Source organism: Calliphora vicina, chromosome 5 (assembly GCF_958450345.1).
Source record: "Calliphora vicina chromosome 5, idCalVici1.1, whole genome shotgun sequence".
Classification (NCBI taxonomy): domain Eukaryota; kingdom Metazoa; phylum Arthropoda; class Insecta; order Diptera; family Calliphoridae; genus Calliphora; species Calliphora vicina.
In genome coordinates, this window is record NC_088784.1 from 88,192,158 (window position 1) to 88,264,246 (window position 72,089).

The 72,089-nt window shown below is 29.7% G+C and overlaps 1 protein-coding gene across 1 annotated transcript; it reads right to left on the reverse strand.

Annotated features, from left to right (window-relative positions):
• Positions 1-8,050: 8,050 nt before the first annotated feature.
• On the reverse strand, positions 8,051-52,334 carry LOC135960747 (5-hydroxytryptamine receptor 2A-like). The gene is made up of 8 exons (XM_065512117.1): positions 52,105-52,334; positions 51,808-52,050; positions 37,875-38,008; positions 37,035-37,144; positions 23,472-23,661; positions 22,677-22,820; positions 9,272-9,499; positions 8,051-8,613 (listed from the first exon to the last, which is right to left on the reverse strand). Exons 1-8 carry the CDS (start codon positions 52,319-52,321, stop codon positions 8,110-8,112), a joined length of 1,770 nt encoding a protein of 589 aa, XP_065368189.1. The 5' UTR covers positions 52,322-52,334; the 3' UTR covers positions 8,051-8,109.
• Between the last annotated feature and the right edge of the window lie 19,755 nt (positions 52,335-72,089).

A 72,089-nucleotide genomic window follows, 5' to 3' on the forward strand; every position in this document is an offset into this window, starting at 1 on the left:
TTACAATCATTTTTAAAATGAATTTGAAACTACACTGAAAATTATTTGTTTTATTAAAAATAGTTTTTTTTTCTTTTAGCTCTTTTTGATTTATTTATTTAATAATATTGATCCACTAATACAAATTTGAATGAAAAATATTAAAAGGGTTTCGATGAACAAACTTTCTATTTGAAATTTCACATTATTTAGAAATTTATACGAAATCAAATAATAAAAATAATAAAATCAAACTTTCACAAGGTCTCCTATCATGTCATATTATCATAATGTCCTAATATTTCACGACTTGAAGAGAAGGCTTAACCGACTCTTAGGCTGGTTAGGTTACGATAACACAACTAAACCATTTTGATGATAGTAGACCTTGTGAATTGACCAAATGTATATATATTTTCCTATAGAAAACATAGATTTCATAAATAATTTATGAATATTATTATTGAACCTTTGAAAACCTTTATTATTTCTATCAAACCAAAAATGTTGTAAATAATTGAACTTAAAAGAAGGCAATTTTATTTAGGATTTTTTATATTATTACAACTTCTTTAGTTAAGATTGTCCAGATTTTCAGCCTTAAGTGCTTTGATTTCTACTCTTACTAACAATAATTTAGTAAATTTCTTAAAAATTGCAATTTAAATACAGAAATAAATTGTTTATACAAACACAAGTATTTTCTAGTTATATTCTAAAAAAATTTCGAAGACGAAGAGTTTCTTATAAATACATAAATAGAAAGTATTAAACACAGTTATTGATCTGAAAAGAGAAAGAACACAGAAAGAAAGATATATTAATTAGTAAGTGAATTGCAGTCACAGATTTTCGAAAATAATTATACAGGTCAACAGCAAAAAAAGGCCTGAATTAGATGCATCATGTTAGCTAGCCAGAATACTTAATATTTTAATTACTCAATTTTATGAATGTCAAACAAAAATTAAAATTTTGTGAAAATGAGCGAATTCACTTAATTGTGAATAAATTCAAAAACAATCAATCGATTTTCATGATCGATATCTCGTTTCGTTTCTATTATATATGGCTTTGCGATTAAGTAATAAACTTTAACAATTTCTGCCGTTTTCGATTTTTCATGCTTTTTTTAAAACAAAAAAATTTGATATTTTCACGTAAAAAATATATTTTTTAATTCAATTTGTTATTATAACTCTGAAGCTACTGAGCAAATTGAAAAGTAATATATATCTGAAAATTTGTACATCGCATTGGGAAAATGTTTTCAAAATTCAATCAATCGAAAGAAGAACATTAGCTACTCAATTTCATGTATATCAAAGAAAAAACAGAAATTTTGTGAAAATGAGCGAATTCACTTAATTGTGAATAAATTCAAAAACACTCAATCGATTTTTATGATCGATTACTCGTTTTGTTTATGTTACATGTGGCTTTACGATCAGGTAATAAACTTTAACAATTTCTACCGTTTTTGATTTTTCATGATTTTTTTAAAATAAAAAAATATGCTATTTTCTCTTAAAAAATATATTTTTTTGCTTAAATTTGTTATTATAACTCGGAAACTACTGAGTCGATTGAAAAGCAATATATATGTGAAAATTTAAGCATAAAATGGGGAAAACGTTTTTAAAATTCAATCAATCGAAAGAAGAACATTAGCTACTCAATTTTATAGATATCAAACAAAAAACTAAAATTTTGTGAAAATGAGCGAATTCACTTAATTGTGAATAAATTCGAAAAGAATAAATCGATATTTATGATCTATATCTTGTTTTATTCCCATTACATGTGGCTTTTAGATAAAGCAATAAGTCTAAAGATTATTTGCCGTTTTCGATTTTTCATGATTTTTTTAAAACAAAAAAATTTGATATTTTCACGTAAAAAATTTATATTTTGCTTCAAATTGTTATTATAACTCTGAAACTACTGAGCCGATTGAAACGTAATATATACGTGAAAATTTGTACACAGCACGGGGAAAATGTTTTCAGAACTCAGTCAATCGAAAGAAGAACATTAACTACTCAATTTCATGTGTATCACACAAAAAACTAAAATTTTATGAAAATGAGCGAATTCACTTAATTGTGAATAAATTCAAAACTAAACTATCCATTTTTATGGTCGATATCTCATATTGTTTCCATTACATGTGGCTTTGCGAAAAGGCAATAAGTGCGAACAATTTCTGCTTTTTTCGATTTTTCATGATTTTTTGAAAACAAAAAAATTTGCTATTTTCATGTAAAAAATATATTTTTTCTTCAGTTTCTTTTTATAACTCCGAAACTAGTGAGCCAATTTAAACACAATATATATGTGAAAATTTGTAAATAGCATGGGGAAAATGTTTTCAAAATTCAATCATTCGAAAGAAGAACATTACATACTCTATGTATGTATATCAAAGAAAAAACTAAAATTTTGTGAAAATGAGCGTATTCACTTAATTGTGAATAAATTCGAAAAGAATAAATCGATATTTATGATTGATATCTTGTTTTATTCCCATTACATATGGCTTTGAGATAGAGCAATAAATCTGAAGATTTTTTGTCGTTTTAGATTTTTCATTATTTTTTTAAAACAAAAAATTTGATATTTTCACGTAAAAAATTTGTATTTTGCTTCAAATTGTTATTATAACTCCGAAACTACTGAGCCGATTGAAACGCAATATATATGTGAAAATTTATACACAGCATAAGGAAAATGTTTTCAGAACTCAGTCAATCGAAAGAAGAACATTCACTACTCAATTTCATGTGTATCACACAAAAAACTAAAATTTTATGAAAATGAGCGAATTCACTTAATTCTGAATAAATTCGAAAATAATCCATGGTTTATTATTATCGATATTTTATTTTATTCCTATTACAAGTAGCTTTCCATAAAAAAATAAATCTGAACAATTTCTGTCGTTCTCGATTTTTCATGATTTTTTGAAAACAAAAAAATTTGCTATTTCCATGTAAAAAATATATTTTTTGCTTCAATTTCTTTTTATAACTCCGAAACTAGTGAGTCGATTGAAACACAATATATACGAGAAAATTTGTACATAGCAAGGGGAAACTGCTTTCAAAATTCAATCAATCGAAAGAAGAACACTAACTACTCAATTTTGTGTATATCAAACAAAAAAGTAAAATTTTGAGAAAATGAGCAAATTTACTTAATTGTGAATAAATTCGAAAAAAAATCAATCGATATTTATGGTTGATATGTTATTTTGTTCCTATTACATGTGACTTTGCGCAAAAGTAAAAATTTTAACAATTTCTGACGTTTTCGATTTTTCATGATTTTTTTAATTCCGAAACTACTGAGCCTATTTTAAAGCAATATATAAGAGAATAAAAGCTTATATAAATCTCAACTTTTCTGAGTTTATTTTGATAAAATCGGAATAACACTTTTTTAGTTATTAGTAATTATGTGTAGAAACTGCTAAAAAAAAAATTATAACTTTTTTTTTTTTTAAAAGCCTCTCCATATTATTTAAATTTTGGGCCATATTTGTACTACTGGAACCACAATACATCAAAATTGTGTAGTGGTTTAGAAAGCCTTTAAATGTTTTTGGATTTTGTTGTTACAAAATGGGATTATAAATTTGAATTTTAAGGTCTGTAACGGCTGTTTGCAACATTCATCATGTTTATAAACATTTCCATCAAAAGAAACTTTTACTTATCAACAATGTTGATAGCATGCTGTTATTAACATTGTTTATAAGTATGTGAACATTGACTGTGAAACAGCTTTAAAAACTGTAGGTGATTATTGTGTTTTTGCTGTTAGATTATTCACGAGACTTCTAGAAGATGTCGCTGTGCATGTAAATAGTAACAGCGAATTGTGAGTGAGTTAGTATATAGAGGGCACTGTTAGAGCTAACATCATAGGGTGATAAACTATTTAAATTCTTGTGTAAATGTAAATAAATAAAGAGTTGTTAAAATTTTTAAACTACTTATCGCTTTTATTTGCATTTAAATTAATATGATTTATCTAAAGGAAATAAACAGTCTTTTTGAAAAGGTAAAAACAATATTGCAATTTACTAGAGACATGGATATATCTCATTGATGTCTGGGTATCACAAAGAGAACAAGAATATCACAAACTTTCAATATAACTTGAACATTTATTAAAGCGAAGAATTTTAGCATGCTTTAAATGTTTGAAATAATTTTGTTTTCAAATTTTTAATTTTTTTTTATTTCTTCTTATGTATATGACCTCATGGACAAGACTAATAAATAACAATTTCTTAAAATTAGCTTTAAAAAAATGTGACCAGTAAAAAAAAAACTCTATTAATTAATTCTATCTCTGCCCTTTAACTGTGTGTAAATTCGAGTACTCTCTAAAGTAGAAACGCTTGATACAAAGAAAATAATATTGAGAAATTCAATTACACTTACCACCAGCACACACACAAAAAAAAGCGTAACAACTTCAAAGTCAATAAAATTTATTATTGATTTTTCTCGACAGCCACAGTTAAATACACAGGAGTACTCTCGTCCAGAAGGTACATACGTACATACTGTACATATGATGATGGTTGAAAAAGGGTAATTTCATATTCAACATACACATACAGCTTATACGATGTAATAATCCTTGGATATTTAGAGAATAAGTCCTTGCAGTCCAACACAATTTGCCTAAGTAACGCGTGCTAATACACAGAGAGTAATAGTTGCAAGTTGCTTTAGGGTTGTGTTAATAAATAATACTGGCATCATTGTAGACAGCGTCCAAAAACTGCATTAAATGAGATAGACAGCAGGGAAGAAAGAAGTGGAAGAAAAAATAAAGTTAAATTTAGAAAATTTAATAAAGTGGTAAAGTAGTATAATATTTAAGTGAATTTTTTAAGGTCTAAGAAAATGTGTGGCCCTTATATGGGAAATTTCCAATTTAGGCTGCTCCCAAGGACAAATATTGTTATCTGTCATCTTAAAACCAAATTTTGAAAATTTGGAACACTATTTACCGACTTATAGCCACTTTTATGTTTTATATTATTTTCATGTAAAAAATCGATTTTTGGTTGAAAATATAACTGATCACAGATGGTCGTCCTTTTTCCATTTGGACCAATTCATTTTCATATAAAAAATCGATTTCTGGTTGAAAACATAAGTGATCACAGATGATCGTCCTTTTTCCATTTGGACCACTATTTACCGATTTATAGCCACTTTTATGTTTTACTTCATTTTCATATACAAAATCGATTTTTGGTCGAAAATATAAGTGATCACAGATGATCGTACTTTTTCCGTTTGGAGCACTATTTACCGATTTATAGCCATTTTTATATTTTACTTCATTTTAATATAAAAAATCGATTTTTTGTGGAAAACATAAGTGATCGCAGATGGTCGTTCTTTTTCCATTTGGACCACTATTTACCGACTTATAGCCACTTTTATGTTTTACTTAATTTTCATATAAAAAATCGATTTGGGGTTGAAAATATAAGTGATGACAGATGGTCGTCCTTTTTCCTTTTGGTCCACTATTTACTGACTTATAGCCACTTTTATGTTTTACTTCATTTTCATATAAAAAATCGATTTTTGGTTGAAAATATAAGTGATCTCAGATGATCGACCTTTTTCCATTTGGACCACTATTTACCGATTTATAGCCACTTTTATGTTTTACTTCATTTTCATATAAAAAATCGATTTTTGGTTGAAAATATGAGTGATCACAGATGGTCGTCCTTTATCCATTTGGACCACTTTTTACCGACTTATAGCCACTTTTATGTTTTACTCCATTTTTGTATAAAAATATCTATTTTTGTTTGAAAATATAAGTGATCATAGATAATCTTCGTTTTTCCATTTGGACCACTATTTACCGACTTATGTTTTACCCCATTTTCATCGATATTTCGTTGAAAATATGAGTGATCACGGATGATCGTCCTTTTTCAAATTGGACCACATTTTACCGACTTATAGCCTGTTTTATGTTTTACTTCATTTTCATATAAAAAAACGATTTTTGGTTGAAAATATAAGTGATCACAGATGATCGTCCTTTTTCCAATTGGACCACTATTTACCGACTTATAGCCTGTTTTATGTTTTACTTAATTTTCGTATAAAAAATCGATTTTTGGTTGAAAATATAAGTGATCAAAGATGGTCGTCCTTTTTCCATTTGGACCATTATTTAACGACTTATAGCCACTTTTATGTTTTACTTCATTTTTATATAAAAAATTGATTTTTGTTTGAAAATATAAGTGATCACAGATGGTTGTCCTTTTTCCATTTGGACCACTATATCCCGACTTATAGCCACTTTTATGTTTTACCCCATTTTCATATAAAAAATCGATATTTGGTTGAAAATATGAGTGATCACGGATGATCGTCCTTTTTCAATTTGGACCACTATTTACCGACTTATAGCCACTTTTATGTTTTACTTCATTTTCATATAAAACATCGATTTTTGGTTGAAAATATAAGTGATCACAGATGGTCGTCCTTTTTCCATTTGGACCATTATTTACCGACTTATAGCCACTTTTATGTTTTACTTCATTTTTATATAAAACATCGATTTTTGGTTGAAAATATAAGTGATCACAGATGGTCGTCCTTTTTCCATTTGGACCACTATTTACCGATTTATAGCCACTTTTATGTTGCACTTCATTTTCATATAAAAATCGAATTTTGGTAGAAAATTTAAGTGATCACAGATGGTCGTTCTTTTTCCATTTGGACCACTATTTACCGACTTATAGCCACTTTTATGTTTTACTTCATTTTCATATAAAAAATAGATTTTTGATCACAGGTGATCGATCTTTTTCCATTTGGACCATTATTTAACGACTTATAGCCACTTTTATGTTTTACTGCATTTTCATATAAAAAATCAATTTTTGGTTGCAAATATAAGTGATCACGGATGGTCGTCCTTTTTCCACTTGGACCACAATTTACCGACTTATAGCCACTTTAATGCTTCACTTAATTTTCATATAAAAAATCGATTTTTGTTTGAAAATATAAGTGATCACAGATGGTCGTGCTTTTTCCATTTGGACCACTATTTACCGACTTGTAGCCACTGTTATGTTTTACTTCATTTTCATATAAAAAATCGATTTTTGGTTGAAAATATAAGTGATCACAGATGGTCGTCCTTTTTCCATTTGGACCACTATTTACCGACTTATAGCCACTTTTATGTTTAACTCCATTTTCATATAAAAAAATCGATTTTTGGTTGAAAATACAAGTGATCACAGATGATCGACCCTTTTCCATTTGGACCACTTTTTACCGACTTATAGCAAATTTTTTTTTTTGCTTCATTTTCATATAAAAAATCGATCGATTTGGTTGAAAACATAAGTGATCACACATGGTCGTCCTTTTTTCATTTGGACCACTATTTACCGACTTATAGCCTCTTTTATGTTTTTCTCCATTTTCATGTAAAATATCGATTTTTGGTTGAAAATATAAGTGATCACAGATTGTCGTCCTTTATCCATTTGGACCACTATTTACCGACTTATAGCCACTTTTATGTTTTACTTCATTTTCATATAAAAAATCGATTTTTGGTTGAAAATATGAGTGATCACAGATGGTCTTCCTTTTTCCATTTGGTCCACTATTTACCGACTTATAGCCACTTTTATGTTTTGCTTAATTTTTATAATGCCCTCCCCATTATGGTGTTGTAATTTATAGAAAGAAAAATACGACAAATTGTAAAAGCTTTTAATTTTAATTAAATGTTCCTTCAAATCTCGAAACATTCTCGCATGCTAACAATTCTCCACAGAATTTTTTAACTAAAAGTTGTCATACATAAAACTTCCTATATTCATAAAAAAACGGTTTAAATATAATCTCTTTTTTTGCCTTTAACACAAACTTTAAAAGACTATAAGTATATTTCCCCAGAATGCAATGCATGAGTAGCTGAAATATGTATGAATGTGCAGGCAACAAACATTTAATCATCTTACCATATTTAACATCACGCGCAACTTGTATACTCATCGCCAGCCACTGCAACACTGGGCTCCGAGGGCCCCTTCAGCTAAGATCATATGTTGCCACTGCGGCGTTTACATTTGTTGGCAACATATTCCTTGCCAAACAATAAACGCTGAAAGGCACGCCGAAACTCTGGATTGAAAATAGTATAAATGATGGGATTAAGTGTAGAATTAAAATAGCCCAGCCATAGGAACAGCGAAGCGACAGCTTCATTAATTTCACAGCTTTTGCACAGCGACAACATGAGAGCCATCACGAAGAACGGCAGCCAACAGACAACGAAGGCGCCCGTTATGATGGCCAATGTTTGGGCGGCTTTACGTTCGCGTTTCGCTTCGATTTGTTGGCGACGTTTGGCCAACTTTTGGTGGGGATTCGTTGTGTGTAGCAGTGAGGGAAATTGCTGTTGTTGTTGTTGTTTAATGTTGCACGCACCAAGGCGTGTTGTTGCGGAGGTCAGCACAATGGCTGTGACATGCTGTTGAAATGTTGAGGTTGTAGCAGCAACCTGCTGGGATACCGTTGAAATCTCTAAAGGCAGGGGTGTGCGCTGATGACATAAAACAGCAGAGACAGTAGTACATTAATACATATTTGGGAAAAAAAACAAGAACAAAATACGAAAAAATGAAGGAATTTAAATTAATAAATGGTAGATTAATATTCATGTACGAAACAGTGAAATCTCTTAGGAGAAGACAAATATGGTTAACGATGTTATGAAAATTATAGAAAATTGAGGGTAGTATTTCCCATCGGGAAATTATGTAAAACAGATTTTAGGCTAAATTTGTTATAACTATTATTTTTTGGTTATTTACTTGAATTGTTATACTCCTACCATGAGTGGAAAGGATATATGACGCAAATTAATATGGAGAAACTACAAATAGAATAACAAGTTTATCACTCATGTTGTAGGGTATTAATGAAAGCAACTCGAGTGTGTTGGTACTAATGATTTTGAATGTAAAATTTGACAAAGAAGTTGCTAATTATTACTGACAAGTAAAAATTAAATTAAATTTTAATTTAACAAAGGAAACAAATTTGGTATAACAAAATATTTGTTTTCATTTTGTATTTCATTTTTAAGTTTCACAAAAATAACTATTTTACAAACAGTTGAATTGAAAAATATATTGCATATATTCTATTAGGTTTTAATTTGGATTATTTTGATTGCTTTATATTAAAAAAATACTTACTTCATCTGCCATACTGGTGGTGTTTTCATCCGAGACATTGGTCAGTTCAGTACCCGCATGACTTTTACTATCAATATTACTCGTACTAAATTCAGTTTCTTCTCTGATATTGAGATTCGAATTATTTGCAATACTATCACCCCCCGTTGAGTTGAAACCTTTTTCGGATGAAACATCTTTGCTAAAGCAAATTTTTATGCGTCTCTTTTTTTGTTTTTCTGCGAAATCCTGAAAAATATTAGAAAATAACTATGAAATTAGGAGAAAATGTAAAGGTTTTGTAATAGAAAATAAGCACGATAATATAGACCATAGCCTACATTGAGTAAATGAGTAAAAACATATTTCTTTAAAATATTAGTAATTTATTTTTTTGAAAAGTAGGCATTGTATGGGAGCTATGAACAATTATGAACCCATCATCATGAAATTAGGTGGCATGATATTTTTGTATATATGAAACACCTATCTGGTAAATTCTGTTTAGATAACAACATTTGTATGAGATTTATGATCGTTTAAGTGATATTCGGAAGTGAGCCTTATTGAGAGCTATAACCAATAATGGACCCATCGCCATGAAATGAGGTCGCTTGATTTCTTTCTATATGAAACTTATTTATGATGATTTGATTTTGGATAAAAACATTTTTAGTAATTTTATGATCGTTAAAGTAATTTTCGGAAGTGGACCTTATAGCTACCAGGTCAAGTATGGACCGCTCTGCACAAAATTTGCAGTTCCACTTAAAAATGCGGTATTTTTTAAATTTATTAGCTTTTATTTGCACAATATAAATTTATTTGTATTGTATTCCGAGACAAACGAACTGCTCATATTTTGAGGACAAGAACGAATAAAACCCATATCGGATACTCTGCTCCAAAGTGAAGCCTATCTCAGTAAGAGAGTGTTCTGCTCCGATCGTAAAAAAATAACACTATACAACAAAATCAAATTTTTTCCAAAATTACAAGGTTCGACCAATAAATTTTGTTAGAGGAGACAAAAAAAAGACACTTGTATCGGCGTTTTGAAAGTTTACATCTGAATTTCATTTGAGGGGGAGTTAAAGTTTCTCAACTCTGGCACATTCTTATTGATAACACAGTGCAACAGTGAAAAAAACACAAGATCATGACTATATAGGTTCGACTCTACTACCAAAGTGTAGTAAAACCCTGTACTCAGTTTGTCCATTTTGGTGACCGATAAATATGCTTTTATCTGTAGGTCATCTCTTTTAGTTCAAGAGATATTTAGGTTTATTTTTTTTTTAAATTTTGCTCGATGTTTTTTTTGTATTTTATATATGATGGGCCTACGAAAGGTCGAGATTTGATTTTTATATATGACGTATATTTGCGATAAAATTCTAAAGAAAATAAAACAAACCTGATAACAATTATTTCGTCCCTATAAAAAGTTGCACGCATCCAAAGTTGAAGCTTCTTTTTATATATTTCAACTTTGTATGCGTGTGTTTTTTCCCAAAAAAGTCTCCATTATTTTTCTTTTATAAAAAACTAATTTTCTTCGTGGCTATATACATTTTTTATGATCTGGAAAGAGAACTTAATGCAAAAACGTATAAAGTAAAACTTGAATAACTTAAGCGGACATTGTACCTAATCCAAACTTGGCCAATTTTTAAACAAAATTTTAGGTTTGAGTAAAAAATTCTAAAAGCGCAAAGCACCGATCCTCAGAAACTCATCATATTTGTATAGCCCTATATGTTGTTTATATACATACAAAACGTTTTTACTATCATACTGTAAATAACGTCAAAGTGGGCTATTTTCTAAAAAAAAACTCAGTTTTTGGAACACATTTTCCCCGTTTTAGGAATTTCGATGTTTGAGAACAAAGAATGGCAACATTAGTGATGCCATTGACTTAAGAACATTTAGATCTATATTATTTCCGAATTTTATTGTGATGTCTGTAATTGTTCAAATTTTACATTAATTAAATTTTTTTATTTTTCTTGATGGAAAATCACCATTTTATAATATTGTTAATTTTTAAGGTAAAATACGTCCGAAAAAAACACAAAATTAATTAATTTCACTAAAATGTCAATCTACAAGTCATAAGGTTTCCAACGATTTCAAAAACTTATATAAAAAGCTTATATTTACTCTTCAGAAGCTTCACATACCATGCCCACTTTCAAAAATTTTAATGTTTTTTCATATCTTGCATCAAGCCGGTCTTGCGTGATCAAGATCGGATAAAGTGATGCGCCCGGATCATACCGATAATGATTTGCCCATTCTTCGTTATTTCAGCACAATAGAGAAGTTTACACTCGAATTTTTAACAAAAAATTTTTGTTTTAGAGTCAAAAAATAGTAAAAAAATAAAATTTGTATGCTACAAAGTGATTTTTGACAGATATGTAGAATGCCAGATATGTTCGGATTGCATTGATATGTTCACAAGATTTGTTCAACTTTACCGTAGCTACAACTTTGCTAAATTTTGTTATTGAAAATTTAGGAGTCCCTGGAAGTTATTCTAAAAAAAGTAAAAAAAAAAATTTCTTCCTATATTCTTTCAACAAAAGTGCACGAAAAAGCTATTTTTTGGTAAAAAATTTTAACAAAATTTATTTGGCGGACTCTTAGCTATATTATTGCCATATAAAGTTAAGCCGTATCACAAAGTCTGAATTAGCTGTTAACCAAAAACTGATGACACCATTTTTAGAGGCCTCACTGATTTTCAGAAACTTTGGGGGACCATAAAAAAAAATCGGTCACCAAAATGGACAAACTGAGTATAGGGTTTTACTACCCTTTAGTAGTAGAGTCGAACCTATACTGTCATGATCTTGTGTTTTTCCAAAAGTCTTCATTTGTTGCATAGTGTAATCGGCATAAGAAATCATGTGATCCTTACATTTTAGGTATAAAATGTGTTCAGCAAATTTATGTAAAATGTTACAGAGAATATTTCTGTAAAATATGTTAACCCTCTAAATCCTCATGGCATGGGTCTTTTTTGTCCTTCTTTTAAAAAAGAGCAAAAAACACTATTAAAACAGGGATTTAAGGGGTTAAAATGTTCCGCAAAAATAATATCCGTGACATTTTACTATAAGTCCATGAATACACCAAAACGGAAAATTTAAGCAGAAAGTCAGAAATAAGACGTAACAAAAAAGAGCCTAAGGTTAATTTCGCATTTATTAAGAATTTTATTTTAAAGTACCTCAAAAATTTAGCATGAAAAAGAAATAGTTAAAATTTAACTAAAAATCACTAATATCTCTGTTTTTTTACCTTCGATATCAAATTTGGATAGGAAAGTATTCATTAATTACATTTTTTTTAACTCTAGGCAATTCCACTTTATTATCATACAATCTCCAGCAGGTTATCGTAATGGATGCGTATTTCATCGTAGGTAATGATTCAATGCAAAAATGATTTTCTTTTGAAGCATTCAAACATGATTTCAAACACCATCTCAAGGTCTGTCGATTTCAATTCAACCCAATTTCCTTGAGTTTTGAAATTCCTGCTTGAAGAGCTCCCAATAATTTTGCAAGCTATTGATGAATTTGGTCTTCAAACTGACCTGGCAGATATTTGTCTTCAATGTCAAAATCACCACTTCTTAGCCGCACAAACCATCTCTTACATGTTTAAGCTGTTAGTGCACATTCACCATAAGCTTTGATTAGTAATCGATGTACTTTACTGTCACTTTTTTCAAATTAAAGAAGTAAAGCAAAACTTTCTGGATTTGACGCTTTGTTGGTATAATATTCGACACTTTCGAAGCCAAAAAAAATATTTGTTGTTAACATTATAATGTTCAATAACTGAGTGAGAATAAATAACATATATGTTCAAGAGATACGCCCGCATTTTTTAGTCATAAACCCAAAAGTGCAATATTTTTGAAGGACGGAGTTTTTTTTTTTTAATCTGATTGAGATATTGATATTTATTAACAAAACTCGATGAAACTTTCATCGTTTTTTTAAATTTGTAATTTTAAATAACAAAATGTAAAAAAAACTTGTCTAAAGTTCAAAGAGAATCCCGAATTCCTAAAAATGTAAGCGAAAATCCCAAAAATGGTATTTTTTAATATTTTGCCCATATGGTTCTGGGTCTGGGAAAATACTTTGGGGATAAATAGGAAACACATCAATGGTTCCAAAGCTGTTTTCCGTTTTCTGATCCCAGCTTTGGAATTCAAATTTCGAAGGGCGTAGGGGAGACATGTTCTAAAATTAGGACATGTTTTTTATACCAAAATGTTCTCTGTATAGATATCTTACAAAAAAACATAAAATTGTCATATGTTCTTAAAGAAAGTTTTCTTTTTAATAAAAAAAAGAGTTAAGTAACCTTTTCCCCAAAAAAACAGCAAAAATCTACTATTTTTTGAATTTTTATATCGAAAATCGTTTTTTTGTGGATCCATAATTGATATTACTATGGAATCTTTTTTATATTATTGGTAATTTAGTTATCTAACTGACATAATAAATTCGAGTCCTTTCGGTGCAAATGTACGCCCTATATTTTTAAAAAAACAGTATGACAAAATTTTAAAAAAATTTTAAATTATAAGAGATTAATGCACATGTATGCATGTTTTTTCACGACCTAGCCAAGCGTTTTCTAAAAATATAAAAATCTTTGAAATGAAAATTTTACATGTAGAAGATACCCTATTTTGAGTCCCCATAGCGCTGCTCCTGGAGCGTTCGTAGGGCCCATTTCGAATACTCCTTGGCTGTACTCTCTTCAAATCGGGATCGAACCAGCCGTTTAGAAATGCCAGATTTATTTCCAAAAATGTTTGATTCTGCCCCACTGGAAATCAAAACCTTCCAAGAAAACACACGTTTTCAGGACAGGAAAGAAACTGTTTTTATCACTAATTAATAAGGAATATTATATTATTTCTTTTACAATATATTTTTTAGGACGCTACAAAATTCTAAACTTTTCCATTATTGGCAATTTTATTAAAGAATACTAATTTTGTATAAATAAATAAAACGTGTAGATAGAGAATTTTGCATTGTAAGAAATACATTTTAAATTTCATTTATTTTGGGACTTTGGTCAATACCAGCATGTTGTTTTTTCTTGTACCATAATGTTTATATAAAATGATTTTTGTGACTTTTGATATTTAATAATTCACTATATAAATAATATTTAAAACATTATTTATACGCGAAATATATATGTATGTCCTTGTAATAAATAAAGACTTAGTTCAATGAATTTTCATCGCCAGACACATTATGTACAGTAAGAAATTCATTTAAAAAAATATTTAAAAAAAACTAACGACATTGTACCTATTTATATACCAAAAAAATAATAATATTCATTACAACTCGAGTGAAAATAATTTAAATAATTTCTGTTTATGTGTGTATATTTTCACTTAAATTATTCTGACTGTATTTGACTGACTGGTAATTCCTTTGCAAGAAAACGCAAATTATTGTGAACAACTCTGTAGATAATTGGTAAAATATAAATAAATGTTGGTAAATAAATAGAGAATGTTGCTCTGCATTGTATCGCCTTAAGGCAGTTTTACAAGAAATTTTTTAAAATGAAAGCATGAGGAATTTCAATTTCAACTTATTGTTGTGGAACATAACAAAAGGAGAATTAAATTTGTGAAACATCTTGCTGACAGGGAAATTTGTGGAAGGAAGAAAAAAATATGTAACTACTACAATAGGGTGGTGCTTAGTTTTTAAATTTTTATTAAACTTTAACCAATTCCAAGCCTTTAAATGTTATCATATTTAGTTGGAATTTTGAGCACTTAATGAAAGTACCGAATATCGAATATGCCCAAAATAAGAGCTGCCCTATTGTCCATTTAAATTGCTATAGTTTTTCCTTCTTTAATGATTTAAAGTTGATTGCAATAATATTCGCAAAAAAGTGAGCAAAGTTAGAAAACAAGCCTTGTTCGAATACATTTCTAGTAAAAGTAAACGAACGAAATTCAAGAAAATTTTATTTTATTGACAGTATTTTTTACTTTTTCAAATCAAAAGTAGTAAAAGAGAAAACTAGTATATTTTCAAATTCCTGCTAGATTTTACTACTTATTGACTAAAAAAATATGTTGTAAAGGAATAAAGTTTTAGTTTATTTATTGACTATTTGTTTCATATCTATACTTCTTTAAGTTTTATAATTAATATAAAATATAATTGAATATCAATTTAATTAAACAATTTTCTTCACAAAAAAATTCTCTTTTAAATAACACAAACAAAAACAAACAATTATTATGTTCAAATAAAACTTGAAAACTTTAAAACTGATTGATGAAGGAGTGAAAGGAAAAAAATCAATTTTCGTTTTTCAATATACCTACAAATAGTACATACATACATATTTATGAATATTGCTTAGTTGTACAATAAAACCAAAACGTTATAACTAGAAATTTGTGATTTTTCATAATGGAAGCATGAAGTGAAAAAGACTTTAAAGTTCACTTTTTTCAAAACATCTATTGCCAATTACAGTCTGCTACAAAATAACACTTTTTGCCTGAACTTGAAAAACGGCCTAATGCATATAAAACTAAGTTTTTTCAGAAGCTGACAATATGCTCTCCTCCAATTCTAAAAAAAACTTTTTTTCAAAACACTTTCTTTGTATACAAATGTTTAACTGGTCCATAATAAATCTATTCATAAGAAAATAAATTTAAAAATACACAGTTTTAGCCAATTTTGCTTTCCCCGTTTTCAACAGCAAACATTTCTGATAAACAAATAATACTTTTCAGGAAAATTTCACCCACTAAGTCCGTCCCTCTATGCCCTATCGTTATAAAGTTATTTTCGGGAGCTATGGCAATTAGGGACTGATTGTAACTAAATCCCATTCTAAAACTGTTCTGTGGAAAATTTTGCTTCGATATCGATATTTACAAGAAATTATTTTATTTTATGTATTTTTCAAAAGTGGTCCTTATGTGAAAGCTATGGCCAATTACAATCTGCTACAAAATAACAAATGGAAGACATAACGGACAAACAACCGAAGAAACCCGAAAGCTTGCTGTAAAGCTTCCGGGGGATGGAAAATCTCTTCTTGAAATTCCCAAAATTCTGGGAAGGAGTGATTCTACTAATACATTCTAAAACGATACAGGACTTCAAAACAAATAAAAAATAAACCCAAAAATGCACACAATAAAATATTCAGTGAAGCTGAAGAGCGAAATATTGTCAGAGCGTGTAAAAAGGATCTCTTTGCATGCTCTTTCAAACTTACGTCCATTGCGGGAAAGAGCGAATTCGAATGGTAGAATGGCTAGAAAATGCTTTTGCCTAGCAAGAGAAATAAAAAGGACTGCTTTAACTTCGCCAAACTACATAAATCAAAGGATTCTTCTTTTTAGAAAGATGTGCTGTTCACAGACGAGAGAAAATTTAACATATTTGGCTATAATGGAAAACCATATTTATGGCGAAAGGCTAATGAGGAGCTCTTACCAAAACATGTTAAATCTACTGTAAAGCTTGGTGGTGGATCGTGGTTTTAGGGTCTTTCTTGAAAGCTGGTCCAGGTTCTCTTCATTTCATAGAAGGCATAATGGACCAAAAAATATATTTAGAAATTTTAATACTAAAATTGCCATTATCAAAGCCAAAACTGAATTTATCAAACACTTACTATTTTTACCTCAGAATACAGCTTACAATGTCAGTTCGTGGTTATTGTACAATTGTCCTCATGTAATGGAGACAGCTGCCCAGAGCCCTGACATCAACCCCATCGAGAATCTTTGGGGCTACCTCGATAATAAAGTGAGACAACACCAAATTTCCTATAAATAGGAGTTGAGAAGTGTTCTAACTGAGGAATGGGAAAATATTGATCCCACCGTTTGCCGCAAACTAGTGGAAAATATGCCTAAGAGACCATAAAAGCTTATTCAAGCAAAAGGTTACCATGCAAAGTAATGGTTTTTATGGTATTGTTACCTTTTTACCATACCATGTTAAATGTACGAGTTTGGCTTTTAGCGGATTTTTTTTTAGATTCTTATTTACAGTGTTATTTAAATGGTTTTACTTTTATTTTACATATGAATTGAATAAAGAATTACATAAGCTACAACCCTCCCAAACACACTTTTTATCTAACTTTAAAAGGTAAGCTGAAATTAAGAGATATATACAAAATTTCCTAGTGTACGAGTTTGGCTTTGAGCCACTGTAAGTTTTTATAAAAAGTCTCGTTTTTTTTTTTCGTAATTTTTCAAATTCAACAATAGTTATTTTAATTTTTTTTCTATAAAAACCAATCTTTTTTTGAAAAGTTTTATAAAGAAAATTTTATATGTGAAAAAATAAGACATTATTTGTTAAAATCGGTTTATATTTGCAAAAGTTCGAAAAAATTTAAATTTAAAATTTAAAAACTACAAATATTTTTTTTGCTATATTTTTTTTATTCATATGCGCTGCAAAGTGGGGCATAATCAAAATAAATAAATTTTGAATTTCTAAACGGCTGGTCTGCTTGGGATAAAATTTAAAATGGGCCTTACAAATGCTCCATGGGCGGCGCTATGGGGCTCAAAGTAGGGCTCCTTCGATATGTAACATTTTTAAACATGTGCCATTTTTTCTAGAATTTGAAATGCGCTCGGCTAGGTATTGAAAAAACATTGCGTGTGCTATTTATCTCTTATAATTTTTTTTTTATTTAATTATTATTTTCAACAACCTAGCTTATTGGCCATAATCGGTTATAAATTTCTACTTAATATTTTCATATTAATATTTCAGAGTTATAGGCATTTGTTGCTTTAAGAATATCTTAATTTCACTACATTTGCTAATAAAAGAAGTACTAAACGAAGTACTAAACAAGTTTAAGTATTTCGAAACTATATGGTCTTTAAAACAACATATGTGAGAACCCCTGAATTTTGTTTTTGGTGTAGCATAGTGTAATCAATAATTTTAGATAATAGATTATTGGTTTATCGGTACAGGTAGCTTAGTGGTAACGATTGCCAACCTTTTTCGCACATTTAAAATTTTTGGGAAATTGAGTTTTATTTTAAAAACTGCATGAACCTGGAAATGGTAACAAGTTTCTTACTTATCAATAGATACATCCAACTGCCATAAGTCACCATATTAAACGTTAAGAATGTTTGATATAAAACCATTTTAATATCGGAAAAAGAAACTTTTGTTAAAAAATAAAGAGAAAAAGTACGTTTTGTTAAAAACAAAATTAAAAATTATGTTTTCTATGCGTTGAAAAGATGTGAAAAAGTACCTTTTGTTCTGCGGCTCTTCATATTACTTTAAGTTATATTAAGCAAAGTTTTATGCAATTCCTACATTCAAGAACACTTTATTTAAAAAGAATATTTTTTTAGTTATGACAATATTTTTGTAAAGGACATTTTTTTAGTTGTAGAACGAAAATATAATTTCACACAAATACTGGAAATGGAAAAATCAAAATAAATCATATTGAATGAGTTGTGTAAATATTTACATTGTCAATGAAGCATTGAAAACTCAAACAAACAAACAAATAAACACTCTTCTACAGCAACAAAAGCACCAACATAAGTACTTTTACTTGCTCAAGGAACTAGGCTCACATAGACGAATGTGTTTGCTACGATTGGTTACCCACTAAGCTACTCTCAAGGATATTCTGGATTCTTATAATTACATTATAAAAGCCGGTTTTGTGGTTCTAGAGATTTTTTTTCAGAAAACAAAAATATTTATTTTGGCTACATCTATGAAACTGATTTATTTGCATCTATATTATTGGGTATATGACTTAAAAATGCGGGATTTACAATAGAAAAAGTACATTTTGAACGCGGTTTTTGTTTTTAATAACTTATATGCCATTTTGAAGGGACAATATCTGTCATTTATTTTCTTTTAGTTATTGAACATTATAGTTTTTTTTTTTGCTTCGAAATTGTCGAATTATGTAGAAATGAATTGCCATATGCGGGAAGTTTTGCTTTACTTTTTTAATTTGAAAAAGTGCAGCTAAAGCCCACCGATTGCTCACCAAAGCTTATTGTGAATGTGTGGTGGATCGTTTGTGCGGTTTAGAAGTTATTTTGACTCGGAAGACAAACTACGACCAGTCCAGCCAAAAAAACTTGTAGACCTAGAATTGGAGTCATTGCTCCATGAAGATTGTTGCTAAACTCAACAAAAGCTTGCAAAATCATTGGGAGCTAGCTACTCAAGCAGCAATTTCAAAAACGTTTGGGAGCAGCAGGATTCACAAAAAAGTAGGGAAATAGGGTACCCTACGAAAACAAGCCAAGAGACCTTGAAAGACGATTGTTAGTATCCGAAATGATGCTTGAAAGCTATAAAAGAAAATAATTTTTGCAGCGACTCATTACACTAGTTTACAAATCAAATATTTTTGTTTGCTCATGGAATGAAATTTATATTTTTGAGAAGAGCTAGGGACGCTAGTTAATAGACCATTTTTAGTTTCCCACCTATACGTCAAAATGTTGAGATATATGGGTTTTTATTTTTCACCTGCCCTGAGTACTACTAATGCATACTGTAGTGTACCGAATTGTGGTAATTAAGTATTTACATCGTTTTTGGGTACTCAACACTCTGGCGAAGCTACTAAATACTTTCAGAGTTGTATTTTTTTTTGACAAATTCCAAAAAAAATAAATACTGTTTAAAAGTACATCTTTCTTGTAGATAAACGTTAATAAGACGCTATTAAATACAAAACTCTAAAGTAAAAACTATTTTAAAATGTCTTCTAGAAAGTGTAAAATAAACCCAGACCATTTTTTTTATTTGCGGAAAAATAATTCAGTCAAATCGAGGTTTTCCTATAACACAAACAGTGCAAAATGCTTATTTACATTGAAAAATTTCGTAAAAGCTTTAGATAAGACAAAACCAGCATTTCAATTTTTATGCAGCGTGTTCCCGAGTCTTTCTGAGGCTAAATTAAAAGAAGGGATATTTGTGGGTTCTCAAATAACAAAAATTTTGGGTGATACCAAATTTTAGTGTCTATTAACCGATGTTGAAAATGCACCATGGAATTCTAAACTTGTTGTTCAAGAATTTTTGGGGAATAAGAAAAGTCAAAATTACAGAGATATTGTTGCGAATTTATTACATAATTTAGAACAGATGGGTGTAAATATATCCCTCAAGATTCACTATTTAGATTCTCATGTGGATTTTTTACAGGAAAACCTCGGACACATGAGTGACGAACATGGAGAGCGTTTCCATCATGATTTGAAGTTTTTCGAGAGGAATAATCAAGGTTTTTGGGATCAGAATATGCTAGGAGACTACTATTGGAGTGTCGTGAGGGAGACAAATGAAAATAATTATAAAAAAGGACTAAAACACTTCACTTTTAATTTTTTTTCCTAATTTAATGTTCATTTTTATATGTTTCGTTTTTAATAAATATCTCAAAAGTTTGACGTCCAGGATTTTTTTTAATATTTTTTCCGAAGTTAGAAGACCTAAATATGAGCAAAAACGTTGTAAACTAGTGTTACTTGCGATTTAAAAACAAATATCCATGGCGTTAAGTTATTTTCTGTATTTGATGGGAAAAAAAGTTTCCTATCTATTAGGAGCTGCTGAAACGTAACTGATTCATTTGAAGCGAACATTGACCGCAAAAGCCCAGAATATGAGGCCAGACATATAACCGTAATATTCCATCATGACAACTTTCCGCCACATGTTGCAATGTTTGTTAAAAAGTATTTATAATGACGTAGTTTGGGAAATATTGCATCACCAGCTTTATGGTCCAGATCGATGCAGAACGCTCTCTCTGGGATACGTTTCACTTTGGAACAGAGTATCCGATAATGGCTTGAATCGTTCTTGGCCCCAAAAGATGAGCAGTTCTGTTGGCTCGAAATCCATATGTTGCCAGAAAGATGAGAAAAAGGTCGTAGTAATGTTGATTATGCGGAAATCAAATTACACAAATTATTTCTAAGTACTCTGACATTATACTGTAAAGTATCTCGAAGATCGGTCAACACTTGTTCATAATCACCATACAAGGTGACCTTCAGAAAATGACTTTGACATTCATAATTGTCCTATAATAATTAATATCGCGATGAAGTTGGACATAAACAATTTCTATATGAACCTAAATATTTCTACCTACTTTTGCGAGGCTCGGTGAATAATATTTAAACATGGATTTTAAGTATTTTTTTATACCCTTCACCTTCGTAAGAAGGGTATATATAAGTTTGTCATTCCGTTTGTAATTTCTACATTTTTCATTTCCGACCCCATCAAGTATATATATTCTGGATCCTTATAGATAGCGGAGTCGATTAAGCCATGTCCGTCTGTCTGTTGAAATCAATTTTCAGAAGACCCCAGATATCTTCGGGATCCAAATCTTCAATAATATAAAAGTCAGACATGCTTTCGAGAAGTTTGCTATTAAAAATCAGCAAAATCGGTACATAAATAACGGAGATATTAGCAAAAAACCGGGACAACCTCGATTTTTGACCTATTTTTGAGCTATATATGGATTACTATAGATGGATTAATATAGACAATACGGATATCTAATGATAGATATTTCAAAGTCCATTGCAACGATGTAGATAAGGCTATAGTAAGTTGGACCTACAATGGGTCAAAATCGGGAAAAATATTTTTAACCCGAATTTTTTTTTCATCAAACAATTTTTTTTGTCATTAATTTATTTTTCCAAAAAAAATTAGGAAAAAACTTTTTTCTTTAAAAAATTAAAAAATAATTTGTAAAAAAAAATTTTGAAAAACAATTAAATTTTGTTTACCTAAAAATATTTAAAAAAATTAATTTTAAAGTAAAATTTGGTGAAGGGTATATAAGATTCAGCACAGCCGAATATACACCTCTTACTTGTTTTTTATATTTTACTTTGACCCAAAAATAGAAACTTCAAATAAAATAACTCAAATTTTCAGCATTTGGTTTTAAATGACAGAGAAAAAAATAAGGCCATCCCGGTGTACATATTATAATTTTATATAGAAATTACCCAAAAACGTTTTTTAACAAACCATTTTTTTTTAAAACTCTCTCCAATATTAATGAAATCTAATTAAATTTGTACAACTTTATAGGCAAGGTTGGGCCTATGGAATGTTAACAAATATTTACTCTATAAATATTCCTCTCTAATTAGCATTATGTCAAATTTAAATTTTTTACGTAAATCAAATTTATGCAAGTAAATTATTACAGTACTTATGTAATATTTTTTATAGCCATTTCCCTTTGTAATAATTCTAGCAAGGTCTTTTAAATATAAATGTATATTTATATATAAAGAAAATTAAAAACTTACCACCTCCTTGCCGGCTACTTTTTCATTATAACGTAAACGTTGCGTGCGTCTTTGAATACGTTTGCGTGCTATTTTATAGATTTTCCAGTACAAAACTAAAATCATTAACAATGGAACATAAAATGAGCAACAAGTGGCAAAAATCTGTACAAAATTCAAGAAATATGGCCACAAAAGAGAAAAAAATGGGAAAAATGGTAAAGAAAGGGAAAAAATATTAAAATAAATGAATAGATTTAAAAAAATATATGAAAATTAATTCTTAATTTAATATATTTTAGAAGTATAAACAAATTTCGGCCCTATCACTACGTGATGATCATTAATATACTGACAATAAAAATAATTTACTGAAGGAATTTTGATTTACAGCCTTTTTAATAATTTTAAACCAGTGGAAACGAGATTCGTCAAATTCATTAAAGAATAGGATTCGAAGTTATTAACCCTTTCACGACCATAACATTATTTCTTAAACAATTCTTTAACACAGTCCAATAAAACTGTAAATTTTCAAAGTCGAAACCGAACTTGTTTTAATCTAAACACATTAATAATAGAAGAGGCATGTTTACGAACTAATTAAAATTAAAATTGAACCCATTTTTTCGTTATTTAGTTATTCAATATTGTTGTGTTGGGACACCGGTGTCAAAGTGGTCGTCAAAGGGTTAAACGAATTCAACAATTTCCATTTCAAAATTTGAAATCAAAAATTTAATTTTACTTTTATTCTTACGGTTTAAATAGAGGCCTTTTAATATGTTGAAATTTTACAAAATGAATTGTTTATACCTGATAAATGACATCTTGTGAAACCATACATTTTTGCTGCTCAATACGTTCCATATATTCGGGATCCTTCCAGCCGAATTGTGGTGCTAGCGAAACAATGACGGCAAAAAACCACACCGAAAATATCATACAAAAGATACGACGTGGTGTACGCAAATTATGATAATCAATATTTGTAACAGTCCAGTACCTGGTAAATGGAAGAAGTAAAATTTGTAAATTAAAATGTTTTGAAAGCTGTCTAATTTAAATGGTTGAAAATACATATTATAATTTTTTTTCGACATGTTCGATTGTAATTTCTTCCTTGTTTTTAAATTTAAAAAAAAAATAAAATAAATTTTTCATTTTTCAAAAAATTCAAAATTAATTTTTCGTGATTTAAAAGTTTGGGGTCATTTTAACCCCATGTGCCATTAAGGGTTAATTTCCATTTTTGTGCTGTTATTATAAATACTAGACTTCATGTTATATTTTTCTCAAGATTCATTAAAATTGGTCCAAATATATATAACATTTCTCTAACTTTCCATTAGAAATTCCAAATATTGAAAACTTTGACATTTGACCTTTACGATTTAATGGTTAGCGATTTCTGATTTCATTAAAACTTTTAGAGTATATTTACAATTATCTGGACTATAATATTCCGAATATCATCTACTTAAAATTCATAACAGTAAGGAAATTGAGCTAATTCGCCAAAATATGGCCAAATAATTAGTTTTTCTCGAAAATTCCTAAATTTAAATCGGAGGTATGGAAAAACTATTGGAGGTATTGTCATACTTTTTATACCCTACACCACCATAGTGGGGAGGGTATTATGCGTTTGTGCAGATGTTTGTAACGCCCAAAAATATTAGTCTAACACCCACCTTAAAGTATACCGATCGACTTAGAATCACTTTCTGAGTCGATTAAACGATGTCCGTCCGTCCGTCCGTCTGGTTGGCTGGCTGGCTGTCCATGTAAACCTTGTGCGCAGAGTACAGGTCGCAATTTTGAAGATATTTCGATCAAATTTGGTACATATTACTTTTTCGGTAATATGGACCAAGCACAAGGACCAAGCCTATTGAAACTGGCTGAAATCGGTCCATTATTTCACCTAGCCCCCATACAAATGTCCCCTCGAAATTGAACTTTATCGGTCATAAATGTTTAATTTATCTATGTATCTACACAAATTTCGCTCCAAATAAGTTTTATATGCACAAAATTCATGTCACAAAATTTTATGGTGATCGGTCCATAATTGGTCATAGCTCCCAAGGCCCACTTCCGAAAATCACTCAAAAATAAAAATTATTAAAATTTTAAAAGAAAAATATTTTTACTCATTTACTTGGTGTAGGGTATTATATGGTCGGGCTTGACCGACCATACTTTCTTACTTGTTTCATATTATTATTCCCTTTTATATTCTTAATAAATTCCATTGAGATGATCAAAAAATTCTGAAATTTGTTTAACAAAATTTTTAAAAATTTGAAAATGGAGTTTTGAAACTGCCGTTAAAAAAATTTCATTTTTTTGGTCTTACCTGCGAATAGTTTAACAGTATCCTACGAAAACAAAAACTCATATACAAATAAATATGGATAAATTTTAAGTAAAAATGAGCTTTTATTTTAATATTTCTTAAAGTATGTTAATTTTGCTCCTACATTTCTTGTTCCAGTGGCCTGAGACACGTTAATGGTCTGGGGAAATTTTAATAACTTAAACATTTTTTAACCAATTTCGGTTTTTTATATCTAATTAGAACGACAATTACGTACACGTTTCGATTCTTTTATACTAAATTGCAAAAGTAATTTTTTAATGGCAACATTTTTACAAAAACTGAAAAATTGGATTTTTTTCCCTGGTAAATGCATCTCGAAACTTCGGAGGGCTTGAGGCACGTCTTAACCCCAACCGATTTACCTAAAATTGTTTCAGGATGATTTTTTTTCCAATGTTTACCAAACTGGGGGGTGAGACTGGCTATAATCCAAGTTTTGTTTATTAAGGGCCTCCCTTTGCCCTATCTTGGTGAAGGGTATAAAAATTAATGTTTGATTAATATTTATGTTGAATTAACAAATATTTTTTTGTATAATAAAATATTTTTCTCAGATCTTACACTCTATTTTTATTTCCCATTTTTTTTCAACACATTCTGCAGTATGAAAAATTTGATCACGTCAACTCACTGTGGTTCCAAATCAAAATCTAGGTGTACAAAATTATAAAAATCTGTATTTTCAGAACTTGGAAAAATTACATTTTTTAATATTTTACTGCTTTACTAAATTACATATATCTCAATTGTTTTACCATATAGAAATTCATACTTCAAAATATAGATAAATATTGATATAGGCTTTTATCAAGTGTATATATTATATTTATGGGCCTCTCCATTTTCCCGTTATTGTCCTTTAAACTTGGGTCTCAAATATACTGATATTTTTTTCTTAAAAGAATATTATATAGTTTGTCAAAAACAAAAACCGTCAAAGCCCGTCCATAAAACAAGTAAGAAAGTATGGTCGATCAAGCCCGACCATATAATACCCTACACCAAGTAAATGAGTAAAAATATTTTTCTTTTAAAATATCAATAATTTATATTCGTGAGTGATTTTCGGAAGTGGGCCTTATATGGGAGCTAGGACCAATTATGGACCGATCACCATAACATTAGGTCGTGTGATTTATGTCTATATGAAAGTTATTTATGTTGAATTTTGTGTATATACCAACATTTTTAAGTGATTTAAGCACTTTAAAGTGATTTTCGGAAGCGGTTCTATATGGGTGCTATGACTTATTATGGACCGATCGTAACAAAATTTGGTGACATGAATTTTGTATATATAAAACTTATTTGGAGCGAAATTTGTGAAGATACATAGATAAATTAAACATTTATGACCGATAAAGTCCAATTTCGAGAGGACATTTGTATGGGGGCTAGGTGAAATAAAGGATCGATTCCAGCCAGTTTCAATAAACTTCGTCCTTGGGCCGAAAAAATGATATGTACCAAATTTTATAGAAATATCTTCAAAACTGCGACCTGTACTCTGCGCACAAGGTTTACATGGACAGCCAGCCAACCAGCCAGTCGGACGGACGGACATCGTTTAGTCGACTCAGAAAGTGATTCTAAGTCGATCGGTATACTTTAAGGCGGGTGTTAGACCAATATTTTTGGGCGTTAAACGCATAATACCCTCCCCACTATGGTGATGTAGGGTATAAAGAACGCCAAGTAATTTTGTCCACCTAGATTTTGATTTGGAACCACAGCGCAATTGTGGAAAACTTTGTTTAATTTGTCACTTTTGTAAAAATTAATCGTTTTTTAGGAAATATTTCTTATATATGAACTGATCTCATGTCCTTCGTATATTCGTTCTCTAATACGTCTATGATTTCATGGCTTTAAATTTCATACAATAAAGAAAATATAGAAAAAAAATATATTTTGTTTAGCTTTTCAATTTCTTTCTCTAATTTTTTCTTGTTTCATTCTTGAATACGAACGAGTATAATGTAGAAAAATTATGCTTACGGTATGTATGTATGTACTTGATAAATTAGGATGGTCCTTGTGTTTCACTTTTGTGATATTTTTACATGTTTCAACTTTGGGTGCTTATAACTTTTTATATGGTTCAGATAACTCTTAGCAATTTATTTTTGTAGTATCGCAAATATAGATGATATTTAAAAAATAAATTTGAACCTCCGTAGCCCCGACTTATCTAAAAAACTAAAAAAATAAATAAATAAACCTAAATAACTCCTGACCTCAAAGTGATAACCTACATGTGTTTGAACGTTTTTTGTAGATCTTCTCTAGGACTAACCCAAATTTTATTATTTTTTTTTTTTGATGTTTAGATTGATTCCTTGCGATTTTCGAAAATTGCAAAATAAAGACCACCTTAATGTATATAGGTGGTGTTCATAGTCTATGAGAAAACAATATTGTTGCACATTAGACTATTGCAGACATATATGTATGTATGTAGAAAAATTAGCTGTGCCCTGTATCACCCAAATAGAAATTTGGCTACACAGAAAATATTTTATACGTAGATGGAATAAACTACCTTTCATTGTTTTCAATTCATAATATAGAGAAAAACACATAGAGCGGAAACTACAAAAAAATAAGAGTGTTGTTATACCCTACACCACCATACTGGGGAGGGTATTATGCGTTTGTGCAGATGTTATAGTATACCGATCGACTTAGAATCACTTTCTGAGTCGATAAAACGATGTCCGTCCATCCGTCTGGTTGGCTGGCTGGCTGTCCATGTAAACCTTGTGCGCAGTGTACAGGTCGCAATTTTGAAGATATTTCGATGAAATTTGGTACATATTATTTTTTCGGCCCAAGGACCCGCTTCCGAAAATCACTTTAACGTGCTTATACTCACAAAATTCAACATAGTAAACTTTCAGACAGATATAAATCACACGACCTAATTTCATGGTGATCGGTCCAGAATTGGACAGAGCCCCCATATAAGGCCCACTTTCGAAAATCACTCAAAAATATAAATTATTGAAATTTTAAAAGAAAAATGTTTTTGCTCTTTTATTTAGTGTAGGTACTTTCTTACTTGTTTTTGTTTTCACATAGTTTTTATACTCTTCACCATGAGTGGCAAGGGAATATATAAGTTTTTCATTCCGTTTGTAATTACATTTTTCAATTGCGACAAAGTATATATAGCGGATTCGATATAACCATGTCCGTCCGACCGTCTCACAGTGGTGCTCATAGAACAAGTGAGTTTGCAACAAAAATTGTCCAAGGATTTCGAATATGCTACCACTAATACAATCAGATTTTTCGTTCAGAAAATATAGAACTCCAAAGTTGACTGATTTTCAGTGTTCAAAAAAAAAAACATACCATTTTTAGGGAATTTGGTCCGCTTTCAGATACAGTATCTCGAAAAATGGGTAACGGCTCGTCATTCTTTTTGATTCTATTTATAGATCTATTTATTAAGAAAAGAGACAGTAAGATAATTGTACTGTTTGTTTTGTATTTGACCAGTTAAATCGATATTTACCAACTATTAATTCTTTCAACATTTCTCAACTTTGATAGAAAACAAAAATTAACTATAAATTTTGTATTTGTCATGTTTTCAAAATAAATCCGTTGATTATTCCTTTACCTAATGCAAAAATGTCCTTGCCCCATTTCTTGCTAGAGGTAAAATTTTCAAAAAAGACTGGTTTATGAGCAATATTTTCCAAAAAAAAAATTTAAAAAAAAAAAATTCTGGAATATTTTACAAAAAATTTAAAACTCAATTTAAAAAAAAAATTGGAATCTTTTATTAAATCATAAAAAGAAACATCAATTGTCTATCATATGCCTTTTAAATTGTTTTACTATCTCATTTGGTTCAAAAGTTATGATTTTTGCAACTGTGCGTCTGTCCGTGTTTATGTTGAAATCAAATTTCCGTGGCCCCCAAACAATCCGCTACAGATCGTTGCTATTTAAAATCGGCCCGAAAATTGCTGATATATAAGGAAAAAACCAGGACAACCTTGAGTTTTGACCTATTTCGTATCTATATATATCGAGTCCTTAGCACCAAATTATCGTAAGCGACAAAATACAAATTTTACAGGAGAAGGTTTTTTTGATTATTTTGAAATTTATACAGAGAATTAAAAATGTTATGATGCGATATAATATAATCTCGTTCAAGCTATTTGTCTATTTTTCAAAAATATTTATAACTTTTGACAATTAAAAATTCATGGAATACTTTATTGAAAAATATGATAAAAAATGTTTTTTATTGAATTTTTGCATAGATAAAAATTTTTCGAATTAAAATAAAATTTGTATTTATAAATAGTTTTTAATTAAATTCCACAGTTATGTAGATTTTTCTATTTAAAATGGAGAAATAAAAATGAATTTTGAAATTTATTATCAGCAATCCCACAATTCCCAAAAAAGTGTTGAAAAATTCCAAAAATGGTAATTTTTAGTTTTTTGGCTATAATATCCATACCAGAGTCGGGGTTATAAAGACCCTTTACAAAATAATTAGAAACATATTGAGCCACCTATAATCGGTTACTATGTTTTGATATCGGATACGCAATAGGTGAAAAATAGGTGTTTTTGAAATTACCTGGTCCCCTCGGTAACAACAATTTTGAAATTGGTTTTCCTTTAAAATATTTTATGAAAACTAAGCTTTCAGAAAGTATAAATTCCTTATACATCCTCTTAGAAACTTTTTGCGATAACTTAAAAAGAAAAAAGTTCTTTTTTCCCAAAAAAATAGCTAAAAATCCCTTTTTAAAATTTTTTTAAATTCAAATGCATATAACTTGGACTTAGTCATTATTTTTAAACAGTTCTTTTTCTGTTTGACACATACATGTGTTGTTAGTCCAATAAAGGAAAACTGGAGAAAATCGGTAAATATTTGGATACGCTGTTATCAAAAAACTGGATTATGGTGGATAAAAATGTTGAAAACTTAATTTTCAAATGCGAATATCTCCTAAGCTATAAGAGATAATTGACAGCTACGTCGAAGTTTTTTGTTATTTGTGCTCGATGAAAAGATTCTATATGTGTAATTGAGATCGGAACTCAAACCAAGAAATAATATCGTTTTAAAAATGTAACATACCCGAGGTGTCCTACTTTGAGGGCCCTTGGTCGCGCCCCTTGTGGGCTCATGAGGTCCACGTTCAAAACTTAAACTCAAAACAAACCAATCTAACCATTTAGAAGTTACAGATTTATTTCCCTCTTTTTTTTCTATACCACTGTGTGTCGCTTACGATAAAATTTGTTTACTGTAAAATGTAAACATTGACTTACGATAAAATCTTACCCCCTATATTTTTGATGTTATTAAAAATTTTGATATTCTGAGAACGCTAAAGCATCAGTCGGTCCATAAAATTTTAATTTCTGCAATAAAACAAAAATTTTAAAAATGTCGCTTACGATAATTTGGCGCTAAGGGCTCGATATAATGATAGATATTTCAAAGACCTTTGCAACGTCATAGTAAGTGGGTCAAAATAGGATAAAATAATTTTTAACATGAAATTTATTTCACCAAAAAAAATATTTTATCATAAAATTTTTTCACTACTAAATTAAAAAAAAAATTTGGCATACAATTTTTTAAAAAAAATTTGGAAATAAAATTGTTTAAAAACATTTTGAAATAAAATTTTTTACAAAAAATTTTAAATAAACATTAAAAAATTTTGTTTACTTGAAAAAATTTGAAAATTTTTATTTTAAAGTATAATTTGGTAAAGGCTATATAAAATTCGTCAAAAACAAATATAGATTTCTTACAACTAAGTTCGGCCTTTGACAGGAGAGTTTCCGCTCTATGTATATTTCTCTATGATTCATAATAATTTGAAGAACATCAAGAGGGCTTATTGAAAATTGTTATAATTTTAATTTATGTATATATTTGTGTTGCTGAAAAGTAATTCAAAATAACTACAATTGACAATTGACTTTAATCTAGGTTAGTTGGAATGTCAGTATACTTAAGCAAAAAGAAAATAAACTGTATGAGAATTATATCAACACATTTTGTAAAAAAAACAGTTTTTAGGAATTGCCTACTAAACAGTTAAAGTGACTCCAGTCTAGATTACTCAGAGACACTTAAGTGACAATTGAATTTACGCTAGATTAAAAAATTTTAAAGTTTTGAAAATATTTTAACATGTTCAATTTATTCTGTTTCTCAGGCCTGTCACAGAATTCCTTTCGGATCGAAAAGGAAAAGTAAAATGAAAATTTCGTTCGGAATGAAATCACTTTGAGTTTTCAAAGTGGAATTGATATTTTCTTGAAATTATTGTAACAAACGCTGTCAAATTAAAATCAAAAATACTAAATTACAAAATATCTTTGAAAAAAATGAATAAATTACGAAATCGATTGGAATAAAAATTACGGAATTGAAACCATGGCGAACAAAAGGTGTGACAGGCCTGTATGTAGAAATTCAATTCAGATATGAATTTGTTTATCTGTGTAGATTATTAGCATTAAAAATTTAAAAGTTTTGGAAAATAGTTTTTATAATTTTATTAAACCAAATTTTAAATATTTAAAAGTTTTGTTAAAAAAGTTAAACTGAATTTTATGGATTTCTGGAAACTGTTTTATTTTTGTTTAAAAACTTATTAATATTAGTGAAGGTTAGAGTTCCTTAGGTGTGTCTTTTTTAGGAGGAAACCCTATTGTACTTAAATAAAGTTCTATAAAATATGATAAACAGTATACAGGTTATGGCAGAGAACGATTATATGTGTAAGTGAACAAGTCTGTGCATGCAGCAACATGCCTCAGCTATAATATATCTACATATATTTGTATTAACATCTGTATGAAGGAACGAACACCAGAGTCTCGAGCAACTCAATAAATTTCAAAGTTTTTTAGAGAATAATTTAAAAACATTTTACATATTAAGTAGAATTTTTCGTAGTACTTAAGGAAAATTCTGAAGCTTTCGCAGAGCTTACTCTCCTTCTTACAAAAGTCATGATTTTTGTGTTGATGTTTTGTTCTGCTATAATTCATGGCCTGCAAGTACTGCTTCTCAGAAGTGCATTTTCCTCAGTGCACGAAAAATGTTTCCAGTTTTTCGAAAAGAATCTTTTACAGGCATTGAATATTGATTTTAAATTAAGTTTAATTATGTGAAAATAAACAAAGATTTAGCTGCGTACCCAAAACTTAATTTTTGTTCCACAATCAAGGCCGCCATCAAAGTCTTAGCGGTAAAATCATCCCGAACGAAAAACTATTAAAGGTCAAAAGCAAAACAAAACAAAAAACAGTGAAGACTAAAAAAAATTTTAAACAGAAAATTCTACAACAAAACAGAGGATAGAAAGGAAAAGCAACCAATTTTACATTGAGTGCCACAAGCAGGTTTCTACTACAAAATAAAACATATATATACACCGTAGCACCTTGTGTAAAAATAGTTTCATGGCAGAGGAAGTATGGTGCACAAAAAAATCAATATTAAAGAATATTCTTAAAGGGAAAACTTTTAAAGAAATTTCATAATTTGAAAATCATAATTAAAATTAATTATACAGCGTCTCACAAATGTTTGTAAATTTTACTATGGTATGAAAAGAATGGGCCAACATGAGAGGTCAGTGACATTATCTGAATGTGTGGCTAGGGTTTTTAATATCCCGACCTTTTTTGATTCCCGGGAATCGTGAAATTTTTTTCTACAATCCCGGGTATCCGGCCATTAAAATTTCATATAAAAACTTAGTGTTATTATAAGTATTAAATATCAGAGCTTCGAATTAATTAATAAAATTTGAACTTAATTCACTAAAATCTTAATCGGTAATTGAAGAATGTCAGCCTTTCATTCCATAAATCCATTCCTAATATTTAATTTTTTAGATTCATTCCAAAGCCTTTGTTTAACCTGAATTAAATTTAAAGTTTATTAATAACAGAATTTACTCAAACTTTGAATTACTAAATTTTTGTTAAATCAAATCATTTACAAGATTAATTGAAAAAACTGTCTTAAGCCTTTTTGTACTAGATTTGAATTGAAGAAAAATTTAATCAATTAATAAATTTATGAATCTATTTTGTTATGGATTTGAAGAAGAAATTTAAAGAAATTAGAATGATTCAATAAGAAATAAATTCACTTTTTAAATTTTCATACGAAAAACCTCAAATAAATAATAATAGTAAGCGGTCTATTATTGCCGAGATATAAGCAAAAAACTGTAAAAAACTTTTCACTGTTTTTTGGTGAAAAAATGGAGTTCTTACTTGTTTTTAATTCCCGGAATTCCCGACTAAAAATCTCGGGAATCGGGTAGTGAAAAATTGGCAAAATTCCCGGGAAATTTGTACCGGGAATTCCCGGGATAAAAACCCTATGTGTGGTTCATCCTTATTCAATTACGACAATGAAGTGCTCTTGATGATATTTCGCATGAAGCAGATAAATAATGCTTGCAAATCATTTATCAGTGTATTGCAAAGTTCAAATTCGTACATTGGTATTCCAATTTCTGTGTTGATCTCCAAATAATTTGAAGGGAGCTGAACTTCTTCACATCATCAAACATTCCTTAAAAGTCGATGTAACTGAGGTCGATAGAAAAAAACTCAATAATAAATCTGGACCAATTGCAATATAATTTATTAACAAATCGTAGAGGTAGAATATGAAATTTCCGACTAGATGATGTTAAAAACCAACCACCTCTTGTTAGGAAACCTTTATGCAGCTTGTACTTTGTACAAACACATTTCAATGAGGTTTGTTATAAAGATGATAAAGAAAGATAGTTTTAAATATATTTATGATTAAATTTTGACATTCTTGCTTTTTATCCTGACTTTTATCCTATTTTTCGCAAATATCTGCACATGTTTTCTAAAAAAATTCTCTTATTTTCAATGAATTCCAGAATAACATATAAAAAGTTGCTTGGTATTATCTCAGCTGGCCTAGTCGTAATTTTCCCATATGGATTTCCATCCAAAATAACTACTCATCTTTTGAGGCCAAGAACGAATAAAGCTTATATAGAATATTCTTTTCCAAAGTAAAGCGTTTCCTAAAGAGAGCGTTCTGCATCGTTAGAAACAAATGGTAGTCGGTGGGGCAAGGTCTGGACTATGAATTCCAACCAATTATTTCTAACTAGTTTTTAATAGATATTGGTACATGTGGGCGAGCGTTATATTTTGGGCGTTTTTCGACCAATACTCGCTTCAAACGAATCAGTTGCATCCAGCACAGATTTCCTGTGATGGTCTGGTCAGATTTCTGCAGTTCATAATAGATAGGGCCCTTTTGCTCCCATCACATAGAGACAATTACCTTATAGCTATGGATATTTGACTTTGGTATCGATTCGCCTGGTTGGCCGGGCTTCACACTCGCTTCGGGTTATCGTAAGGGATAAACTTTGCATCGCAAATAATGATTCGGTGCAAAAACAGTTTTATTTTATAGCGTTGAAGCAGCATTTCAGACATACAAAGTCGTCTTTCAAGGTCTCTCGGCTTCAATTCCTATGGTGCCCAATTTCCTTGCATTTGGATGAATCCTGCAGCTTGCAAACGTTATGAGTTGCCTATAGAGTAGCGCCCAATGATTTCCCAACCTATTGACCTTTGAAAAATTGAGTTTTGAAAAATCATTTCGAAAAATACATTTCTTGTTTACACGGTAGTGTTCAAAATATATTTTTATGATTATTCACGGCAACAAAATCGAAAAACTTTTAGAGGCTTTCTAAACAACTACACAATTTTTATGTATAGTGATTCCAGTAGCACAAATATGGTCCAAATTTTAAATTCTATGGAAAAGTTTTTTTTTTTTTCTAAAATTATTTTGTAAAATTGAGAATTTTTTAGACGTTTATCCACATAATTTATGTTAACTCAAAAATTGTTAGTCCGATATTATCAAAATAAACTCAGAAATATTTAGATTTACATCTTTAATCTATTTATTGTATATTGCGTTTCATAGGCTCAGTAGTTTCGGAGTTATAATAACAAATTTATGGAAAAATTTATTTTTTATGTGAAAATAGAAAATTTTTTTGTTTTAAAAAAATCATGAAAAATCAAAAACAGAAGAAATAGTTCAGGTTTATTGCTTACGTGCAAAACCACATATCACAAGAACAAAAAGAGATATCGAACATAAAAATCTATTGATTCTTTTCAAATTTATTCATAATTAAGTGAATTCGATCATTTTCACAAAATTTTAGTTTTTTTTTTTCGATTGATTGAATTTTGAAAACATTTTCCCCATGCTATGTACAAATTTTCACGCATACATTGCGTTTTAATCGGCTCAGTAGTTTCGGAGTTATAATAACAAATTGAAGCAAAAAATATATTTTTTATGTGAAATTTTTTTTTTGTTTTTAAAAAATCATGAAAAATCGAAAACGGCAAAAATTTTTCAGATTTTTTACTTTATGGCAAAGCCACGTATAATAGGAACAAAATGAGATAGCGGTCGTTAACCCTCTAACTGGCCAATTTTATGTCGAGGTAAAATAATATACCAGGTTATTGTTTGAAAAAAAAATTCGTTGGAATAAAAACAAACAAAAGACAAGTGCACGTTCTTGTTTATCACAATAAGTAAATTGTTTGTCTCTTTACACATATTTACCGCTATAACGGGAAAAATAACCAAATAAAGCAGAATTACATACATTTAGCATACCCGCCTAAAGGCAGCCTTGCCGGTTAGAGGCAAGGTTAGAGTTAAGTTTCATAGTCTTCTGATAGTAGTGTGGTAATACAAAGTCGTTAGGAAATGAATATAGAACCCTAATAAAATTGTCAATGTAACCAACTTGGAGTAACATTATAAATTATTGTTCTTGTTTCTTTAAGATATATTTTTAAAAATTTAGTTTTCATTAACTGGGGAGGGTGTAATTCGTTTGTGCAGGTGTTTATAACGCCCAAAAATATTAGTCTAACACCCACCTTTGAATCATTTCTGAGTCGATTAAACGATGTCCGTCTGTCCGTCTGATCGGCTGGCTGGCTGTCCATGTAAACCTTGTGCGCAGAATACAAGTCGCAATTTTCAAGATATTTCGATCAAATTAGGTACATATAATTTCTAGGGCCCAAGGACCAAGCATATTGAAACTGGCTAAAATAGGTTCATCATTTCACCTAGCCACCATACAAATGTCCTTCCGAAATTAGACTTTATCGGTCATAAATGTTTAATTTATATATGTATCTACACAAATTCCGCTCTAAATAAGTTTTATATATAAAAAATTCATTTCACCAAATTTTGTTACGATCGGTCCATAATTAGTCATAGCTCCCATATAGACCCGCTTCCGAAAATCACTTTAACGTGAATAAATCGATTAAAAATGTTGGTATACACAAAAAATTCAACATAGTTAACTTTAATATAGACATAAATCACACGACCTAATTTCATGGTGATTGGTCCATAATTGGTCATAGCCCCCACTTCCGAAAATCACTCAAAAATATAAATTATTGAAATTTTAAAAGAAAAATGTTGTTGCTCTTTTACTTAGTGTAGGGTATTATATGGTCGGGCTTGACCGACCATACTTTCTTACTGGTTTTTTATTAATTTAACATTAAAATTCAATTAATCGACAGTAATTGATCGATTATTTATTTATTCTAAATTGAAAAATTTTATTTATTCCAGTAAAAAATATGTAAAAAGTGCAGAAATATAGAGAAAAATAATAAACAAAATTGGGTTCTATAGTGAAATCAAAATGTTGACTCAATAATTTTTTTCGATACATGAAAATTCGAGTTTTCGAACTTTGTACTTTTATAGATTTTTGATTTTTGAACTTTTTAACATTTTGCTTGACGACTTTGCGATTGCTCGGCTTTTTTTTCAAGCATATGGAACCCTAACAAAAATCAATGTTGAATAACTTTTATAAATTATATTTGCAAGAACTTACCTATCGGTGGCTATTGCCACTAAATGTAAAATTGAAGCCGTACAGCATAAGACATCACATGAAGTCCAAATGTCACACAGTTCTGGTCCCAAAATCCATCCTTCACTTATCTGAAATAAGATTTTGTATTCACGAGTTATAATACTACCATTTTGTAAAAAAATTGTATATTGAAATGACAATTATTGTCAAATCAGATGATAACATGTTTTGACAATAAATGAAATTTCAACATAGTAGAGAAACGAAAAGTTTGTATAAAAAAATTTTGAACCTTTACTTGTTCACCTTTACCAATTAACAATTTCAACGTAAGCTGACCATGCCCTCAAATCGCTGGTGCTGAATGTTCAATGTGGCATGAGCTGTGAGGCACGTAGCGCCATCCTATTATAACCACATTTCACTGGAGTACATATCAACCAATTTATGCCAAAAGAAATTGAAAATCCTCGACATATAGCGCCCACAGTTGACATGGCTAACGTCGTTTTCAATAAACAATGTCGGTTGATATAAACAATTTTGTTTGTTGACGTAGCCATTCGTTAAGAAATGGGCCTCACCGCAAAATGGACGAACGGTGCAGAACTTTGCCCGAAAAGAATACTACTTTTGATAAAATAATTTTAACTGTCAAAGTTAGGAAGTCATTATTGGAGGACACAGTTACAGTATCTCGTTAAGAGAAAACTCCATCAAAAAAATTTTGCTGAATGTCTTTATTTTATAATCATATTTCTGCATTAATATAATTTAGTTGCAATCGTTGTTGTGCTTCATGTTATTTTTAATAAAAATTTATATATATTAAATTTAAAGTATTCGTCTCGTACTTACCTCATAGACAGCACCCAATGGCATTACAAGGCAGGCAACAAATAAATCAGCAACAGCCAGCGATACAACCAAATAATTAGCAACATTTTGCAAGTTGCGCTCCAATATGATTGCGGCTATTACAAAAACATTCCCTGTTTGTTATTTGTTTGTTATTGATGAATTTATTTTTGTTGTTGTGTGTTTATTAATTAAAACATTTTTACATTGTCATTGTTGCCATGAAAAAATACGAAATTGTTGCATGCCCCAAAAACAAGAATATGCGCCATCAAATTGAATCATGCCAGCCAAAAAGGAAAAAAGAAGAGAAAAAATGCATCAGAATTTGTTATAGAAAAATAATTACATTTTTGTTAGTTTGAAAACTGGATTTGTGTACTTGTTGTTCTATTTCAATTACAGTCGACACCCCATGGTATCATAAGTATGAATGATTGAGTGTCTTTTTGACTGCATTATTTTATCGAAAAAAAACTCGTCAAACTAAATACCTTGAGAATACTTATTTATTAATCAGACTTTTTGAAAAACAATGTAAAAATACGGCCATTTTTACATGTTCCAAATTTGGATGCATGTAACTTTTTATAGGGACGACATAACTTTTAGCAAGTTATTTTAATAATATTCCAAATTTTATTGCAAATATTGGTGATATTTTAAAAAAGCAATTTTGAACCACCGTAGGCCCGACATATCTAAAAAACTTAAAAAAAGATCGAACAAAATTAAACAAAATAAATAAACCTAAATAACTCTTGACCTAAAAGCGATAACATACATATGTATATTAAAGTGGCCCTTAATAAACGAAAGTTGGATTTTGGCCATTCTCATAAAATTTTTTTAACGGCAGTTACAAAACTCCATTTTCAAATTTTTAAAAATTTTGTTAAACAGATTTCAGAATTTTTTGATCATCTCTTTCTGATTTATTGGGAATATAATAGGGAATAAAAATGTGAAAAAATTATGAAAATATCTCTTATAGTTTTTCCGTACCTGCGATTTAAATTTTGAAATTTTCGAGAAAAACAAATTTGTTGACCATATTTTGGCGAATGAGCTCTATTTCCTTACTGTTATGAATTTTAAGTAAAATCTGTTCAGAATATTATAATCCAGGTAATTCTAAATATAGTCTGAAAGTTTTCCTAAAATCGGAAAATGTTAACCCTTAAATCGTGAAGGTCAAAGGTAAAATGTTTCAATATTTGGAATTTCTAATGGAAAGATAGATTTTTATGGGCCGATTTTGATGAAACTTAAGAGAAATATAACATGATGTCTAGTATTTATAATAACAGCACAAAAATGGAAATTAACAATTAAATAGCACTTGGAGTTAAAATTACCCCAAACTTTTAAAATCATAAAAAACCTCGTCAATTTCAATAGTGGGGTTATTTTAACCACAAGTGCCATTAAGGGCTAATTTCCATTTTTGTTCTATTATTATAAATACTAGACTTCATGTTATACTTCTCTTATGTTTCATCAAAATCGGCCCAAAAGTAAATAACATTCCGATATCTTTAAATTAGAAATTCCAAATATTGAAAAATTTTACATTTGACCTTCACAATTTAAGGTTTAACGTTTTCCTATTTTAATAAAACTTTCAGAGTCTATTTAGAATTATTTCAGCTATAATATTCTGAATAGGTTTTACTTAAAATTCATAACAGTGAGGAAATAGAGCACATTCGCCAAAAAATGGTCATATAATTGGTTTTTCTCGAAAATTTCAAAATTTAAATCGCAGGTACGGAAAAACTATAACAGATATTTTCATAATTTTTTCACATTTTTATTCCCTATTATATTCTCAATAAATCCCAATGAGATGATCAAAAAATTCTGAAATTTGTTTAACAAAATTTTTAAAAATTTGAAAATGGAGTTTTGAAACTGCCGTTAAAAAAAATACCTGCGAATAGGTTAACGGTATCCTACGAAGACAAAAACTCATATACAAGTAAATATGTATATATTTTAAGTAAAAATTAGGTCTTATTTTAATATTTCTCAAAATATGTTTATTTTGTTAATGGCCTGGCGATTTTTTAATAACTTTAAAATTTTTTAACCAATTTTTGTGTTTTATATCTTATTAGAACGACAATTACGTACACATGTCGATTCTTTTAAATTAAATTGCAAAAGTAATTATTTAATGGCAAATTTTTTACAAAAACTAAATGCATCTCAAAACTTGAGAGGGCTTGCGGAACGTCTTAACCCCAACCGATTTACCTAAAATTTTTTCAGGATGATTTTTTTACTAATGTTCACCAAACTGGGGCGTGAGAATGGCCAAAATCAAACTTTCGTTTATTAAGGGCCACCATAATGTATATATATTTTCTGTAGATCTTCTCTAGGACTATTTATATTTTAAATATCAGTTCATTCGGAGCATAAATATATTTTTTGTGATTTTTTAAAAAATGCGAGACCCAAGGTGGCGTGTAATTTTGCTAATTAAGCGTAAAGAGCTTTATTTACAACTGTGTTATCTTTGGTGACCCGCACTGAAATTTTCCGGCAAAAATTTTCATAGAATATTTGAATCCTTAAATGGACTTTTTTGATTTTCTCAAAAAAGGGTCAAATTGGCCCCTAAAGAGAGGAGAGGAGGATCTTCCACAAAAATTATCGCCATAAAATTCCATAATATAACTCTGGCCATAAGAATTCTCTCAGATATTAACTTACAACATTTTTTTCAGTTTGTATAATGATCCCTTCGATCAAAAAATGAAAACATTGACCCACTGTAAAATAAAATTCAGACCAGCTGGACTATAAGTTTATTCTACAAAAATGATATACTCAACATGCCCTTTCAGAATTATAGGATCGCTATTCTGTTCCAATCAAAAATTCTCAATTTGTTGGACAGTGTTATTAAATATTTTCAACAAAACCAAACTTGGTTCTACAAAAAGTTGGCCAAACAATCAAAGGTATGCCGCAAACAGATTCCAATGCTCTTAAACTGTAGAGGGAGAACTTGTCCGTTGATAGGAAATCTGGTTGAGGTAGAAGGAATGGTCCACATGATGTTTTTAATGCAAATAAATAGAAAGCATTTTCAAAAGAGCTCAGTACACTTTCTGTAGGAAAGCAGTCCGGTTAGCTCAGTACTTGAACTATTTGGTACGAAAACTTAAAGCCAATGCAGGTTTAAAAACATACAAGGCTCAAAAAGTTCCTAACAGGAACTCTGCTAAAAATTTAGAGGCCAAAGACAGAGCACGGAAATTGAAGTCAAATTTTATGCAAAAACTATATCTGCTGCTGAAACTTACGTATGCTTCGCAGTTTCTGGGTCAATATTTTTTATGTTGCTGATACTCGAGGGAATTTTGTAGAAAAGTTTAGGACCCAAAAGCAGACAATTTTTCCAAAAAGTTCTTGGTATGGCAAGCAATCTGGAGTTGCGGCAAAAGAAGCCAAACATTTGTTACAAAGCGCTCTATAAATACCGAAATTTACATCAATGAATGTGTGTTCCCAAATCAAAATAAAAATACAAATATAGTTGAATCTGTTACAAGAGCACAAAAAAGGTGTCCAAATATGTGGTAGGTTTTAATCGGAGATGGACAACCTGTTCGAACAAAGTAACAGAAAGCACTGTAAAACCCATAATAAAGTTTATTGGTTTCATTTTTATTAACATATATTACAGTGTCCCTTAGAATTAAATTTTTTGAAATGTTTAAAACTTTCGTAATGACCTAAATACCACTAAAAAAAATTTTAGCTTGTTCTAAGAAGGGCAACCCGTGCCGACTTTCGATTTAGTGTTGAGGAAAAATATAAAATGAAGTCTAGTATTTACAATAAGATCACAAAAATGGAAATTAACCCTTAATAGCACTTGGCGTCCAAATAACCCTGAACTTTTAAAATCACTAAAAACACAGTCATTTTGTCCCCAAGTGATCTTAAGGGTTAATTTCAATTTTTGTGCTGTTATTGTAAATACTAGACTTCATTTTAAATTTTTCTTATGTTTCATCAAAATCGGCCCAAATATATATAATATTTCGCTATCTCTCTATGAAAAATTCCAAACATTGAAAAATTTTACTTTTGACCCTCAAGATTTAAGGCTTAGCGTTTTCCGATTTTAGTAAAACATTCAGACTATATTTAGATTAACCTGGACTATAATATTCTGAATTTGTCACATGCGCCTAAATATGGCCAACAAATTTGTTTTTCTCGAAAATCGCAAAATTTAAATCGCAGTTACGGAAAAACTATAGGAGGGATTGACATACTTTTTTCACATTTTTTCCCCCTATTATGTTGTCAATAAATCCCCATGTGATGATCAAAAAATTCAGAAATTTGTTTAACAAAATTTTTAAAAATTTGAAATTGGAGTTTTGAAACTGCCGTTAAAAAAATATTTTTTTGGGTTATACCTGCAAATAGGTTAACTGTATCCTATGAAGATAAAAAATCATATACAAGTAAATATGGACATATTTTAAGTAAGAATAAACTTTTGTTTTAATATTTCTCAAAATGTCTTAATTTTGTTCCTACTTTTCTTGTTCTAGTGGCCTGAGATACGTTAATGGCCTGGGGATTTTAGAATAACTTTAATATTTTTTAACCAATTTTTGTCTTTTATATCTCATTAGAACGACAATTACATTCACATTTCGATTCTTTTAAATTAAAATGCAAAAGTAATTACTTAATGAATTTTTTCCCCTTGTAAATGCACTTCAAAACTAAATCGGAAGTCGGCACGGGTTGCCCTTCTTAGAACAAGTTCAAAAAATTTTTGGTGGTATTTTAGGTCATTACGAAAGTTTTCAATATTTCAAAAAATTGAATTCTAAGGGACACTAACATAAATATATGTTAAAAATTTTTCGATCTCAATCCTTATTTTTGCAAAACCCTGAATTAAGAATTACTTCTATTATTTCAAATTAAACCACTAATTTAGCCAGCAACCTACATTTTTGTATTACACCATACTATTACACTGAATATTACTCCAAAAAATGCACAGTCACCTTAATTACTTGAATGCAGTTGCATAGAAATAAAAATAAACGCTATCGTCATCATTGTAATTTTAATTATAACGGATGTTTATGTTCATAGTTCCGCTCTTTCCTGTTCCTTCAACGGGCTTGGTTATGATATAAATTGTTTGTGCTAATTGCAAAATTTCTGTCATAATGTTGAGAGGTAAACAATTTTTCAATATTCCCTTTATGTCTGTCATAGACATTGTATTTTTTTTATTATAACATTCAGCATGAGTGGGTATTAAGGTGGGCCTAATATTAGACCCTTTCGATTGTTAATGTAACCGAACCTATACGATGATAAATATTTGAGCATAATTAGATAACCTTTAGATCTTAGATTATAACTAGCTAAGTGTGACTGAGAGCCTAACATTTATGGCTGCTGTCAAAAACCTAATTCATGGGAATGTATTTCCATGTGTTTTGTTATTTTGTTACCTATATTTGTGAAAAGAGAGTAATTTTTTTATTGACATTTCTCTATTCTTACCTTCTTTGCAAATTTTATTTGAAATTTTCGTTCAAAATTGCAATATTTAAAAAAAATCAAAACAGAAAAAACTATTTCTTAAACCGTTTCAATTCAAACATTTATTCCATATTGAACTGGTTTCAATTATTTCATACAAAAAAACAAAAAATAAAAATGTGTTTTCAATTACGAAAATTATCTATTCAATAATTTTTATATTTGAAATTCAACCAATAACGAAAATTGTATATTCAATTGTCAAAATAATCAAATTCAAATAGAAAATATCAAGAAATTTAGTTTTTGAGCAAATGAATACTTGGTTTAATTATGAAATAATTGAAACCAGTTCAATATGTGACAAATATTTGAATTGAAACGGTTTAAGAAATAGTTTTTTCTGTGTACTTTGTTAACACTTAAGCAAACAAAGAAACATTTTAACACCTATTTAACATATTTTCGTACACCTTCATCAAGATTATTCAAAAACAAAAGCTTTATGTAAATTTTTTTTCAACATTGTCAATATGTTGTGACATCAAAGAAAAATACTAAACATCCATTCGCAAAAAAAACAGTATTTGTAATCGTTCTAATAATTTCCGCTGTTGTTTCCTTTTTGGTGATCAAAAAAAATACAATGAATTCTAAACAGTCCTTTACTATTGTCGTGAAAAACAAACAATTTTTTTTTTATCATTTTTACAGTTTTATGTTTTTTTTTCACAAAAAACAAATAGTAACTACAAAAATTACTCGTGCGTTCAACACATCAAATCACTAGAAAGTATTAGACAATGCTTTTTTTTCACAACCCAACATAAACTTGACAATGACGTGCAATTACTCAATAACTTACTTTTCAATGAGTACTACTACTTTCAATGGCATTACTTAGAAGTACATAGCCGGATAATTAATTAGTTCTTATCTGATTAAAAACATATTCTGTTTGTCCTAACAACAGCTTCCCGTAGACCTTAACTTTATTAGGGTTTGTTATTTCAGGCCCTCTAACTTCGGAAAAATTATTGAAAAGAAGTAGGGTCAATTATGGACCGATCCTCAAAAAAGTTGGTAGAAAGAGTTTTTATGTCCAATTTCATCGTGATCTTAATTATTATAAGATTATAATTGTGAATGTTCCCCTAGTAAGGGGACTAGGGCAAATATTTTCCGATTTTCGCCGTACCTTAAAGTATAATTTCAGAGTACTTAGAACTTATTTGTGCAAAATTCTATCACGGTTACCGCATAATCGACATATTTATGACTGCTCATACTGAAAGTCGGAGGAGTGGGGGTGTTAATATTTATATGGGGGCTAAGTGAAATCATAGACCGATATTGGCAATTTTTAATGCCAAACAAACCTTTTTAAAAATTTCAGCTAGCTAGTCATTTGCGTTTCAACAGACAGACAGGTGGACGACTTATAATCAGGACCTCATAGAAGGCCAAAACTACAGATTGATGGTGAATATACAAGATGTGGAACAGCCGATTATACCATTATTATACCCTTCACCTTCGTGAGAAGGGTATATATAAGTTTTTCATTCCGTTTGTAATTTCTACATTTTTCATTTCCGACCCTATAAAGTATATATATTCTGGATCCTTATAGATAGCGGAGTCGATTAAGCCATGTCCGTCTGTCTGTCTGTTCGTCTGTCTGTTAAAATCAATTTTCTGAAGACCCCAGATATCATCATGATCCAAATCTTCAATAATTCTGTCAGACATGCTTTCGAGAAGTTTGCTATTTAAAATCAGCAAAATCGGTTCATAAATAGCGGAGATATGAGTAAAAAACCGGGACAACCTCGATTTTTTAGCTATTTTTTTTATCTAAGTATATCTGGATTACTAAGTCACTAATATAGACAATATGGATATCTAATGATAGATATTTCAAAGTCCATTGCAACGATGTAGATAAGGCTATAGTAAGTTGGACATACAATGGGTCAAAATCGGGAAAAATATTTTTTAACCCGAATTTTTTTTTTCATCAAAAATTTTTTTTTGTCATAAATTATTTTTCCCAAAAAAATAATTTAAAAACTAAAAAAAAAAATTTAAAAAAAAAATTTGGAAAAAACTTTTTTTAAAAAAAATTTAAAAACAATTTAAAAAAAAAAATTTTGAAAAACAATTAAAAAAAAAATTTAATTTTGTTTACCTAAAAAAAATTATTTTAAAGTATAATTTGGTGAAGGGTATATAAGATTCGGCACAGCCGAATATAGCTCTCTTACTTGTTTTTTCTATAAATATTTAAATGTGTATCACACTAAAAACTCAATATATAGCCTCCTAGAATCTGTCTAGTCTAAACTACTGGTCGTATTGCAAAATGATGAACAAACAAAGAATTCAAAAAATTAAATACCCCTTTACAAAAAGGGTGACATATAGGGAGTCAAAGATTCCCATTTTGATTAGGCAAAGCATTTTAGAGCTTATAAAGCAAATTTTCTGTTTATTTAAAAATGAGGGACATACGATCGTCCCCTTTATAAAACAATAGTGTATATTTTTTTTGGCATTTCGAAAAATTTGAGTTAAAAATGTTTGTTAGTAGATATCTAGAAGAAACGAAATAGTTAAATTGATCTTTTGACCCACTTTGTGGAAGTAGATTATCACCATATTTTGCATATATGCTTATACACTATAGTTTTATTGAGGGGACGAGATAATACAATACTTATATATCATTTTGAAGGCTACAGTTCTGTCATTTATTCTCACTTAGTTCTTGGATATTATAGTGTAAACAACAAAGTTTTTTATACCCTCCACCACCATAAGTGGTGAATGAGGGTATATATAAGTTTGTCATTCCGTGTGTAACATTGAGAAATATTCATCTGAGACCCAACAAAGTATATATATTATTGATCCTTATGAAATTCTAAGTCGATTGAGCCATGTCCGTCTGTCTGTCCGTCTGTCCGTCTGTGTAAAACACGCTCACGTCCAAAATACGCAAACAAACTTAGTAGAGTTGCAAGAAAAATGTTTATTATTGTCCTAAGCAGTTTGGTATTGAAAATCAGCAAAATCGGTACAGTGGAACCAAAGTTATGAATGAAAATGTGGGACAACCTCAAAAAAAAATTGATAATTTTCACATTTTTTGTAAATATATTGCAGCTAATATCATACAATTTTGCACTCGTTACTTTTATGATAAAAGGAGTAACTCTGGTGAAAATTATAAGAATCGGTCCATGATTTCTCCTAGCCCCCATACAAATTTGTTCCCGAAATATGGTTCTAATGTCTATAAATGCCTACAGAATAGGAATATCCACATAAAATTTAGCAAAAATAAGTTTCGTGGTAAAAGAAATTATATTACAAAATTTTTCGTGGATCGGCCCATATTTGACCATAGCCCCCATATAAAGTACACTTCCGAAAATCTCTTAAATAAGCATAAATGTCTTATAAATATCGCTATCAAGTTGAAATTCGACATAAATAATTCCCATATATACCAAAATCGTTGTACCTAATTCTATGAAGATCGGCCGATAATTGGTTATAGTTCCCATATAAGGACCACTTCCGAAAAACACAATAACCTACATAAATATCTAAAAAATATCAATATCAAAACAAAATTTCACACAGATCCGTAATTTATATTTAGAAATCATACTACAAGATTTTGTGAATATCGGTCCATATTTGACCATAGCTCCCATATAAGGTCCACTTCCAAAAATCAGTTAAGTACTCATAAATCTCTTATAAATACATTTGTCATGCTAAAATTCGACAAAAATTATACTCATATATATAGATATCACTGTACCAAATTGTATGCAGATTGGCCGATAATTGGTCATAGCTCCCCTATAAGGCCCATTTCCGAAAAAGATATTAACCTTAAAAAATATTTAAAACATATCGATATCAAAATGAAATAACGCACAGGTCAGTAATTTGTATCCAGTAATCATACTTCTGAATTTTTTGAATATCGGTCCATATTTAGCCATAGCTCCCATATAAGGTCCACTCCCGAAAATCACTAAAATCCTCATAAATTTGTTACAAATATAGTTATCAGGTTGAAATTCGAAACAAATTTATTCAATATATCCAAAAATCGATGTACCAAATTTTATGATGGTAGGCCCATTATTGGTCATAGCCTCCATATAAGAACCACTTCAGCAAAACACATTAACCTGCACAAATATCCAAAAAAAAATCTGTACTGAACCAAAACTTTACACCGATCAGTAATTTGTATCCAAGAATCGAGCTACAAGTTTTTTTAAATATTGGTCCATAATTCGGCATAGCTCCCATATAAGGTCCACTTTTGTTAATAGCGTTGTTTATATGAAATTCTACAAAAATAGCCCTCAAATACTTAGGACTATAATAGGTCATAGCTTAAATATATTGAACCAAAATAGTGCACAGATCAGTAATTTGTATCCAAAAATCATAATACTGAATTTTGTGAATATCTGTACACAATTGGCCACAGCACCCATATAAGTCCATAAAAATCACGTTAAAATATTTTATGACAATCAAATCATAATAGGTCATAGCTCCCATATAAGTCCCACAACCAAATATTTTGAAATTTTACCAAATATATTTGTATACCCTTTTTTATGCTCTGTTTCTTCACTTGATGTTAAAAGGGAAAATTGTTGATCCAAACGTATTAACTGATTATTAAGTATATAAATTATTAAATTTCATACGTTCTAATAGTAATTTCAGTTACAAATTGCTGAATTAGATACAATTTTTTGTACATTTGAAATAAAATATCTTCTGCGTAAACTACTCTTTCTAACAGTTGTTATATTATTTCAGTTTTTATACCATCGTATTTAGGTGGAGGGTATTTAAGATTCGGCACGGCCGAATATAGTACTCTTACTTGTTTTGCTTCCTAAATGTCAAATCTTGTACCCACGAATCGTCATGTGCAAGAAGTTTGGCTATACTCATTAAATATTAGAAAAACTGCTGCTGAACCGATTTCTCGCAAATGCTTACGGTGAATGTGTTAAATCGGTATCAATATGCGTGTTTGTGTGGTTCAGAAATAGTAATTTTGATAAGGAAGACAAAAATTGCCTAGGCCAGCCCAAAAAAAGTTTGAAGACCAAGAATTTGAGGCTTGGAAAATCATAGGGAGCTACTCAAGTAGCAATTTCAAAAGTTTGTGAGCAGCAGGATTCATCTAAAAGCTGGGAAATTGCGTACCATACGAATTGAAGCCTAGAGAACTCGAAAGACGATTTTCCATGTTCCTTATCGCAATGTGGTAAAGAACTTAGAAGCAAAAGAACGAGCAATGTTCAAGACCAATACCGGACAAAAAAAAAACAAACAAAATTCCCCAAGAAGCCAATCATGCATGATAAACACAGAAATATATATTTTTGAGTGTCTATAAAACCGCTTTTTATCTTTCATAAAACCGTGGTATCATGCCACTTTGGAAAAAGGCTCTTGAGTGGTATACAAACAGTAATGTCAATTTTGTACCACTGGAATAAAGTACACACAACTTCGGCCTGTGAAAAGGTTTTCCACCATGAAAAAAAGTGCCTATATGAGGGATCATTATGACCCATTATACTTTCCAATTTCAAAAAATTGCCAAAATCCATCTGATTTTTTTTTCGAAATACTACAATTCTATTTAATTTTAATTTATGGTATATGGTATATAAAAGAGTACCAAAACTTGGTACTTTTTGATTTTTAAAAGTACAAAAATCAAAAAGTACCAAACACCTGCAGACTTATTAAGTTGGATTTTTGGTTCAAGAGATCTAGATACTGATTCTATCCGTTTTTAACCCATTAAAATTCTCATTTCCAAGAATTTAAATATCGGATGAGGTGCCTTTTTTTATACCATCTGCCATGATTTGCAAGGATATACAGTGGTGGCCAGCAATTTAAGACAAATACTTGAATTTTTTTCATCAACTGAATTTTAAGTGCGATAGAGCCAAAATAAAAGGACCTCTAAGGGTATGAAATTTATTATTAATGTTTCTAGTTTCTCAAAAATGTTTTGAAAAATCGGTAAAACATATTTGGACAAAGATATGTGGAAATATGTTGACCCACCTCAGCGAACATCCGCTGTCAATAACATGATATGACCGAAACTAATGGAACTAAAAATACGAAATTTGGTCCGAATATTTTATAATAATAAAAATATAATGATATAAATGTGAGAAAATATGTTAATTTAAAAAAAAATGTTGGTCAAGTTGTAGAAAAATCTAATGGGTTCGTGGAGAATATGTATTAATTGACACAGTTGAATAAAACACACTTGTGTGTTAAAACAGTCCTCATGCATACATATTTGTGGAAATATTTGAAAAAATAATTGACAATTACATGGAATTTAGCAAACAATTTTTGTCTTAATTACCTGGCCTCCACTGTATATAAGTTTGCCACTCCGTTTGTAATTTCTACATTTTTCATTTGCGACCACACAAAGTATGTATATTCTTGATCGTTATAGATAGCGAAGTCGATATAACCATGTCCGTCTGTCCGTTGTTGAAATCAACTTTCCGTAGCCCCTAATAACTTACCTACATGACTTATACATCTATATATAGGCAATTTTTCTGGCTCAGTTGCTATTTAAAATCGACAAAATCGGCCCATAAATGGCTCAGATAAAAGAAACCGGAACAACCTCTTTTTTTGTCCTATATTTGATCTATATCTGGAATACTAAGTCATTAATATGGACAATATGGATATCTAATGATAGATATTTCAAAGTCCATTGCAACGATGTATATAAAGCTATAGTAAGTACGACCTACAAGGGGCAAAATCGGGAAAATTATTTTTTAACCCGAATTTTTTTTTTCATAAATTCTTTTTCCAAAATTTTTTTTTTTTAAATTAAAAAAAAAAATTGAATAAACTTTTCTAAAAAAAATTAAAAAACAATTTGTAAAAAAATAATTTTTAAAAACAATTTTCAAAAAATAAAAATTTAAAAAGAAATAAAAAAAAAATTATTTGGTTTAAAAATATTTTAAAGTATAATTTGGTGAAGGGTATATAAGATTCGGCACATACGAATATAGCTCCCTTACTTGTTAATTGGGGGGAAAAATGCAATTTTTTCAGTTTTTGTTTAAATGTTGCCAATAAATAATTACTTTTGCAATTTAGTATAAATGAATCGAAAAGTATACATAATTAGGACTGTAATGAGAAATAAATGAAACAAATTGGTTAAAAATTCTAAAGTTAGTAAAAATTCTCCAGACCATTAACATGTCTCAGGCTACTAGAACAAGAAACGTAAGAACAAAATTAACATATTTTGAGAAATATTAAAACAAATGCTAATTTTTACTTAAAATATATTCATAGTTACTTGTGTATGAGTTTTTGTATTCGTAGGATAACGGTAAATTATTTGCAGGTATGACCAACAAAAATTTAATTTTTTAACGGCAGTTTCAAAACACCAATTTAAAATTTTTAAAAATTTTGTTAAACAAATTTCAGAATTTTTTGATCATCAGATTGGCATTTAGTGAGAATATAATAGGGAATACAAATATAAAAAAGTTGTGTCAATACCTCCTGCAGTTTTTCAGTACCTGCGAAAATCTAACATGTTCTGGCCTATAACATTCTGTATAGGTTTTACTTAAAATTCAGCCGCTTTTTTTTTATTACCTACTTAAATTTGTTGACTTTTTCTGAAATTTGGGCGCCTCGAAAATGATTTTTTGATATGTACTAGTGGAAATTCTTTTTCCTCATGCCAAAAGCTATCGACAAATCGGTGGCACAATATCGACAAATTTTTGTCTATACAAATCGGCCCGCCCTAACATAAAGCCATATTATTCTTAAACCTAAAGACAATAAAAATGATTGAATATAACAATTAAAAAAAATATTTTCTTTTCGCTTATACAATATTACTTATTTGCAAATTCCAGTCCACAATTGAGATTTAATTTGAGAATAAAAATATTTATATATTTGATTCAATACTAAACTCAATTAGTGCTGGGTTAGTGCCTGTTAACATTTACGCACATTTAGGCAAAACGTTTGATTCACGGTTTCTATTATTAAGTAAATCATGTATATTTTAATAAAATAGAAATGAATCAACATGTTCACTCAACACCTATAATTAAATCTTTTTTATCTGCTATAGATATATGTATTAACATACATAATTACATAGTTATAAATAAAACTATTCATATCTATAACCACCAGTTGATATAAATCAAAACTAAACATAAATAATAAAAAAAAAATACAACATGCATCCAAATGACTAAATGTTGTCAAGTAAAGTACTTGCGCTACCTACCAATTATGGTGATAAGTATCATTAGACCCAAAACAATTGACAAGATAATCACTTTCAATAGTACAGCAACATCCTCGGGCATTGGCAGCACCTCATCACCACCACTGCCAACTCCCGTAAACACACCGTCTCTGCTGCTGTCATTATCATTTGATTCATTCTTAATAAGACCACTTTGGTTAAAGATTATGAAATTTAAATTATTATTGAAATTGCTGCCACCACCGCTGCCACTGCCATCGTCTAGATTCTTAACAACATGACCCACATAGTCAACACCACCATCCCCAACACCACTAATATCACCGCCACCCAGATTACTTGGACGTGTTGTTAGAGTAGTTTCATCGAAATCTGTTAGCAGAAAACTGTCGTTGATTAAATATCCATGAGTGCGCAAGTCCACAATGTCACGTTCATTGAAATACTGTCGCACATCCAGTAACGCTGCTGTTGTAGCCAGCGATAAAATGTCTGTTGTTGGTTTTAAATTAATATTAACAGTGCCCAACATTACGGATGTATTGCTATTATTCTTTGGTCTTTGGGTCTTTAGATTTATTTTGCTTTTTTTTTTTTCTATTTCTTGTGGTTAACTTTGAAATACTTGTTTGCTGCTGCCGCAAGTCTATGGTATGTTGGGTGGTTTTCTTTTTGGCTTCACGGTTTTATGTTTTTCGTTGAGGTATATACAGTTTAGGAATTATTACTTTAATTATTATTTTTAATATAAGGAAGTTCTTTTGTTGTTTGTTTTTCTTGTTGTAGTAGTAGTTTTTTTTATAAGATTATAAGTTTTGCTTTCTTTCATTTTTTTTGTTGTTTAATATTTTTCGAAAATACATTCATAAATATAGTATTGAAATATATGTATGTATAACAGTCTAAAATAAGCGTTTCGTAATTATCGTTGTCATTAAAAACTGTAAAGAAAGGACAAAAATTTAAAAAGAAATTATTATCAGTCATTAATTTATACATTTAATGGGTGTTGTAAAGAAAGGCTACAAATTAAGTTATACTATATTCTAAAATAATAAGTAGAATTGTTTACACAAGCTATTTGAGGAATATATGAAAAAACAAGTAAGAATGTATAGTCGGTCAAGCCCGAGCATATGATACCCTACACCGAGAAGACTATTATATTGGAGATATACTTAACTATTAACCATACAATTAGGTGGCATTATATAAAACTAAAGTGTGCTGAATTTGGTTTGGATATCTATATAACTAAGATTTTTATATTGAGGGTGCTGTGGCTTAACACTTTAATGCATATTGTTGCCAATTGTCTACATTCCAGTACCACTTTATTTTAAAGGAACATAAGCTTGATTCTAATTCAGATTCTACTTCAGCAAAATCAAATGGAGCACGAAAAGTTTCAGCTAAAGAAATTCTAAATGAAACTAAAGCTTAAGGAAATATAATAAATAAAAATCAACTGAATATTTGATACTTTATAGAAAAATACTAATAAAAATAATGCATTTAAGGGTTAATTGGTTAGAGCGTTTGATCATTAAGCACGCCACCGAAGTAAAATAATTAAATAAAGGTTGTTGCCTTGACTAATGCGCCATCTCTCCACCAGAGGCGCTGCATCCTGCACTATAACAAACATAACGCGCAATTCTCTTAATCGACTCAAATCCACTTCATCCTGAGCAGATTGGTAACTTTAAGGTGGGTATTGGGACAATATTTTTGCACGTTACAAACATGAGTACTATCCCAATATGCCCTCTCTACTATGGTGGTATAAGGTATAAAAAATAGGTCTACACGCATTTTTATACCCTACACCACCATATTGGGGAGGGTATTATTCGTTTGTGCAGATATTTGTGACGTCCAAAAATATTAGTCTAACACCTTAAAGTATACCGATCGACTTAGAATCACTTTCTGAGTCGATTAAACGATATCCGTCCGTCCGTCCGTCTGGTCGGCTGGCTGGCTGTCCATGTAAACCTTGTGCGCAGAGTACAGGTCGCAATTTTGAAGATATTTCGATAAAATTTGATACATAATTTTGTTTCGGCCCAAGGACCAAACCTATTGAAACTGGCTGAAATCGGTCCATTATTTCATCTAGCCCCCATACAAATGTCCTCTCGAAATTGGACTTCATCGGTCAATAATGTTTAATTTATAAATGTATCTCCACAAATTGCGCTCCAAATAAGTTTTGTATATACAAAATTCATGTCACCAAATTTTGTTACGATCGGTCCATAATTAGTCATAGCTCCCATATAGACCCGCTTCCGAAAATCACTTTAACGTGCATAAATCGCTTAAAAATGTTGGTATACTCACAAAATTCAACGGAAATAACTTTCATATAGACATAAATCACACGACCTAATTTCATGGTGATCGGTCCATAATTGGTCGTAGCCCCCATATAAGGCCCACTTCCGAAAATCACTCAAAAATATAAATTTTTGAAATTTTAACAGAAAAATGTTTTTGCTCTTTTACTTAGTGTAGGGTATTATATGATCGGGCTTGACCGACCATACTTTCTTACTTGTTTTTTTTTAAGAATTCCAGATATAAGATTCAAATTAATGTGATCTTTCTTTAAAAATATATAGCAGAACAAAACCAAAAATGAATTAGGTCCATATCTTCTTACCTGGGATTTGAACTTTAAGGATTTCCAGAAATATTAAATTTTCTTTAAAAATTATAAAATTCTATTGGTAAGCTTTTCACCACGAGGTCAAAAGTATATTAAGTTTGTCATTCTGTTGCAAAAGTATAAACAATTAAGTTAACATTCATAAAATTTCTGAAACGTTCCATTGGATGTATGGGACAAAACATTCAAAATTGCTTCAAAATCTAAAATTGTCCTTGGTAATCTAAAAACCAAATTCTGAATAATTAACCAAGATCGATTTAGGTTTAGATGTTGCACATTTTAATTGAAGTTTCGAGTTTTGGGTCAATGTAGCAATATTTCCAAATTAAAAAAAAATAAATGTTGAAAAAAATTCCAACTAAAAATGGTTTTATATTTTATTGATCCATACATGTCTATTAGAGTGTCCCAAAAAATTTTTTGTTTCCTATAAAAATTAAATTTTCATCAGCACTATTGAAATTGACTATTTTTTAATGGTAAATTTTAACCCCAATTGCTATTAAGGGTTAATTTTAATTTTTGTGCTGTTATTATGAATACTAGACATCATGTTATATGTTATTAAAAATCATAACAGTAAGGAAATTCGGCTCATTCGCCAAAATATGGCCAAAAAATTAGTTTTTCTCGAAAATCGCAAAATTTAAATCGCAGGTACGGAAAAACTATAGGAGGTATTGACATAATTTTTTCACATTTTTATTCCCTATTATGTTGACAATAAATCCCCATATGATGATCAAAAAATTCTGTAATTTGTTTAACAAAATTTTTAAAAATTTGAAATTGGAGTTTTGAAAATGCCGTTAAAAAAAATATTTTTGTTTGGTCATACCTGCGAATAGGTTAACGGTATCTTACGAAGACAAAAACTCACATACAAGTAAATATGTATATATTTTAAGTAAAAATAAGCTCTTATTTTAATATTTCTCAAATTATATTAATTTTGTTCCTACATTTCTTGTTCTAATGGCCTGGCGATTTTTTAATAACTTTAATATTTTTTAACCAATTTTTGTGTTTTATATCTTATTAGAACGACAATTACGTACACATTTCGATTCTTTTAAATTTAAATTGCAAAAGTAATTATTCAATGGCAAAATTTTTACAAAAACTTAAATGCACCTCAAAACTAAATCGCAAGTCGGCACGGGTTGCAATCATGATAGAAAGACAAAATTTCATATTTAACTATAGTTTTATATGTATAAAAAAATTAGAGGGTATGCGTTGCGAAATTCCAAAAAACAATTTTTGGGACACTCTACTATGTATGTGTTAAAAAAGTGGATATATTTGGGTTAGAATTTATGTTAAAATTACTCTACATCAGAATTTTAGAAGTAAGAAATTAAATTTTTAATAAATAATGTAAAAATAAGTTTATGCTTTTTATTTTCTTATTGGTTAGTATTTTGTTTTTTGGCTTTTTTCATAATATTTGAGTTTGCTATTTTCCTAGTAATTTCTGCTGATTACAATGCGTCTTCTCTACTGATCACAATGCACTTATTTTCATATTACCAAAGACTTCTAACAAATATCACTCTTTATTATAAAAAAAAATTATTTATAAAAAAAAAATAGAGGGTATGCGTTCCAAAATTCCAAAAACAAAAATTTTTTTGGGACACTCTAATGTCTATATATAAAAAACCAGCTTCACACGGCGAGCTTTGCTACCCCTATGTTGTAAAAATATGACGAGAATTTAATTCGTACAACGTTTAAATACTTTAACGATTAAAGTTCATCATATATTTGAAATTTACAATTTACATTGTATGGTAGGTGCCACGCCCACTAATCCAATACTGTCCATTGTCAGCCAAACTTGTCGGTCAAAACTTGAAGACTTCCACAATAATAGTTCTCAAGATATTTAGAAATAACTATGTACTTTGTGTGGGAGGTGCCACTCCCCCTGTTTCGTTTTATCCATTATTTGTTAGACTTCATGTACGGATAAGAAATTGATTCGTGTAAAGTTTGAAGACTGTCAATAATATAGTTCTGGAGATATTGGAAAATAACTATTTACTTTGTATAGGTGGTGCTACGCAGAATGGTACCGACGTAAAATCCGCTAAATTTTGCGGCATTCATAAGTATTTAAGTGCCACGCCCACTTAAAATTTCAAAATAAAAAGTAGACAGTAAATTTCTAAATTTCAAAATGATCGGTCAGTAGTTAAGCCTCCTTTTAGGAACAAATAAACAGGACATCTCTAATACCTTATAACTTTATAATAAATCAAGTAAGAGTGTTATATTCGGCTGTGCCGAATCTTGTGCACCCACCATTAGTATGTGTGAATAAAGAGTTTTATGATATAGGGGTTATATCGAGGGTAGGGGCAATTATGGACCGATCGTCACAGAAGTTCGTAGAAAAATTTAGGTTCATATAAAACTTGTTTATGTCCAATTTCATCACAATATTAATTATTATAATTTGAATCCTCAAAAGATTTTTTTTTAAATTCCATTAAAAAAAAATAAAAGTAGCAAAATGTGTATTAAGAAGCATTCAGCAAAAGTAATGAGGCAGAATTCATTCTTGAACTTTAAAAATTTTAATTTGTTTTTTAAAAGGAACTTTCCTATTAAAAGAAAGTTTTTCCATTTATGTCTCACATATCAAAGGTTACTAGTGTTGCTACTTTAACAATAAAATAGTTGCTCATTATTTATATTTCCTTTTACCCACTCATCTTACTGGTTGATAGTTTATCGCGAATTGGAGATTTATTTTTTAATACAAGTACTTTCCATTGAAGTTCCATTGAAGTTTTATTTTTGCTTTCATCATTTACGAAGGAAATATAGATATAAAATTTAAACTTCATAGGGTCTTCGGGTCAAATTTGATCCATTTTGAAATTAGAATTTAACTTGTCTTAAAAGTGAGTGGTTTATATTTTTGATATTATAAAGTTTTTGGGTCATATTTTACACGGAGAAAAAATTTAAATTCCATATAAGGTAGCATAGCATGTTCAGTACAATGTCGTAAATTTAAATTATCCTATGTTTTGCGAAAGGATTATTTTTACAGACAAATGCTAGTTTAACCTTTTTGGTAACGATTGTCGCCCAAGAGTTTGGAGAAAGCTATGTATTGCCTTAGAACAAAAAAGTGAAATGTACCTACTGAAGAAATTAAATCGTATGTAGAGTTTTGCTACTAAGTTATTTTTAAAAAATCTTTGAAAATTTAAAATATGGTATTACCCTTCATAATGAGTGACAATGCTACATAAATATAAGTTATTCCACAATTTTTTAAAACTTGTTTTACCAACTTTGAATGACACCAACAAATAAACTTATTTTAAACATTTCTATTTAAATAAATAAAATTAAAAATAATTTACTAGAAAGTAATTGCAATTATTTTAATTAAAATTATTCTTCACATTTTCCATTTAAAATGTAAATTGAATTTTTGGTAATAACCATGCTTTTCTTAGCTTTGCTATCGTTATTATTTTATTTTTATTGTAGAATTTGCCATATATTGTACTGGTAATGTAAGTAGACGAGTGCAAAAACCACAATTAATTCTTTCGAAAACATCAGAATTTCATTGCGGCATTAATTTAAAATGTTTTCATGGAATAATGCAAGGTTTTACTCAATTATCGCTAAACGTGTTTTCGAATAAATGAAGAAATTATAAATAATTTTTTTTTATAATAAAGAGTGATATTTGTTAGAAGTCTTTGGTAATATGAAAATAAGTGCATTGTGATCAGCAGAGAAGACGCATTGTAATCAGCAGAAATTACGAGGAAAATAGCAAACTCAAATATTATGAAAAAAGCCAAAAAACAAAATACTAACCAATAAGCAAATAAAAAGCATAAACTTATTTTTACATTATTTATTAAAAATTTAATTTCTTACTTCTAAAATTCTGATGTAGAGTAATTTTAACACAAATTCTAACCAAAATATTTCCACTTTTTTAACACATACATGGAATTTCGGAACGCATACCCTCTATTTTTTTTATATATGGGGCATTTCATGTCAAGTGAACCAACTTTTGAAATCGATGTCTTCCGATCGGGATGGAATTTGCACCAAAGCTCTATTGGATAGTAACTCAGACACAATTTTTCAACAACATCGGTCGAGAACTCTCTGAGTTATAGGGGGTAAAATTTTGACAATTTGGTCAAACAGGGGTTTTTTCTTATCCATGTAACTTATTACCTATTGTTCTTAGCAAAATGTGTCCCAAATAGTATAGATAGCTATTTCTTCGATCTTTCGAAAAAAAATATTTAAAAAAAAAAATAAAAAATTTTTAATATTTTTTTTCCGAAATCAAAAACTTTTTTGACTTTTTTTAAAATACGTCCTTTTTTTTTTTTTTTTTTTTCTTAAAATAAAGTTTAGATATTTTCCTTGAACACCTACTTGGTCGCTTAGTGGGATGCGAGTGGGATATCTATCAAAATAAATATTTTGTAACGCAAGACATACAATTTTTTTTTTTTTTTTGCAAAATCAAAATTTTTTTCCAATATGGGCCCTTTTTTAATTTTTTTTTTTGCTCAAAAGAAAGCCTAGGTCCATTCCTTTAAGATATTTTTAGTCCCTTAGTGGGATGCGAGTGGGATATCTATCAAAATAAATATTTTGTAACAATTTTTTAATTTTTTTTTGCAAAATCGAAATTTTTTTTCCAATATGGGACTTTTTTTTAAAAATTTTTTTTTGCTCAAAAGAAAGCTTAGGTCTTTTCCTTTAAGACCTATTTTGTCACTTAGGAAGATGTGAGTAGGATATCTATTAAAATAAAAATGTTGTAACTCAAGACATTCAATTATTGACTTTTTTTTTGCAAATTCGAATTTTTTTTCAAAATGGGCCCTTTTTTAAAAATTTTTTTTTAGTCAAAAGAAAGCTTAGGTCCATTCCTTTAAGATATTTTAGGTCCCTTAGTGGGATATCTATCAAAATAAATATTTTGTAACTCAAGATATACAATTTTTGATTTTTTGGCAAAATCAAAAACTTTTTTGACTTTTTTTTAAAATGGGCCCTTTTTGTAATTTTTTTTTTTGCTATAAAGAAAGCTTAGGCCTATTCCTTTAAGATGGTTTTGATCGCTTAGTGGGATGCGAGTGGGATATATATCAAAATAAATGTTTTGTAACTCAAGACATACAATTTTTGTGTTAAAACATTTATTTTGATAGATATCCCACTCGCATCCCACTAAGGGACTAAAAATATCTTAAAGGAATGGACCTAGGCTTTCTTTTGAGCAAAAAAAAAAAATTAAAAAAGGGCCCATATTGGAAAAAAATTTTGATTTTGCAAAAAAAAATTAAAAAATTGTATGTCTTGCGTTACAAAATATTTATTTTGATAGATATCCCACTCGCATCCAACTAAGGGACTAAAAATATCTTAAAGGAATGGACCTAAGCTTTCTTTTGACTACAAACAAAATTTTAAAAAAAGGGCCCATTTGGAAAAAAAATCGTATTTGCAAAAAAAAAGTCAAAAATTGTAAGTCTTGAGTTAAAAAATATTTATTTTGATAGATATCCCACTCGCATCCCACTAAGCGACCAAAAGGGTCTTCAAGGATAATATCTAAGCTTTTGTTTGACCTAAAAAAAAAGATTAAAAAAGGGTCCATTTTGAAAAAAAAAAGTCAACAAAGTTTTTGATTTTGCAAAAAAAGTCAAAAATTTTATGTTTTGAGTTACAAAATATTTATTTTGATAGATATCCCACTCGCATCCCACTAAGCGACCAAGTAGGTGTTCAAGGAAAATATCTAAACTTTATTTTAAGAAAAAAAAAAAAAAAAAAAAAAAAAAGGACGTATTTTAAAAAAAAGTCAAAAAAGTTTTTGATTTCGGAAAAAAAATATTAAAAATTTTTTATTTTTTTTCGAAAGATCGAAGAAATAGCTATCTATACTATTTGGGACACATTTTGCTAAGAACAATAGGTAATAAGTTACATGGATAAGAAAAAACCCCTGTTTGACCAAATTGTCAAAATTTTACCCCCTATAACTCAGAGAGTTCTCGACCGATGTTGTTGAAAAATTGTGTCTGAGTTACTATCCAATAGAGCTAACCTTGGTGCAAATTTCATCCCGATCGGAAGACATCGATTTCAAAAGTTGGTTCACTTGACATGAAATGCCCCATATATAAAACTATAGTTAAATATGAAATTTTTTCTTTCTATCATGATTGTAACACGTGCCGACTTGCGATTTAGTTTTGTGTTGCATTTACAAGGGGAAAAAATGCAATTTTTTCAGTTTTTGTAAAAATTTTGCCATTAAATAATTACTTTTACAATTTAATTTAAAAGAATCGATATGTGTACGTAATTGTCGTTCTAATAAGATATAAAACACAAAAATTGGTTAAAAAATTTTAAAGTTATTGAAAGATCGCCGGGCCATTAACGTGTCTCAGACCACTAGGACAAGAAACGTAGGAACAAAATTAACATATTTTGAGAAATATTAAAATAAGAGCTTATTTTTACTTAAAATATATACATATTTACTTGTATATGAGTTTTTGTCTTCGTAGGATACCGTTAACTTATTCGCAGGTATGACCAAAATAAAAAATATTTTTTTTAACGGCAGTTTCAAAACTCCAATTTAAAATTTTTAAAAATTTTGTTAAACAAATTTCAGAATTTGTTGATCATCACTTGGGGATTTATTGTCAACATAATAGGGAATAAAAATGTGAAAAAATTATGTCAATACCGCCCACAGTTTTTCCGTAACTGCGATTTAAATTTAGCGATTTTCGAGAAAAACAAATTTTTTGGCCATATTTTGGCGAATGAGTGGAATTTCCTTACTGTTATGATTTTTAAGTAAAAGCTATTCAGAATATTATAGTCCATGTAGTTCTAAATATAGTCTTAAAGTTTTACTAAAATCAGAAAACGCCAACCCTTAAATCGAGAAGGTCAAAGGTCAAATTTTTCAATATTTTGAATTTCTCAAGGAAAAATAGCGTAATGTTATATATTTTTGGTCCGCTTTTGATGAAACTAAAGAAAAGTATAACATGATATCTAGTATTTATAATGACAGCACAAAAATTAAAATTAACCTATAATAGCACTTGGGGTTAAAATTACCCCAAACTTCTAAAACCATTAAAAAAATAGTCAATTTCAATAGTGCTGATGAACATTAATGGCCTGGCTATTTTTTAATAACTTTAACATTTTTTAATCAATTTTTGTGTTTTATGTCATATTACAACGACAGTTACGTACGTCAATACTTTCGTAAGTTATATCGGGCTTAAAAACCACTCTTTAGCAGAAAACATAAAAAGGATTTCTGTCTTCTTTGGTAATAAGAATTTAAGTTGACCGGGACTCGAAATTTAAGATTGATCTTCGTGTCTGTGCTCTAGTCTTTTTTCTCAGAGAAGAAATTTTGGATTTGTTTAATTATTGTATTACTGGTATTATTGTAGGCGATTCATATACAAGGTGGCGCAAAAGTAATCCTCCTATCAGAAAATGCTATAAATTTTGCGATTGGCCCCTAATGTCAGTTCTGTTTTGACATGTAGTAAACACATGCAAAATATACGTTAATAAACAATGTTACGCTACACTGCTCCATTGCTGACTATTTATTTGACCAATAATCGGTCGGTGATTTTTCATCAAAGTAATCATGAGTGATGAGGCACATTTCCATCTTAGCGGGTACGTATATAAGCAACATTTTCTCATCTGGGGCACTGAAAATCCGCGTATAACCCACGAAGAGCCATTACACCCGCTCAAAGTCACTGTATGGCGTGCTGTTTTCGCTGGAGGAGTCATCGGACCTTTTTTGTTCGAAGACGTCGAGGGCCAAACGGTTACTGTGAATGGTGAGCGCTACAGAGCAATGATCAAAGAGTTCTTTTTGCCGCAACTTGATGAATTGGGATTGGAAAACATGTGGTTCCAACAGGACGGTGCAACGGCACACACTGCACGTGCCACAACCGATATGCTGAAGGATGCATTTCCCGGGCGCCTAATCTCCCGTTTTGGGGATTTGCACTGGCCAGCAAGATCGCCTGATTTGACCGGTCCAGACTACTTTTTGTTGGGCTTTTTGAATTCGCGGGTTTATGTCAACAAGCCTCAGACTCTTGCAGCTCTTAAAGACAATATCCGTTAAAAATGTGAGGACCTATCACCGGAAGTTTTGGCCAAAGTGATGGAAAATGCCATAAAAAGGGTTCAAATGACAATCAACTGTGGCGGCGACCATTTACATGACATCATATTCTTGACTTGATGTAAAAAAAATTTAAAGACCAAATAAAAATAATCCACAAGAAGAATCAAAATTTTTAATTTTTTTTTTAATTACAGCCAAAAAACATCGGAAATTTACTTTTGCGCCACCTTGTATTAAAGTATCTTGTCATTACTTGAACTTGACCAAATATACGAAAATGTAATAAAAACTTTTTCATAAAAATCTGACAAATGAGTTAAACTGTAAGTAGTTGCGTTCTCTCTAAGGAGGAAAAATATTCCACCTGTCACAATCAACCATGTTAAAATACCGCAGTCTGATTATGTTAGATACCTTCATCTAGATAGACGGCCTACTTGGCTCCGTCACATAGAAACTAAAAGCCTTCACATACAGCTAAAAGTCTCTAGCTTTCATTGGTTAATCATTGATCAATCATAATTAAGCCTTGAATATAAAGTAATCCTGTATAAGACCATTTTAAAACCAATTTGGACGTACGGAATTCAATTATGGGGAATGGCTAGCAACACCAGTATTGATCTTATTCAGAGGGTCCGAGGGTCATTTCGCTATCTTTTCATTAGAAATTAATAATATTGAACAATTTTACCTTTGACCCTCTCGATTTTAGTAAAACATTTAGGCTATATTTTAAATTACCTGGACTATATTATTCTGAATAGCTTTTACTTAAAAATCATAACAGTAAGGAAATTGGGCTCATTCGCCAAAATATGGCCAAAATATTAGTTTTTCTCGAAAATCTCAAAATTTAAATCGCTGGTACGGAAAAACTATAGGAGATATTGACATAATTGTGAAATTTGTTTAACAAAATTTTTGAAAATTTGAAATTGTAGTTTTATACTGCCATTAAAAAAAATATTTTTTTTGGTCATACCTGCGAATAGGTTAACGGTATCCTACGAAGACAAAAACTCATATACAAGTAAATATGTATATATTTTAAGTAAAAATTAGCTCTTATTGTAATATTTCTCAAAATATGTTAATTTTGTTCCTACATTTCATGTTCTAGTGACCTGAGACACATTAATGGCCTGGAGATTTTTTAATAACTTTAACATTTTTTAACTAATTTTTGTCTTTAATATCTTGTTAGAAGGACAATTACGTACACATTTCGATTCTTTTACATTAAATTGCAAAAGTAATTATTTAATGTCAAAATTTTTACAAAAACTGAAAAAATTAATTTTTTCCCCTTGTAAATGCACCTCAAATCTAATTCTAATTAGGGTTGCCCTTCTTAGAACAAGCTAACATTTTTTTGGTAGTATTTTATGTCATTACGAAAGGTTTCAGGGGGTACCGTCTCAACATTTCAAAAAAATTTATTCTAAGGGACACTCTAATGTACATGACTTAGTAAAGCAATTCGGGCTAAAAAATATTGTTTCCTTTCAGGTAATATTCATATTGTGTACCTGACTTAATAATCTGGATATAAGCAAAAATTTGGTAAAAAAGGTAGTAGTGGGTTTTTACTTATATCTCAGCCGTTTGTGGTCGTATTTTATTGATTCTTAGTAGCAGCCGAACCAGCTAAGTTATTTGTGGACAAAGTTGATTTCAACAGACGAACTTCCCTATGTCGGTGTCGCTATAAGGAACTTTATGGGGCCGCAAATGAATGGTGGAATGACTAATTTCACGTCAAGTGAACCAACTTTTAAAATCGATGTCTTCCGATCGGAATGAAATTTACACCTATTGGATAGTAATTCAGACACAATTGTTCAACAAGATCGGTCCAGAACTCTCTGAGTTAGAGGGAGGTCAAAATTTAACATTTTGGCCAAACATGTGATTTTTCTCATCCATGTAACTTATTACCTATTGTTCTTAGCAAAATATGTTCCAAATAGTTTAGATAGCTATTTCTTCAATCTTTCAAAAAAGAATATTTAAAAAAAAAAATAAAAATTTTTTAATATTTTTTTCCCGAAATCAATATCTTTTTTAAATTTTCTTTCAAAATGGGCCCTATTTTTTTTTTTCTTAAAATAAAGCTTAGATATTTTGCTTGAAGACCTATTTGGTCGCTTAGTAGGATGCGAGTTTGATATCCATCAAAAAAATGTTTTGTAACTCAAAACATGCAATTTTTGACTTTTTTTGTAAAATCAAAAACTTTGTTGACTTTTTTTTTCAAAATGGACCCTTTTTTAATTTTAGTTTTTTGCTCAAAAGAAAGCTTGGATATTTTCCTTTCAGACCTATTTAGTGGCTTAGTGGGATGCGAGTGGGTTATCTTTCAAAATAAATGTTTTGTAACTCAAAACATGCAATTTTTCACTTTTTTTTTCAAAATCGAACTTTTTTTTCCAAAATGGGCCGTTTTTAAAAAATTTTTTTTAGCTCAAAAGAAATCTTGGGTCTTGTCCTTTAAAATCTATTTGGTCGCTTAGTAGGATGCGAGTGGGATATATAGCAAAATAAATGTTTTGTAACTCAAAATATACAATTTTTGATTTTTTTTTCGGCAAAATCGAACTTTTTTCAAAAGGGGCCCTTTTTTAAAATCTTTTTTTTTGCTCAAAAGAAAGCTTTGGACTATTCCTTTAAGAGCTTTTTGTCTCGTAGAGGGATGCGAGTGGAATATCTATCAAAATAAATATTTTGTAATTCAAGACATACAATTTTTGTGTTAGAACGTTTATTTTGATACTATCCCACTCGCATCCCACTACGAGACTTGATTTGGCTGATTTTAGTGAAGAAAAATTTAAAATTTTAACATGTTGAACTAAAAGATATATCTCGCAAATTTTACAAAATTTGAGGGGCTTGTAGTTGTATAAAACCTCATTAAAATATCCCCAATTGCTACCGAATTAGTGCCAAAATAAAATGTTTCTAAACCAATACTAGGAATGTTTCTATTATAGAGAATATGAAAGGGAAATATGTCCTACTGTTTCTACTTTTGTTATTTGAAACCTAATGCAATTCTAAATAAAGCACTCTACACATACGTTACTATTTATGAAAGCTAGAAGTAACAACACAAATTTTATAACCAATATTTCAAAAAAAAAATCTTACAAATTGTTACACATACTCAACAGCAACCTTATATATACATTTCTATTACTCATCTTACATTTGCCCATTAATATCTTCTTCTATTGTACAAATTTGTTTTAACATGTTCTTCATACGTCTCAAGGTACTCGTAGTAAATAGAACAATTTGTTGGTTTTACATTTTTCTAAAAAGTGTCGAGTAACAAAATATCAAAACCTTCATTAAAATTATGGGAAATGAAAACAAAACTGTTAATTAAACTCTAACAAATTACTTTACATTTTTGTTACAGCCATTAGCTAACAAAGCCAGGTGGTGGTGGTTTCACTGCCAGTAAATATGAGTGGGGAGATTTTTGTTCCTGTTCAAGTCTGTTGCCTTGACGGCTACTTGTTGTACTTGTGTTTGTAATTGCCTTCTTGTTTCTCTGGCGTTTAAAATATTATTGGACCTTGTTTTTCGAATACAATATAAAACAAGTAAGAAAGTATAGTCACTCAAGCCCGACCATATGATACTCTACACCAATCTAATTATGGAACAATCGCAATAAAATTAGGTGGCTTCTTCGCAATAAAATTAGGTGACTTCTGTATATATGGAACCTATTTTTGTTGAATTTTATTTGAATACCAAAATTTTTAAGAAATCTACACTCATTAAAATGATTTTCGGAAGTGGGCATTATATGGAAGCTATAACTAATTATGGACCGATCGTTATAAAATTTAGTGAAATGACTTTTGTTTATATATAAATTATTTGTGTTTAGTTTTATTAGAATACCAATATTTTTAAGAGATTTTTGCTAGTTAAAGTGATTATCGGAAGTGGGCCTATATGGTAGCTATGACTAATTGTGGACCGATCATCACAAAATTTGGCGAGGCGAGTTTGACTTATATAAAACTTATTTTTGTAGAATTTGGTTTGGATATCTATATAACAAAGGAATTTATGAGAGCTTAACTATTTTCAGATAGGGCAATCACATGGGGGCTTAGAAAAATAATGGAGAGATATTAACCAAATTCAATAGGCTTCGTCCTTTGAGCAATAGCAGAGCTTGTACCAAATCGAATTATCTTTAAAATTGCGACCTGTAATTTGATTACAAGGTTTACATGGACGGACGAACAGACGGACATATGGACAGATGAACATACGGACAGACGGCCGGACGGACATCCCTAAATCGACTCAGAAAGTGATCCTTTCTGTATACCAGATTGGTATACTTTAAGGTGGGTGTTGGAACAATATTTGGGTATATTACAAACATCAGCACTAACCCAACATACCCTCCCCACTATGCACAGTGGTTTCCCTTATATGAACAAGCGGTCAATAATCAATATCTTCAAAACTAAAAAAGGTAGGGTCTTCAAAATGTATCACCTCATAGCATGCCCGAAGTACTTAAAGTCCGCAAATTTTTTAGAAAAAATATTAACAACTGTAGCCACAGTAGCCCTTTGATTTTCCAAGGGTTAATTGGCTTTTAGATTTGTTTTATGAATTTTTGAAATAAAATATTTCAGTATGAAAATTCGTTTGTTTTAAAAAATTTTAGTTAATTTTTATTCCATTTTAATTCATTTGAATTATACACTGAAAAAAAAAACTAAATTAAAAAGTTATACAAAGTTATATGCGCGATATTTTTCGGGTATGTTGCAATCTAAACTGTTTTATATGCTTATTTTTCGCTTCAGCATCTTCCTCCGACAATTCACCTATTGACACTACTACATGCTTGCTTACCTCAGCTCCATGGATCAGATTTTTAAGTACCGATGCAAAAATAAGACGGCGCACAGAGGGATTTTGGTGTCAAAAAGTCAATTTTTCAAACACTTAATTTCAACAATCAAATGATGCAGTTTTGTAGAGAAATGTTTAAAGATGAAATGTACACTTATAGTTTTAAGAAAAAATTTATTTTATTTTTAAAAAAGTCCATGCTAGTAAAGTCCTTGCAAGGGTGTTAAGCAAAAATTTACTTATATTTTCACGCAATTCAGTGGTTTATATACCATTTACCTTTAACATATTTGAAAAATATAACATTTCCACATCAATAAAAAAAAAATTATGGGGATACCATAACAGTTAAGAAGATATGCCCAAATCTATAAGTCTCTAATAATTATTGTATTTTTGATTTTCCATGGAGAAAAAAATGTAGCCCCACTTTCCCCCAAGCTCTTTTTTTAATAAAATGAAAGGTGGGACTGTCTTGTTTCGATTAAAAAAAATAATTGTTTTCTGAAGTTTTCGGGACAGGATGAAAACTAAAAATTTTTTGTCGAATAATAAACGAAATATCCATCGGCGTGACCGATTTTATTGAAAGTCAGCATGAGTTCCTTTTTGGTATCAATAAATGTATGTACCAAATTTCTAGACTTTTGCTTGAATATAAACAATTTTATGCGAAAAAATCAATTAGGATTGTATGGGCAGTGGGCGTTGGGCGTGGACGATTTTGATAAAATTTCTTTTTTTTTTTAACTTAGTCCATATAATTCTCTGTGCCAAATTTCAGCGCTCTACGACCACAGCTTATAATTTTTGCAAAAAAATGTATGAAGCCATCCCTCTGTGGGGCGAGTTAGTATATTAAAGATTACACGCCCATCCGCAAATTTCCGCAACTAACTTCAGCACTTTTATTATCTTAAGAATCTGATAAATACAATGAAAAAAAACCTTACGGGGGAATATTGGGGGAACACATCTAAAACTTTAAGTAAACATAATGAAGTTATACAAAAAAGTAACAAATATATAGGTTAACTAAAACATTAATTTCACAAGAATTACAACACAAGTTAGTTTTATTATTTTCTAAAGATAAAATAAATACCTTTAACTTCAAAATTCATTGAAAATAATTTAATTTTGTAGACTACAGCAATTGCAAGACCGTTTTGAAGTGCACTTTTGCAAATCCAGCGTTCAGCTGCGCTTTGCAAATGAATATTTGCTCATGCTTTTAATTTTAACTTGTTCGAATAATTCAATTCGACATTTAAAATTAATCGAATTATTCGAATAATTTAATGTTTGTTTTAAAAAGTAAATACTGAAGTTTTGATGGCGGTTTTTTAATATTTTATTGTTGAAGAATAACAAAAAATAATGTTAAAGTTATACATTCAAGTATTAATAATATTAAAAAACATTCGAAAACAATGTCCATCATTAAATTTTCATCAGAAATATTCTGATCAGATTAACTCCCGAACAATCTACAAAACAATTGACCAGCAAACTCTTAAGTTACCGTTTTGGAGCTACGCTTTAAAAAATTTGAGCTAGTTGGACATGATCCTGAATTCAAATACAATATGAAAGTATTAAGAACTTTGTTATGTCGTTCATTAATTCGGATTTTAAATTGAGTAACTAATTCTTTAGTAAATGAATTATTCACTATTTCTAAATTATTTATAACAAATTGTATTATACATCAAGATCTATCAACATTGCCGAATCTTTGCTTAATAAAGTGGTCTTGTGGAATTACATAATAAAGGGAATCTGTCAATAGTTTGATATCATCGTCACACTTAAGAACGCGGTTAATAACATCACTTATATACATATATTTTAAGATCATGGCCTATTTCATTGTAATCATTATAAATATCATCCTCAATATTACTTTCGACGACCGTTTCAAAATCACATTCAACTCCACTTTAATCTAAGTTAATATTTTGATTATTAATTGTGATTCTTCAAATATTTCGTCAGCAAAATAACAAATATTTTATTCTGTACCTTTTATTTTCATTGGTTCAAGTCCTAATTTAAACATTTTGAAAGATTTCATTTTAGAATTGTAACTTCTTGCAGTAATATTTTTATATTTATAGAAGGAGCTATCTGAACACTAATCTATAGTGACCGAAAGTCCCTTTGTCTTTAGTTTCAATACAATACAATTTTTGTGAGTCATTATTACTTATTTAAATTTGGAATTATGAAAAATTTTAAGCAATTTAATAAATTTAAATATATATGAACATTTGTTTTATTCTATTATTCTATATAAAATTGTTCGAATTATTCGTTATTCGAAAATGGCCATTTTTAAATTGTTCGAATAATTATTCGTAAGAAATTATTCGATTAATCGAACGATCATTAGTCGAATGAATACCCTAGTAGGGTATAAAGACAGATTGGTTTTGCTCAGATTGTACAAATAGTGCCTCAAAAAAAGGTGTCAGTTTTTGGCCAACAGCTAATTCAGACTTGGTGATACCGCTTAACATTATTTGGCAATCATAGAGCTAAGAGTCCGCCAAAAAAAATTTGTTAACATTTTTCCCCAAAAAAAATAACTTTTTCGTGCACTTTTTTTAAAAAAATTATTGGAAGAAATTTTTTTTTACTTTTTTTAGAATAACTTCCTGGGGCTCAATATTTAGAAAAGTTGTAACTACGGTAAAGCAGAACAACTCTTGTGAACATATTAAAGCCATCCGAACATAACTAGGGCACTCTGAATAGCTCACATAGATCACTTTGTACCTTAAAATTTTTTGTTTTTATACCCTTCACCTTCGTGAGGAGGGTATATATAAGTTTTTCATTCCGTTTGTAATTTCTACATTTTTAATTTCCGACCCTATAAAGTATATATATTCTGGATCCTTATAGATAGCGGAGTCGATTAAGCCATGTCCGTCTGTCTGTCGGTCTGTTGAAATCAATTTTCTGAAGACCCCAGATATCTTCGGGATCCAAATCTTCAATAATTCCGTCAGACATGCTTTCGAGAAGTTTGCTATTTAAAATCAGCAAAATCGGTCCATAAATAACGGAGATATGAGCAAAAAACCGGGACAACCTCTATTTTTGATCTACAGTGGTGGCCAGGAGTTTAAGACAAAAATTGTTTGCTAAATTCTACGTGATTGTCAATTATTTTTTCAAATATTTCCACAAATATGTATGCATGAGGACTGTTTTAACACACAAGTGTGTTTTATTCGACTGTGTCAATTCACAAATATTCAGCACGAACATATAAAATTTTTCTACAACTTGACCAAAAAAATTTTTTTTAAATAAACGTATTTTCTCACATTTATATCATTATCATATCACTAATGGACCAAATTTCGTATTTTTAGTTCCATTAGTTTCGGTCATATCATGTTATTAACAGCGGATGTTCGCTGAGGTGGGTCAACGTATTTCCACATATCTTTGTCCATATATGTTTTACCGATTTTTCTAAACATTTTTCAGAAACTAGAAACATTAATAATAAATTGCATACCTTAGAGGTCCTTTTATTTTGGCTCAATCGCACTTAAAATTCAGTTGATGAAAAAAATTCAAGTATTTGTCTTAAATTGGTGGCCACCACTGTATATCTGGATTACTAAGTCATTAATATAGACAATATGGATATCTATTGATAGATATTTCAAAGTCCATTGCAACGATGTATATAAGGCTATAGTAAGTTGGACCTACAATGGGTCAAAATCGGGAAAAATATTTTTTAATCCGAATTTTTTTTTCATCAACAATTTTTTTTTGTCATACATTTTTTTTCCAAAAAAAAAAAAAAAATTGGAAAAAATTTTTTTTAAAAAAATTGGAAAAAAAAATTTTTAAAAAAAATTTAAAAACAATTTCAAAATAAAAAAATTTTGAAAAACAATTAAAAAAAATTAAATATTGTTTACCTAAAAATATTTAAAAAAATTTATTTCAAAGTATAATTTGGTGAAGGGTATATAAGTTTCGGCACAGCCGAATATAGCTCTCTTACTTGTTTTACTATTATTTGACACTAAAACAAAGATCTTTTGTTAGAAAGGTGTACATATCTCTATTGTTCTGCAATAGTGAAGAATGAGCAAATCATTATCAATATGATCCGGACCCATCATGTTACCGAATCTGGTTCACTAAAGACCGGCTTAATGCAAGATATGAAAAATGTTAAAATTTTTGAAAGTGTGCAAGATTTGTGGAGCTTCTGAAGAGTAAATATAAGCTTTTTATATAAGTTTATGTTACAGCTGGAAACCTTAGGACTTGAAGATTGGTATTTTAGGGAAATTGAATAATTTTGTGATTTTTCGGAAGGATTATAATATGATGATTTTCTATCAAGAAAAATATAAATTTTGAATTAATGTAAAATTTTAAGGCTTGCAGACACCACAAAGTAGTAGTGGAAGTAATACTGATCTAAATGTTCTTAAGTCAACGGCAGTTTTCAAACACCGAAATTCCAAAAAC

Bases quoted from the DNA above. Each gene is read 5' to 3' on its own strand.
- LOC135960747 (XM_065512117.1), bottom strand. From the start codon at position 52,321: ATGTTGGGCACTGTTAATATTAATTTAAAACCAACAACAGACATTTTA. The intron at 38,009-51,807 runs GTAGGTAGCGCA...AATAACAAACAG, and splicing joins GATACTTATCACCATAATTG to GGAATGTTTTTGTAATAGCC. The intron at 23,662-37,034 runs GTAAGTTCTTGC...TCCATTTACCAG, and splicing joins GTGGCAATAGCCACCGATAG to GTACTGGACTGTTACAAATA.